This window comes from Pyrus communis, chromosome 11, assembly GCF_963583255.1.
Source record: "Pyrus communis chromosome 11, drPyrComm1.1, whole genome shotgun sequence".
Lineage (NCBI taxonomy): Eukaryota > Viridiplantae > Streptophyta > Magnoliopsida > Rosales > Rosaceae > Pyrus > Pyrus communis.
Window position 1 is genome coordinate 20,139,698 of NC_084813.1, and position 69,947 is coordinate 20,209,644.

The following is a 69,947-nucleotide window of genomic DNA, read 5'->3' on the forward strand; positions in this document are numbered from 1 at the left end:
ATTGCTGGATTTTTGCAATTTTTAAGGAAAAGGAAGAACAAGAAGTAGAATTGTACGACAATGCGCTTCAGGATTCTTTCACAAACGACAAGTCCCACAGCGTCGTAGCAGCCTCTCATTCATCGGACTGCCGCCGTCGCGTAAACTCGGAGGCCGTGTTCCGCACGGTCGTTTGACTCAGTCATCAGTCACTCTCTCCAGAAACAATCAACTCAAAACCGCGGGAACCCTTTCACTTTCACTGTTAAGCAAAGTCACAGACGCTAAGTACGACGATTATTTCATCCAAGTAAATTTTTAATCTTAAACTAATCATCTGCCTAATCATTTCCCAGCAGCTAATCCAATCAAAACTTCAAATGACTGAGTCAACGGTCCAAAACCCCCTTCAAAGCTTCCATCTTTCTCTCTGTTCATACAATTCCTGTACAATTCCGATCCGAAACCAAAAACCCAGTTCATAAAATTGGTTTCTGCGACTTGGGTTTTCGATTTCGGATCGACCCAGATGAGCTTTCGAATCGGGTTAGGGTTCTTGGTGCTGGTTTCCCTCTGTTTTACGGTGAAATCCCAGTGCGGCAAGAGCTGCGGCGCTCTAGCTTCTTACTACGTATGGCAGGACTCTAATCTCACTTTCATCGGCGAAGTCATGAGTACGACCGCCGTCATTATCGCCAACTACAACAAGGACAAGGTTCCCAGCGAAGACAGCGTCATTTCCGGCACCAGGGTCAATGTTCCATTCACCTGCGGCTGCATCAATGGCGACTTCCAAGGCCATATGTTCCAGTGGGACGTCCATCAAGGCGACACGTACAACCTGATTGCGAAGACATACTATTCTAATTTGACGACGGTGGAGGACCTGGAGTGGTTCAATAGCTATGATCCTAATAATATACCCGTTAATCGTACAGTGAATGCTACTGTGAATTGTACGTGTGGGAATAGCGCGATTTCGAAGAATTATGGTTTGTTTATTACTTATCCTCTGCGTCCGGACGACAGTTTGGCATCGATTGCGCAGACGGAGCAGCTGGATCAGACTTTGCTGCAGAACTATAATCCTGGTGTGAATTTTAGCCAAGGGAGCGGTTTCGTGTATATTCCGGGCAAAGGTTTGGGCTTTTGTTCTTGATGGGATTGTTTGTGCTTTGAAGTTTGAATTGTTAAGAAATAAGAACTGATGCAGACATTTAAGTATCTTGCTGAATTTGCATAATTGTTAAAATCAAATGCATATTGTTCAAGAGTTGAAATCTTGTTATTTGATTAGGTAGAGGCTTATGAAGGATGTATATGCTAATGAATACTAATAAGGGAGTAGTTTCGTGTATATATCCGGGGAAAGGAACCATTTTTCGACCAAGATGAGAGTTTCGATGCTTACATGTGTCTAACTTAATATGCAGAATTGGTAAAATGGAAGGCATTTAGTTGTTTTGGAGTTGAACATCTCATTATTGATTTGGTAGAAGCTTATGTATGTGTTAGTGAGTACTAATTTGAGCATGTTGTGGATTAGTGATTGCATTTTATTACTAAGTTTAGATGCTTTGATCCATATTGCAATGTTAATGACTACAGCTGGAATGATGCCACCAGAAGGAAAGGTTGCATAAATTGCATTAGAAGGTTCTTGTTTAGGAAGTGACAGACGTAAATTAGTGGAAAAGGAAGCTTCAATTGTGAAGTTGAAATCCCATAGCAAAAGTTTGTGTTGAACTTAAGAATGTGGGATCTTGCAGATTTTTTTCTGGATACCAGCGTAGGCCAGATAATTGATTTTCTGTAATTTCAACAAGACATCTTTAGTTGTTATTCATAATACTTGTTAGTGTATGTTACAATGTTTATAAAGTGCTAGGCAGTGCAATGCCTTTCCTGTGGTTATGGATCCGGGGGGTATCTTGTGAGTGATGTACTGAACTGGTCAATTGAACAATAATACAGTAACTATCTTCTTTTAAGATCTCAATTAACGATAAACTTTTTAGATGAATCATCATCTTGTTTTACTATTTTATTGTCCATTTCTGTTATTGATATTCCTTGAAGCATGTGCGAAAATGCTAGCGAAGACAATGAGTTGTTTCAATTCTATGTTGTTTCTGAGTTTTTCCTGTGGTAATAAATGAAATATCACGAATCTTTATTGGATATCCAGTTTTTTAGGGTATTATGAAGCATTGCTCTACTTTTTCAATATAGTTTTAGAAGAGGTTATATTTTCAACTTTCCTCACCTAAGTCCTTGTTTCTTTTTCGTCATGCAGATCAAAACGGAAACTATTTGTCTTTGACGTCAAGGTAGCTTCTGCTAACTCAATACATTAGTTAAACCAACATTCCATCTTGTTTTCACTTTTTGTGTCTTCTGAAAATTGTTAATATTTATGAGCTTTGTTTCTTTTTGTTCTTTTTGCAGTTCAGGTGATATGACCGTCCCCTAAAATTGGTTTCATGTTCAGATGCGAGTGTGTGATGATGATTTGAAACTCAACGCTACTTGGAGCTCATATTTTTCTTTTGTATAAGCAGGACTGAAAGTTGGAGCCATTGCTGGCATATCTGTGGGAGTAATTGCTGGAGTGCTGCTATTGGCTGGTGGTGTATATTTTGGTTTTTTCCGAAAGAACAAGGTGGATACGACTTTGCTCCTAGCAAGATCTGAAGATCAATCTCAAAATGGGCGTTGTAAGTTACTCCTCTCGTTTTTTATTCCAGATATTTGTGAACGGAAGAGTTCCAGACTTTTTTGGGTTTTAACTTTTAAATCTATTTACCTTGATTCTTTGCAGTAACACCTGTTAGAGTAGCTGACTAAGATCCTTACTTTAAGATTTATCCTTCTCATTTAGCATTATTCTTTATAAACAGGAGGGTTTTCCTTCTACCCCCCCCCCCCAAACAAAAAAAAAGGTTTCTTCAGCACTTTTCCAAATGACTGCTGCTAATATAATTGTTAGTTGTTCAATGTTGTTGAAGAAATTGGAAATTTTTCTATGTCTCATATCATTACCACCGATAATTTGCTCTTGGAAATCCCATTAATCCAGCCCTGGTCATTTTGTTGCTCTATTTTGTTAATAACAACTGTTGTGAAGTGTCACAAAACTGCCATGTATTTTCCGCTCTTTCTTGCACTTATTTGAACATTCATTGTATTTTACTAGTTCTTGCCCTCAAATGATCTAAGATTTTTGCACCAAATGGATATTTGACATGACTTCATTGATATTTTCTTCTTGGTCTAGCTCTTGGGATTACCCCTGATAAACCTGAAGAGTCAAATGCTGCTGGTCGAGGCCTAACAGGCATTTCTGTGGACAAATCAGTGGAGTTCTCATATGAAGAACTTGCAAGGGCTACTGATAACTTCAGCCTGGCTAATAAGATTGGACAAGGAGGTTTTGGGGCTGTTTACTATGCAGAATTGAGAGGCGAGGTTTGTTTTCTTTAACATTTTCATGATTTCGATGCTTCCCTTCTCTTTTCTGACCTTTCTGTCCTTCAACCAAATGAAGTTTGAGTTATTTTATCGTCCCGCTGCATGAGTGTTTAGTGTTTGCAGACCATGCTTTGGTTTATTTTGTAATTATTTATTTCTTCTTCTAGAAATCTCACTCCTATAATTCTCTCTGTGCAGAAAGCTGCAATCAAGAAGATGGATATGCAAGCATCAAAAGAATTTTTGGCCGAGTTAAATGTTTTGACACGTGTCCATCACTTGAATCTGGTAATGAACTTATCTTTTCAACACTGACAATATATATGAATTTTGATTAAGAACTATAAAGTAACTGATGTTTTCTTTTCATTAACAATTTCCTCCACATAGTATCTTAGCATATTTTTGAAAGAATTTCGGGAATCAACGAGAAGGGCCATTGTTCATGTCTACTTTTCTGAGATAGAGTTACTAGGCCAGTAGGCCTACTTAAGCATGCGATTAAAGAATTTTATTTTATGTAATTACTAGAAAGACATCTGCACTAAGAAACAGGATGTTATAAGATAAGCGTTTCAGTACATAAGTGCCGGGATGAATATGTTTTGTTATTTATACGGGTATACCTAACTCCTACTTTGAATTCATAGTGATACTATTATGAATGAATTTGGGGAGACGTCATTGGTGCTCCAAAAAAGTCATGTGCACACTTTGCAAGTGTATTTTTGTTTTTAAATATAGAAACTTTGGAGTGCATGATGACTTTTTTGGAGTGCCAATAACAGCACCCAAAAATGTTCCCTGAGAAGAATGTTCATGTTCTAGCTGTCTCTATAATCTAGTCGTGAGGATCTACCAGTAATAGCGTACTCTGTACTAGTTTGTATTTGTTAACCATTGCGCAACTGATCTTTAAGATGCATAATTATCTCTAAGCTTCTGAACGATCAATGCAGGTGCGCTTGATTGGTTATTGTGTTGAAGGCTCTCTTTTCCTAGTCTATGAATACATTGAGAATGGAAACTTAAGCCAACATCTGCGCGGTTCAGGTTAGGCTGTGCTTGATGAGTATTTAAGTACTTCCATATGCAAGAGATTGGTAATAACACTTTAAGTTATCCAGGGAGGGACCCGCTACCGTGGTCTAATAGAGTGCAGATTGCCCTAGATTCAGCAAGAGGTCTTGAATACATTCATGAACATACTGTTCCTGTTTATATCCACCGCGATATCAAATCAGCCAATATATTGATAGACAAGAATTTCCATGCCAAGGTTACTTTAGCGCCTCTGTTTCCAATATGAACCATTGAAATCTTGTATTGTTCCAATGAAATTCCCCGTTTTCAATGCAGGTTGCAGATTTTGGGTTAACTAAACTGACTGAAGTTGGAAGTACATCACTCCCCACACGTCTTGTGGGAACATTTGGATATATGCCGCCGGAGTAAGTATTTTTTCAAATTATTGCTTTTAGCGTTTTATCTGTTACTTGGCTACCAATAACAGATTAACTGACACACCCCGATCCCGATGTCCGGGGGACACCAGGATGGTCACGTGCTGGCCGACACCCGAAGGTGACGCAAGCCATTTATGAATGCAAATGCTCTGAACATGCCATGCATTATCTTTGTGAATTCATTGTTGGCAATTGAATATTATTTATGTCACATTCTTTTGTCTTGCTACAAATTAGGTGCATGTTCTCAGCATTTGCATTCATAAATGGCTTGCGTCACCTACGAGTGTCGGCTAGCACGTGACCATCCTGATGTCCCTCCCCCGGACATCGGGATCGGGGCATGTCATTAACCTTTGTTGCATCCTGCTGGAAGGACCTATTGTAAGCTCAATAAGTTGATTGCATAACTTATTTAGCCATCATCCCGACCAATAAGCTGATGGCGGAAGGGGACTGAATATTTTGTCTTTGTGCATATGGATTAACTCCTAACATGGTCGCGTGCAGATATGCTCAATACGGTGAAGTTTCTCCCAAAGTAGATGTTTATGCTTTCGGAGTTGTCATTTATGAATTGATCTCTGCCAAAGAAGCTGTTGTAAAAGCGGATGGCTCTAGTTCCGAATCAAGAGGCCTTGTTGGTTTGGTTGGTTTTCTCACCATCTTTATACTTAAATAAGCCAATTTTTGCTTTCATCAAGTTTATGTTGGGTTTCTATCTTGCCATTACACAACAGCCTCTCGGAAAGCACTCGAGCATACTTTTATTGTAATTTTATTTTTCGCAGTTTGAGGAGGTCCTCAATCAGCCCGATGCCGAAGACCTTCGAAAATTGGTTGACCCTAACCTTGGAGACAACTATCCGCTTGATTCAGTGCGCAAGGTGAAAAAACTTCTGAGACCAAAACACATTATGATATATCTCAAGATATCACTCTAAACATAGTTATGGTGGGTTTTTTTTGGTGCAGATGGCCCAACTCGCCAAAGCGTGCACGCACGAAAACAAAGATCTCCGTCCAAGTATGCGATCGATCGTGGTGGCGTTGATGACGCTTTCATCCTCAACTGAGGATTGGGATGTCGGATCTTTCTATGAAAATCAAGCTCTTGTCAATCTGATGTCCGGAAGGTAGAATCAGGCGAGTGCAAAATCTGCAACGTTACATGTGCTTAGGAAGTTTCTTTTGTTGTGATCATACCGAACATGAAGACATTAAAGACATTGTACAAGTCGTATAATTGAGCATTGTGGGAGTCCTGTAAATTGTGTGTGCATATATAAATATCAATTAGTGTATCAAATGAGGTGAGAGCGTATTGCTTTCTATCTATGTATCTTGGGTTCTAGTGGATAGCATATTGGGTTTCCATGCATTCCGGATTTAAAATTCTCTGTCCCTACCCACTTGTCTTATTTCTCCACTTCTTTCAACTAGTGTAAATGGTCGTGATAAATGCGAATGAGGTAGATGGGCTTAATAGCACTCACGGAAAATCATGAATTATATATAAAATTTTTATCGAATCATGAAATTGCAATTCACAATTTAAAAAGTCATCATGCACTCTTCTTTAATTAAAAAAAAAAACAAATAAAAAAGAATTGTATGAAGTGTATGATCAATTTTTTAGAGTGACATTTCTGTAATGAAAAAGTGATAATTTTTCATCAATTTCCATTTCAAGAATTGTGTGTGTGAACACGAAAAATTCCTGAAACAAGAGACAAGAATAACGCGTACAAAATATATTTTTGTGTTTAATGATTTTGGGGTTACAATCTCTTTGTAATTTGATCCTCTGATTCTATCTTCGTAGGGTGTAGGTTTGTGGATGAGCTGTTGATCCAAAGGGCCGTCGGGGCTTGATCTAGGGATGAACAGTTGATGAACGAATCTTCGAGGGCTTTTGAGCTTGATCTTGAAGACTGGGTGTATGGATTTCTTCAAGGGGGCCGTCGGGGCTTGACCTTGAGGGTTGATGGATGAGCGGATCTTCAAGGGCTTTTGGGCCTAATCTTGAAAACTGGGTGTATGGATTTCTTCAAGAGGCCGTCGGGGCTTGATCTTAAGGGTTGATGGATGAGCGGATCTTCAAGGGCTTTTGGGCCTAATCTTGAAGACTGGGTTTGACGAAGAACGAAGAGTGTTTTCTTGATCCTTCGGGATTTTGCTTGAGAGCTTTAGAGTTTCAAGGCTTCAAGGTTTTGGTGTGATGTAAATTCCCTTCTTTCTTTCTTTTCTTCTTCCTTTCTTTTTCTCCTCAAATGAATGCCTTGGCTTCCTATTTATAGAATTCCAAAACTTGATTTTTGGATTTAAATAATCAGATGAAATAAATCATTTCTGCCAGATATTGACACGTGTCCTATTTGATGACCTTTCCAATTTATTTTGATTTTTCGTTGAGTCACACGCTACATGTAAAATTTATGTGATACGTGAGCGTTGAAATTTTAATTATTGGTTAACATTCATTTCACCGAAATTTCGATGTCTACAAATGCCCCCACTTCAAGGCGCGTCGTTGACATGTGCTTGTCACGTGTAGAAGATGCGTTTTGAAGTCCCTTAATGTAGATGTCAACCCAAGGGCCGTCGAGGCTTGATCTTGAATTGAGCTGGAAATTTCTTCAAGGGCCATCGAGGCTTGATCTTGAGTTCGACTGGAAGATTTTCTGGTTTCCTCCAATCGTTGATTTTCCACAAGCTTAATCTTGAACTGGGCTGGAGATTTCTTCAAGGGCCATCGAGACTTGATCTTGAGTTCGACTGGAAGATTTTCTGGTTTCCTCCAATCGTTGATTTTCCTTTGTGCTACTCTTGAACTGGGCAGCAGATTTCTTCAAGGGCCATCGAGGCTTGATCTTGAGTTCGACTGGAAGATTTTCTGGTTTCCCCCAATCGTTGATTTTCCTTTGTGCTACTCTTGAACTGGGCAGCAGGATTCTTTTGGTCTCCCCCGAAGGTCTGAGCTTACTCCTTTTATCTGTTTCTTTGTTCAATCTCTCCAATTCGTATTGAAGAGGGTTAGAGGATAGCTCAGCATATGCAGTTGTTGCTTGTCTCCACATGCTTCAATGTATTATTTTCACTTGCCTTACTTGCTCCCCTTTGCAGAAGTGGTCCCTTCTCTGGAAGTGTATCAACCGTTGAAGATGACTACTCGAGAGCAACGCTAGGTAAGCAACCAGGGAATAGATTCCAGGCAGTCGGTTCCAGATCGGAAGACTGACTCCAAGTGCCGGCTGATTGCTTCTTTCACTTTGCCATGCGAGTAAGAACAAGGACAAAGGAAAAGACAGGGAAAAAACATGATATGAGATACCTTTGCTTTCAAAGAAGCAGCGAATGAATCAGCACATATATTTGTTGTGCTTGTCTCCACATGCTTCGATGTATCATTTTCACTTGCCTTACTTGCTCCCTTTGCAGAAGTGGTATTTCCTTATGCAGGTTTGGCATCTTCTCTTGTAGTATTTGTCCTCCGATGCAGGAGTTGAATGCAACCTTTGCATTTAAATGGTGCTTCACTTCTTGGTGGCAACTGGTTTGAGTGGAGGTTCCGACATATTGCTTTCTCTGTCCTTGTCTTGGCAGGTGAGAACAAGGGCAAAGGAAAAGATAGGGAAAAAGCATGATATGAGATACCTTTGCTTTCGCCCTTGATGATATGAGATACCTTTGCTTTTGAAGAAGCGGTGAATGAATTAGCACATGCTTCAATCTATCGTTTCCTCCTGGGTCATCTGTACTCCAGGCATCTGGTATCTTCAAAGGTTGAATAGGTTTTCTCAAAGGAAGAAGAAGAATTGTGTATTTCGAGAGGCTTTGCTGGGAGTGCGCCCTCAGAGGTGAGGAAGAGTTGGGCATTTTCTTCAGGTCTGCCTTGCCATAAGAGACGAAGGTCGACACATATAGGGATTTCTTAATAGCAAGTGGTGGTACCGTTCTTTTACCCTTGTCGACAAACGTCTCTTCGATATCTGAATGACGCCTCTTCGATTTCTGAACGACGCCTCTTCGATTTCTGAACGAGCGCCACTTTTGACAAAGTTGCACGCGTTTTCTGAAAAGCAGAGAAAGCGTCGCCGAACTTTGCGCTTGTCGGCTAAAGACGTGTAGTTGCGATGATGGCCTCCACGTGTTCTCGACTTTGTCAGATATCTTTTGACAAAGTTGAACGCATTTTCTGAAAAGCCGCGAACGCGTCGCCGAACTTTACGCAGGAAAATCCGGATTTTTGAATCGGTGGTCGTGTCGCTTGGCTTTTTACAGAGGTATCGATCACTCCAACATACACACTCTGAAAATTGCCCATTCTTGAAAATCGTCTCCGGCCTTTTGAGAATTATCTTCATCCACCCATTCTCTCTGAACACCTTTGAAAAAATGACTAACTCATCGAACCTTTGCTTAGATTTGAGTCTCAGCAGCGATCCGATTGCACCCCTTCAAGGTAATGTATGGCGCCCTTCTTTTTTATCTTCTAACGGTCCTCTTACAGGTGAAGACTCCGTGATGCAGGACGCCACAACAGCTACAATAGTAGCTAGGAACCTCCTCACTCCAAAAGATAGCAGGCTGCTGTCAGGACGGTCCGATGAGTTGGCCGTTCAAGAGTCCCTCGCTCTCAGCGTTCAGTGTGCAGGCTCTGTGTCCAACATGGGCCAACGCCTACTTGCTCGTTCCCGTCAGGTTGAATCGTTGATGACAGAGGTGGAAAGTCTCAAGCAAGAGATCAAGCAGCTGAAGTATGAGAATAGAAGTTTGCACGTGCTTGCAAACAACTATTCGACGGGCATGAAGAGGAAGCTTGATGAGCTGCAAGAATCTGAAGGTCGGATTCAAAGTGATCGTCAAAGGTTTTCGTCTTTCCTCCAGAGGCACCTTTTTCCTGGGTCTTCCAGCGTTTGGCCAAGTATTGAGGCCTGGAATGCTCTAGCTTCAATGCCTCCCGCTCCGATGCCTTCTGCTCCGATGCCTTCTGCTCCGATGCCTTCTGCTCCGATGCCTTCCGCTTCTAGAGTTTTGCCAAGTAATGGGGCTTCACGTGAACATCCTTTGTGAAAGCTCCATCTTTTTTTTTTTTTTTTTTTTTTTTTTTTTTTTTTGTACACTCTTGTAATTTCTTGGAGATTAATGGACATGCTTTATTTTATTCAGTGTATTGTGCTAAATACAGATAAAACATATACATCACCGTCCATCATCATTCCTTTTTATTTTATTTTATTATATTTTATTTTATTCTTTTCTTTGCTTTCGGTGGCGCTGATCCACCATTCATTTATATATATATATTTCAGATGGTGCCAGAAGCACCACCATTGTTTTTTTCTTTCTTTTTATTATATATATATATATATTTTTTCTTTTTGCACATGGTTCCAGAAGCACCATCATTGTTTTTATTTTATATATATATATATATATATATATTTTTTTTTTTTTTTTGGGGATGGTGCTGTCCATCCAGATTCCATCATTTTTTTTTCTTTATATGGTGATGTGCAAGGCTGAGTTTGTGGGTGAAAACCCAGGCCGAGTCCGAGAGAAGACGGAGGAGATCTTTGGGTGTGAGTTGACAAACTTTGATTTTGTCAATCACATTCAAAGGCAGCAGCAGAGGCAAGCAGACGGATGAGATCTTTGGGTGTGAGTTGACAAACTTTGTTTTTGTTAATCACATTCACAGGCAGCAGCAGAGGCAAGCAGACGGATGAGATCTTTGGGTGTGAGTTGACAAACTTTGTTTTTGTTAATCACATTCAAAGGCAGCAGCCATGGCGGAGGTGCAGAAACAGCCAGAGCTTGAGGCCGAGTGTAAGGCGTCGAGTTTGAAGACCGGCTAGTCGTTTGACAGCGGTCAATGAAGCTCTTCGTTGATTTTGATCAAGGTGGCCAGAATAACGAACTCGAGGTAGTGCAAGGCGTCGAGCTTGAAGTGGAGGAATTGCAGTGGCGCTAAGTGATGAGCAGAGGGCAGATCACAGCCACTAAGCACAGCCAACAGACTCCCCCTCGTGAATAGCTTGTTTAGTGTACCCTCAGTCTGCACAAAATATGCCTCCAAAAGCATTTCAAGCTCTTCTACATCAAGGACCTTTCCCATAGCACTATGTGAGGAGCCAGTTGTGGTCACATGGCTGTCCCTTCTAAGATATTGATGCCGGTCACCCAAGGAGGAAGTGGACGAATTTTCAAGATGTTGCTTCTGAACACGGCCGGTAATTGCAACCAAGCGACTCTTGATTTGGCGGACGCGTTCTAAATTGAGAGTACTAATCTTTGAAGTGAGCTTATCTAAAGCTGGATGAGCTTCTTGTTCCAATGTCCGTGCTTCATTCTCTAAGACACTGCAAGCAGCCTCAAGGCATGCCTCCAATGCAACAAACTCAAAAGGCAGGACCTTCAAACCATCACGATTATCCTCCAGACCTTGCTTCCCAGTTGCCTCCCCTTCCCCATTTCCACCAGCCGCTGAAAAGCCATAGCTTTAATGGCTTCTTGAGAAAGAAATAAACCCTACAACTCATTCACCTGTAAAGTTCAAGCTTTGCGCTAGAAGATAGAAACATGGAAAGGTTTACTGAACCGGGTCAAACACAGAACCCACCAGGACTCAGATCTTCAGCCAAAATGCAGACTAAACTCAAACACAGGAGAAATTTTTTCTGGAAAACAGTAATTTTTCCGAGAAAACAAAATGATCCAAGTAAGCTAAACCCCGAGATTTCCCAAAGTGGTGAGAATAAGCTCTCTTTCTGAATTCTTGAGGCCTTGAGCTGTGGTGCACTCCATTTGATTTGGTGGATATTTTGTCACGGGCCTTGAGGTTTAGAGGGTCCAAGAGAGCGTCTTCCGCCACGTTACAGAGGCACAGAAGGCCGTTGCAGGATCCCAAAACGCGAATTCGATTTCTGTAGCACATGAGTGGATGATTGAGCTCGACGGCGTCGTTTAAGGAGTCGAAACTGATGCAGTAGAGGTCAGATTCCTTTCTGAGAATCGAACTGAGATGCGATTTGGACTCTGCCGATTGCGTGAGGTGGAGATGGACGAAGTATGAGCTGTCGATGAGCGACCGCCATGGTTTTGCAATCGACCGGAAGCGGAGGAGGCGGGCGACGGGCAGACGAGAGAGTATGTCGACGATGTACCCGAAGGGAATTCCGAGGAGGACACGCGTCTCTTCGCTGATACTGTTGTCAAGTTGAACCTCCAGAAGCTGGCGTCGGTGACAGAAGGGATGGCGGGTGACGGTGGGCGCTAAATCTCAGGTGATGTGAGAAGCTGATCGAGGTTATCGACGAGGACTGAGCCGGAACGAGAAGAGGGTCGTCGATTGAGGGCATATCGTCGCCTGTGTTGAGCTCAGAGAGCATGCTCTGGACCCACCAGGAGAGATCCGACGGGTTGTAGTGGACGGTCTCAGAGAGCTGAGAAATCCCATCTTCCTGAGCCGACCCCATGACCATTTCGAGCTGCTCGAGCTTCTCCGCCACGTCGGCCATGTCGTCGGACCGAACCTTGTACCCCCAAAACGGCAAGCAGCTCATCCATGTCGCCGCCTGCGCTGTACCCATCTTGGTCATCTTCCCAAATCTTGGCCTTGCCGTTCAGGGCGGAAGACGGGGGTGATGAGTATTCCGGTTTGGAATTGTTTTGACGTGCAGTTTCAGTTGCACAGCTTTCGCGGTGATCTCTCTTCATCTTTTGGGTTTGTGAGAAACAGAGGAGGAAGAAGGCACTGAAAGATATAGAAAAACCCACTAGGCTTTGTCCATGTTGGTCAAATGGGATTTTGGGCTAGTGGAATCCGGCTGCTCGAGCGAGCTGGGGATGATGATGGCACTGGGCCCGGATTTGGGCTTCCATCGATTGAGAGAGAGAAGAGGGTAAAGCAGAAGGAGAGAAGAAGATGGTGACTTGGGCCGAGGAGCTGCAAATGGTGACTTGGAAGGCTTTTAATGACCAGGCTGATTCGGCCGCTGGGCTTAGACTTTTTTTTTTTTTTTTTTTTTTTTTTTTTTTTTTTTGGATAGAGAATATATATTTTTCTAATACATAGTAACATATGTATTTTTTTTTCTTTTCTTTTCTTTTGTAATAAAATTGACTTTCTTTAATGAAACATTTATTTATTTATTTTGATGTGACTGTACTTGAAGTTTTGAAGTTTCAAGTTGCCTACGTACTCTTCCAAAGAAGGGATCAAGTTATAACGTAGTTCAAATGAGTGATGGTTTTGATGATGATTTTGGTGATGATTCTGGTGATGATTTTGGTGATGATTTTGGTGATGATTTTGCCGTACACAGTTTATGCTCTTGCGGGCCAGGAGCGTCTTGGTGCCGTTTGCAGTTTTAACTCGTGCAGACAATGAGCTTTTGGTGCCGTTTGCAGTTTCAGCTCGTGCAGACAAGGAGCTTTTGGTGTCACCTTTTAGGCTCGTGCGAACGAGGAGCTTGTGGTGTCATTGTGGATTCAGCTCATGCAAGCAAGGAGCGTTTGTTGTCGCCTTTTATGCTCGTGCGGACAAGGAGCTTTGGTTGTCGCCTTTTAGGCTCGTGCGAACGAGGAGCGTGGGTTGCTGTTGTGGATTTGTCAAGCGATCTGGGAGAGGCGTTCCTCGCAATCTTCATAGGAAGGAGCCTTGACTGAGTGATTGAAGAAGTCTTTGGGGAAGAAATCGCGCATCGTGATGGCAACGGACGATCTTTGTGTCATAACTTCATCATCCTCAACACTTTCATGTAGCTTTGAAGGTTGACGGTAGCTGCTTTGCCCCCTTTCCGATTGGTGAACTTGTGGAGGAGACCTATGTTTCTTGTGCATTTTCTTTGGAGTGACATAAATCCATCCTTCAACTTCACTTGACTTGACTGACATGGTTTTGGAGCATGCCCCCAGCGGTTGAGGTGAAGATTTTGAGTTCAAAGAGCCAGAAGTGGCGGTGGTATAGTTTGACTTCACCACATCATTAAGATCTAGCTCGATGATCCCTTTCTGAGCCAACTTCATGATGAGATCTTTTAGCACAAAGCACTTTTCCGTCGGATGACTAATGAAGCGGTGGAATTTACAGTACCTTGGACTGTCAGTACGGTTCATCTCTTCCGGCCGTTTACACTCAGGTAGGTCAATCACCTTTTTTTCCAGCAAGTCATCTAACATGGCAACCACGTCAGAGTCGGGGAATGGATAAGTCTTCTCCTCAAGCTCCTTCAAAGTGCGTCTACGTATCTCTTGATCACGAAAAGCTTCGGTTTGAATCGCCTTGCCTCGTGTATGGGTTTTGACTGGAGTTGTGTTGACCGTCATTGCTTCCTTGGTGGGTTTCCACGCAGCCTTATCCACCTTGGGTCCCAAAACTTTGTCATTCTTGTAGTCGGCGATCTGTTCTTTCTTCCCATGACGGGTGATGCTTAACTCCATATCATGGGCGCGGGTGGCTAACTCCTCAAATGTTCGTGGTTTGATGCCTTGAAGGATGTAGTGTAGTCCCCACTGCATGCCTTGAACGCACATCTCAATGGCAGAGGTTTCAGAAAGCCGATCTTTGCAATCCAGACTTAAAGAACGCCATCTATTTATGTAGTCGACGACAGGTTCATCTCTCCACTGTTTCGTACTGGTCAGCTTTAGCATGCTTACAGTACGACGAGTGCTGTAGAAACGGTTGAGGAATTCCCTTTCTAGCTGGTCCCAACTGTTGATAGACTCAGGTTCAAGGTCAGTGTACCAGTCAAAAGCGTTACTTTTCAGCGAACGCACGAACTGTTTGACAAGGTAGTCTCCCTCTGTCCCAGCATTGTTGCAAGTTTCAATGAAATGGGCGACATGTTGCTTCGGGTTGCCTTTTCCATCGAACTGCATGAATTTTGGGGGCTGATAACCCCTTGGCATCTTCAAAGCATCAATCTTCTTGGAGTAAGGCTTTGAGTACAGTGCGGAGTCATGCGAGCTCCCTTCGTACTGTGTCTTGACAGTGCTTGCGATCATCTCCTGTAGCTGCTGGATAGAGAGAGATCCCATGAATGCCGTTGCTTGGTCTAGCTTCGGCTTCTCTTCAACTTTCTCCACTGGTGGCTCCTCTTCTTCGTCGTCTTCTTTCTTTAATAGGCCAATATTTGGGTCAACTTTCACGTCGGGCAGCGCATCTAGTTGGTTGATAAGTGCGGCAATCTGCAAGTCCTTCTCTTCCACAGTCCGTGTGAGCTTTGCGATTGCTTCATTCATCTGAGCTAGCTGCTCCTCGATTGAAGTTGCTCCAGTGGTCATGACTTGCATGGTTGTACTGCCGCTTGGATCAGGGTCGGAGAGTAGGGACTCTGAGTATTTCCTCGGGCTTTCATCTTCTTTACCTTCTTGAACCGTGATGTAGAAAACATCTTGGATCTCCTCTTCAGTGCCGTTCTCTTGAGTTTGTTGGCATGAAGATTTGCCAGTGTGGACGATGATGCGCCTCCTTACCTTCAGTGGTCCTTTTGTGTCGACCTCTAGGATTGCTTGGCGCTTCATCCTTGAAGGAATCAAGCTTCGAGCATCGTCTTTTTCTCCTAACCCATCGAGCTTTTCTTCTTTTGGTGTTGTCTTCCTCTTTCCAAAAGGCTTACCATTATCTTCAAATCTTTCTGAAGCTGATCGTCGCAAAGGAGAGATAGCTGTGTTGCTTTGTTTCTTAGGCTTTAACAACCTTTCAAAAACAGAGCTTCGGGATGTCGGCGCGTTAAGCCTCTTGAAGACAGGGGTTCGGTCTTGACCACCAATGCGATTAAGCACTGAAGTTCTGGAGCTTGAATGGCTCATCCTATCGAAGACCGACGTCCGAGGGGAGGGTTTAGGCTCTTCTTGGTCTTGTTCAATGCTCACGCTGATGTGTTGAGTGCTAGCTTTCTTCACTTTGCTTGAAATCTTCACGGGTGCATTTGGTGTGAAGCCAAGTCCAGCCTTGTTGTTGTCAACTCCATAATCATGCTCCTTCAACTTCTTTTGAGTCTCGGTGAGGTCGCGATCTTTGTCGTTGACGGTGTTTGAAACCTTCTTTCCAAGATTTGAAGAGGAAGCAAAGTCATGCCTAGCCTTTGACATGAGTTCGTAGGCATTTGGGTTGAAGCCTTCTTCGGTTCTCTTAGTTGGAAGAGAGCTTGGTTTCACTATGACACCATGTTGCGCCTCCAGACGGTTGATGAGTCCGGCGGTTTGCAAGTTTTTCTCCTCTGCAGTCTTTATCAGCCTTGCAATTGTTTCCTTCATCTGAACCAGCTGTTTTTCAATGGAGGTAGTGTCGATAGTCATGCCTTGTTCTTTGTTTGAAGCCATGGACTGTGCTTGAATATCTTGAACGGAGACAGAGATGAGAGGTAGAGATCGTCCCACTGGGCGTGCCAAATTTGTGAACACGAAAAATTCCTGAAACAAGAGACAAGAATAACGCGTACAAAATATATTTTTGTGTTTAATGATTTTGGGGTTACAATCTCTTTGTAATTTGATCCTCTGATTCTATCTTCGTAGGGTGTAGGTTTGTGGATGAGCTGTTGATCCAAAGGGCCGTCGGGGCTTGATCTAGGGATGAACAGTTGATGAACGAATCTTCGAGGGCTTTTGAGCTTGATCTTGAAGACTGGGTGTATGGATTTCTTCAAGGGGGCCGTCGGGGCTTGACCTTGAGGGTTGATGGATGAGCGGATCTTCAAGGGCTTTTGGGCCTAATCTTGAAAACTGGGTGTATGGATTTCTTCAAGAGGCCGTCGGGGCTTGATCTTGAGGGTTGATGGATGAGCGGATCTTCAAGGGCTTTTGGGCCTAATCTTGAAGACTGGGTTTGACGAAGAACGAAGAGTGTTTTCTTGATCCTTCGGGATTTTGCTTGAGAGCTTTAGAGTTTCAAGGCTTCAAGGTTTTGGTGTGATGTAAATTCCCTTCTTTCTTTCTTTTCTTCTTCCTTTCTTTTTCTCCTCAAATGAATGCCTTGGCTTCCTATTTATAGAATTCCAAAACTTGATTTTTGGATTTAAATAATCAGATGAAATAAATCATTTCTGCCAGATATTGACACGTGTCCTATTTGATGACCTTTCCAATTTATTTTGATTTTTCGTTGAGTCACACGCTACATGTAAAATTTATGTGATACGTGAGCGTTGAAATTTTAATTATTGGTTAACATTCATTTCACCGAAATTTCGATGTCTACAGTGTGATTGGTTCTAGACAGGGACATCAAAGAAAGCAGAACGAAGGGGGAAAAATGGATCACTCATTTTCCGATTGTTAGTGTAAAATTGGCAGTTTTTAACATAATGTCCGAGTCTGTAATGTCTTAGACTAATACATGTTTTTGGTTGTAGCTATTAAGTCCAAGTTTGTTTTACGTGTTCACGGTCACAAAAATATCAAACATTTTAGAGACAATCCACTTAAATAAGTTCAGCTAAGTTTTTCTTCAATAGACTATTTAGTTTTGGGTTAAATATTGAGTTGTATTTTTTATTATGACAAGAGCGTTGGTCTTATTTGTATAACTAATTATGCTTTAGTTAAAGCCATATTTTTAAGTAAACATAAAACCCTAATTTTGCCGCATGATTGACAATGTCTAATGGGGTTTAACCCTTATCATAACTCATCTGTTCATGTGATTAGGGTTTATCTTAATTTTAATCAACGTTTTTAATTCTTTTTGTTTTTGCATGCTTATCTGGTTGTACCTGTCCTATATACAGTAGGGTTTGGTGCTGCTACTGCACGAGGGATTGAGGCGTCAAAATATATTTGTGTGTGAGATTTGTGGCCATCTAGGTTCAATCTTTTCAATACTCTTTTGCTGTGATTGTGCATTTAGCCTTGAATATATATAATAGCTTAAAGCAGCCGCATACATTGAGTATGAGTTTATTAATTTGTAGCTATCCCATGCATTGAGTGTATGTGTATATTGAAAGAAAAATCTGATAGCAAGCCATTATAAAAATGCTTCATTTTCATAATTGATTGATTTTCAACAAATATTTCATTTCATACATTCTACATGATCTTGTTAGTATGTTGCAAAGTTCGAGAAAGAAATGATTGACGACTGAGTTAGTGTTTTGCCACTTATATTCGAAAACTAAAAAGAGATCGAGTAGCAAAACACGGAAAAAAAACTACATACCAGTATGTGTATCTAGTTGATGAGTTTTGTCAGTCTTTCTGTACTCATTTCTCTTAGCAGTGGCTTGCGAGTCTGAAGATTTTTCAGTAGTGAGCTTTGTCTCGTTAAATTCTACATCATGTGTGTACGTTTTATTTATCTTTTTAACTGCATATGTGTACAATAGTTTGATATGTAAATTGTAATGTGGATATGAAAATTAAATTTAATTTGAATTTTAAGTTGAAGTTTATTCACCCCTATTAAGTTAAACTAGTATGTATAGAACTTTTCCCCTTGCCTGTTGTGTGCCAAGGAAAGATATGAAAGCCATCAGATATCCTGGGAAACCAAGATTGTTTATAGACGAAATCAAAGAACTTTTTCTTGTTAATGGTTGTAGGGTTTGTTTTTTTCTTCTTCTTTTTGGTGGTTCGGGGATATTTCTGTGTACCTCTGCAGTCTGCATGCTATGCCTTTGATATTTAGTTTTTTTTTAAGTTGCCTTTGATATTAGTTGGGTGAGTTTAAATTAGAGGAAATGAAAGACAATATATAAATATTTGGTTACAGACTTACAAATTTTAGATTGAACAAATTAAAGGTTGATATATAAATATTAAATATAAATAATGAAACAAGTGCGTGAAATTTTAGTAATGTTAAATAGATTAAATTTTTAATCAAGTTTGTATCATATGATTTATCATCAATAGAAAATAAGCACGTTAATTAAAACTAAATAATAATATATACAATCATCAACAATAGCATTATAAGTTTATAAAATTTAGTTTAAAAAATTGATCTCTCTAGTATAATATTTTTTACCAATACTTGATTCAATCTACAACAAAGAGATTTTTCAATCTTCCGAAGCACAAACAAGTACAGTATATGTCATAACACAAGCGAAGAAACACTAAGAAATATATTTCACTTTTCACTCGTTCCATAACATGTAGTATACCAATTCACAGAAAAAATATCTCCATCTTAATTTCAAAAATTAAAATTCTCAATGTTACATGATGCGATGGTTATGTCGCCGCAATCTATTCTCTTCTTTGTTGGATTCTGTAACATAGTAGATTTTTTTCTGTGAATTTTCTAATAGGTTCGACCGTTAAATCAGATAAATTGAAGAATATCAAATCATATAAATTAATAAGAATGATAGAAAAAGTAAAACGAAGTACGTAGCATCCCTTTCCAATATACAACCACGCAGTATTCAAACCAAATGCTAGGCTGAAAAGCAAAAGTTAAAGGGACAAAATCGATCTATTTTCCAGAAGCAACCTGCGTAATGATGTCTTTGACTACCCAAGACACACATCAAAATCGATGAATATACAATCTTTGGCTCCAAGCAACCTGACGTTCTTTCGAGAAATTTTTTTCTATATATTTTTTCTAGAATTTTCCACTGGGACTGTAAAATTCCTAGAAAAACATGCCACGCATCAATGTCAGTGGAAAATTCTAGAAAATTTTGTTTTCTTATGCCATAAGACTTCTGATTTGACCGACGACATGAGGCAATGGCCATCGATATTTGCTCTTTTTGTATACTTTCAGGGGTCCAGACTATTTTATTGTTTGAACCAAAAATGAAAAAGACTATTTTCTTGTGGCCGATAAATCAAAAAGAGAAATGGTATCAATATTTTTTTGAAAATAAAACTTTTTATAAACGTTATGTTACTTTATATTTTTTGTATAATATTTTATAATATTAATATAAAAATTAAAATTTTTAGACTTTTTATGTAGGTAATGTTATATTAAAAATTTTAAACCAAATGATATGATTATAAATAATTAGATTATTAATTAAGTATCACTAACGTACTTATCTTTTATTAGCTACACATCATTTGATTTGTAATTTAATTTAAAATTTTAACCATCTAGTATTATTATTTTGTGTGATTTAACAATTTAATTTTTCAACCGTGCTATATCTGACTTGCTGGCATATCATGGGACATTTTTAAAGATTTAACCATTAATCCAGCCGACTTAAATTTATGTAAACAATTTTGGGGCAATGAATCCATGTAATATCCAGCTTGATAATGTCATAATTCCAAGTTTGGTTACCAAAAACAATGAATGTGATTCACCTACTAAAATAACCTAGTGTCATACACTGATGATGTTATTTCTAAAAATTCTTGCTTAGGCGTTAGGTGCTGATCATAGTCTTGATTAATCCCTAAACATGTAAAAATTAAGAAATGACTCATAGACCTGCCTAGGCACCCGCCTAGCTAGCCACGTCATCAATAAAAAATAAGTACGCTTAATTATATCAAATTTGCAAACTATGTGATAATGTCATCAATAGAAAATAAGCACATTCATAAAAAATTAAGTAAGAATCTAACCATTAACATCCACGTCATATAATTTACAAAATATGTTTTAAATAGATGATCTCCCAATATTACCCTTATTCTCATGTTAAATCAATTAAGGAATGTAAAAACATCCACACACGATTGACATACAATACATAATAAAAACTCAAACCAAGCGATTGAATAGCGATTGTATTATTGATTTTGCGTCACATTTAACCTAAAATTGTTAGATCATATGTCTTTACTTAGCTACTCAAAGTTCTATAATTGAAACTGTCGCAACCCTTACATTATTGGGAAATTAATTAAAATCGTTTTCATTGATGTATAAAACAGTTTGTCTTAAATAAATGTGAACTCCTGCGCATTTGTATATTGCATTTAGAAGAAAACTATTGTATATGCCGATTATGTACGTATAAGCATAACTAACCCTAGTAATCAAAGAAAATTACTTCAACCAAAGCGATGACCTGATGAAAGCGATATAACTAAGTCGATATCGATACATTTTTTCTTAAAAAACAAATCCCAACTTTTAAGATATTAGGAGTCCTTTAGTAATTGCCATCTCATTCTATTTTTCAAGATAAAGGAAGCCAAATTTCAGTTTCCTCTTTCTGCCGTCCAGTAAAACCATTTTTTCTTCTTGACCTAATTTCCCCAATATTTTTTAATAATCAGAAACCAACAAATCGGTGCAAATTATCTTTTAGCACCTATAATTCACATATATTGCCAAATGCCGCCTAAGATATATCCTTGTTATCACCTACTTGCCCTCCTCCCCCTAACCCTTCTATTATATATCTATATATATATATATATATATATATATATATATATATATATATATATTCTAATTCTCTTCTCAAATTTGTTAATAAATACTTGATTATTTTCTAATGGGTAATACTAGGGAGATCAAATTTTTTAAACTAAATGATGTGGTTGCAAATGATTAAGTTATTAATTAAGTGTTAATTAACGTGCTTGTTTCGTATTGGTGACACGTCATTTAGTTTACAAATTTGGTCTATCTAGCATTAATTTTTCTAAATTGAGAAATGCTAAGGAGACTCTCTTAAAGTTGGACTCTCTATAAACTAGTTGCCACATATTTAACGTCAATTTCCATGCCAATATATAAAACATTGTGCTAAAAATGCGAAGTAGCAGAGATTCAACGGAAAGTAACACTTTTAAGAGAGTCTTTTTAGCATTTATCTTCCAAATTATATTACATAATTAATTAGGCTTGCCGACCACGTATAAATTGTAAATAAATAAAAACCAAGCAGTTGTCTCCACGCTTCTTCTATATCTCCTTTCTCTCACGACTTGTGTTTTTTGCTTCCATCCCAACCATGGAAGTAGTCCAAGCTACAGAAGAAGAAATAATCACAACCCTACGTCTGGACGATGTCAAACCAACCTTGCCCTTTGTTGATAAGTCAACGTCGTTGACTGATCACGAGCATCATCTAAATCTTGAAGAAGTGGAGAAGATTATAGGGTACAAATTCGAGAACAAGGTTTTGCTGCAGGAGGCTTTCACACATTCTTCCTTCGTCCCCGCCGAGTGTTCTGGCTCGTCCTACGAGCGTCTGGAGTACGTCGGAGACGCGGTGCTAAATTTGATGTTCAGCAGAGAACAGTACCTTTTGTACCCCGACTTGGCACCTGGGCCGTTGACCCGGCTCAGGGCAGCCAATGTGGATACGGAGAAGCTTGCGCGTGTGGCGGTCAAGCATGGGTTGTACCGGTACCTGCGGCATAGGAAACCCTTGCTTGAAGAACAAGTAAGTGATAGAGATTTAAAGCTGCTTAAAACTTTTTGAATCATATTTTGCACTGGGTGTGGTTTCTGTTTAGGGTTGAGCTTGAAACATGTGTTAGATGATAATTGAAGTCAATTTTGATAACCTGTAAGTTTAACATTGTTTATTTGGGTTTGCTCAATTGATTTGATTGCTGATTAGTATAGTTTTCAACGAATTAGGTTTTTCTTAATCTGTTGGATTGTTGTATTTTACGGCGCATTGCTTTGGTTACACAACTTCGTATCCAAGCAGCATCTCCTGTAGGGCAACCCAAAATTTGGTTAATGAAATTGAATCGTTTTAAGGAAGAGAGAGAGAAAAAGATTTGGCGAAAGTCAGTTTTCGCATAACTAAATTTGACTTATGAATTTATTAAAGGAGTTTTCTTTCAGAAGGTAAAAAGAAAATAACTGTTTGAATTTGTTATGATCAAAAGTTCTGTTGAAAATGTACACAGATTCGAGAATTTATGCGAGCAATTTCTGACCATCCACTGCATTCCAATGGTCTCATTGATGCTCCAAAGAACCTTGCGGACATTGTTGAGTCCACAATCGGTGCAGTTTTCATGGACTGCAAGTCAATTGACATTGTGTGGAAGGTAATGTAATTTCATGTCGCTCATTATTATGTTTGCACATATTTGTTTCAATACTGTGACTAGTACTGTTTTTCGTTACGAAAATTAGGTGTTCAAGAATTTGTTGGAGCCTATAATAGATCCGAAGACGATAAAGAAGCATCCGGTGTCACAACTTCATGAAGTGTGTCAAAAAAACAATCTGAAACTCCGATTTGTCGATCTGTGGGAGGAGAAACACACGGTTGAGGTTTTTATAAACGATCAAATTGTTGGAAGAGGCACTTACAGTCTCAAGAAGGAAGTTGCACAAAATAGAGCAGCAAAAGATGCATTTGACAACATGTGGAATGTAATAGGTCAGGAGAAAGACAAAGTTCAAGACCATCAAGTAGACAATGGTCAATTGGAGGATTAATTAATAATATGATGTAATTTCTATGTACTCAATATCTGTAATTTGTAGTGTTGTTCTTCATATTAGTTTAAAATGTTGTCGAAAAATTGGCTAATATATAATCTAATGTGTGTGATCTTTTGTTCTATTTTAATCGATTTGAGATATGACCGCTTGAACCCCTAATAATTGAAGTTAGAAGGTACGTTTTAGTGAAAAAAACTAATTAGACAAACTATGCAAATTGACATCAAAGTTTTCACTAAACATGCACTGGACTAAGGGAATTATCTGATCCCTAGTGTAAAATGTTGATGGAAAATTGGCTAATACGTAATCTAATGTTTGTGTGCCTTCTGTTTCATTTTAATCGATTGGAGATATGAATGCTCGAACCCTTAATTGAAGCTAGAAGAAAAAAAATTTTGAAGAAAATTAATTAGACAAACTATGCAAATTGACATCTGCATTTTCACTCAAAATGCACTGAACTGAGGGAGGTATCTGATACCTATCCTAAACACTGAACTGCACTGAACTGAGGGAAGTATCTGATCCAAACCTATCCTAAACACTAAACGAGATCTATATGTCTTGCGTTGCGTTGCGTTGCATGTTCTTGGATCCACATGCCTCAGATATTCTCTCTACAGGTATGATATTTGTTTTTTTTCTCTGCTTTACCTTTATATTTGTTTGAAAGTTGATCCTAAACGTGAATTTCCACTGACATGCTCTCACATGATACACCCAGCACTACTTTGTAACATCCCAAAATAGCAACATGACTCTTGTGTTCAAATCTTACGTAACGTCGGTTTTCCAGCAGAAAATATGCCAACTTTAACCGTCTCTTTCTCATTTATATATTAAAACCATTGCATGCACAAACCCGGTTTTATAAACAAAAATATTATTCATTCTGCTTAATTTGTTCTTGTTCACTAATGTCAGTAATTAAGCCCATTTTCAAGGGAGGAAGATTATCTCCCCTCCTAATCTCTTCCCTTCTCTCTCCTCCTACTTGAACGGTTATGGTTAAGCCACATCAACATCTTATATTAATTTTTTATAAAGACAATAAGACACAAAGCAAAGTACGAGAGGAGGGGAGAGAAGGGAATAAGAATAGAAGGGAAGAGAATCCTACTCTATTTTCAAGACCCTCCAAACTCATGTCATTTTCATCAACATTAATGTTCACCATGGTAAGTCCTGGAGAAACCACCATAGTGTTTTACTTTCAAGATTTTGGACCCTATTAATTCCACTGTTGTGGATGTAAATTTTCGTTCAAGCGGATTAGCCGAAAGCTTCCAAGAAAGATGACACCAAACACCAAGGTCAACTGTCTAACACCGGTCTGGTGATAGCCGAAGGACCTTTTGTTAATGTAGAGAGAGATTGAGAAATGATTAAGGTTTCAAGAACTAGAGAGGGGGAGACAGAGAGAAGAGGTTTTAGAGAGATGAATTGCAGAATCTGTTGTATTGATTTCTTCCTCAAGAAGTTATTACAATGAAGTATATATAGAGAGAGCAATGTCTCTAACTAACTAACTAACTAAGGTTTACAATATTATATTCTAACACCTTTGACCCCCAAGTTAAAAATATTTCCAAATAAACCGAAAAGTTTATAGAGAGTTCTAAATTATCAATTTAATAAATCACTTGGGCTATATATAAAGGTGATGGCCAACAATCGTCTGCGTTGCAAAATGACAAGTGGTGTCATCTCCTCTGTTGATAGAGGAATACTATTTGGTAGATGCGTAGCATGAAACATCTGGAGATCTCTTACTTTATCTTGGACTCTTCAAGAAAGAATTAGTCTTTATCGTGTGGTCATGGAGGAAGTGTTGGACCTTATCTAGAAATTCTTGGGAACCCTCCCCTCTTACTCCCATGCCCTGTGGGCTCTAGTGTGCAGGGGGTAGTCCACCGCTCCCTACCGGAGGGGAGTGGGGTGATATGTTGAGGGGTCAAGCGTTCTGCTGAAACATTTTTCTATTAATTGGGCATTGAGTCTCATAGGGCCATCAAGTAACCCAATAAATGAACAGAGCAACCAAGGGCAGAAATCCTATCCACCACTTGAAAATCAGCAAAGAAAAATAAACGAGTAAATAGAGATTTATTTAACGAGGTAAAACCCTAACACATGGAAAAAAAATCCTCGAGCATACATTCAAGAAAAATAATTCACCAAGGAAAAAATGGAGATAAATCATACCTGAACTAGAGATGACTTACTAAACTTGAAGACGATCTTGTACTCTCGTTCTTGCTAGTTGCCTCCTCTTCGTCTCCTCTTGGTCGCACTCATCTGAACGTGGATGTAGTCACCTCAGAACACAGCTTATCATAGATGAATGATATGATATGCTAGATTCTTAGTGTTTTTGTTGGCCCTAGAAATTACAGTGCATGTGTGGGGCGTAGGCCAGTAATAATGAGCTAACTATATCCTTCTTGTTACAATAGGTGTGCCAACTAGCTATCGAGCTCGGTTGGGTGAGTAGAATAGATGTGGTACTTATATTGTGGCCAACCCCTTGGGTTGTTTGTGTAAAACAATAATAACAATTTAGGATACTGCTATTGACATTCTAAAAAAAGTCATTCCACACACCATACGTTCAATACATAGAAAGAAAAATATACTTATGATTAGTGCAAAAATATCTTTCTTGAAGTACAAATAAGATCTCCCGAACTTTAAAAGTTAAGTAAAAAATAACTAGTATTATCGGAAGGTGTGGATAAACAACATAAGTATAAGCATTAATGTTGGATATGCTCAAACGACCATATATCAATCACGTATTGAGTAATTTTCCAATTGAATATTAGCAACATATCGACAAAATCCCTAAAAGTGACCACTTTAGCAATTAAAATTTATAATTTCATTACCTAAGTCAAATTCCCCTTTTTTTTTTTTCCTGAATAATCTATTCGTGTTCTAGACCTCACCTGATTTTCCGTAAAAAACTTGAAAAACTGGCCAAAATTTTCTCTTTGTATAAAAACTTAGCCAACCTATTCTTTTTCTAACAAAGATTTGATGTAAAAGTACTAAAACACCCTCGGTTAGTAAATTTTGTAGTAGCCTTTGTTCTCTTAGCAATCTTCTCTTAAAACTCTTGGTCCTCTTTTCTATTTGGCACACATCACTTGTGACACAACTCTCCATCACTAGTAGGAAAAACATTTTACGCAATGTAGGTACCTTCATCACGCAAAGTGAAAAATCGTTGCCTAAAAAATAGCGCAACAAAACCTTCGTTGCACACTAACCGTTGCACCAAGGCAGTGACGGTAGGGTTTGCGCGACGAAGAAGAGGCATACGTCGCGCAAAGCTTTGCACGACGCACCCTACGTTGCGCAACGCATCCTACGTCGCTCAAAGTGCTTTGCATGCGTCGCGCAAAGCCACTTTGCGCGATGTAGGGACCTGCGTTGCGCGACCTGGGCGTGCGTTGCGCAAAGTGGCTTAGTAGCTTTGCACGACGTATGACATGCGTTGCGCAAAGTGGATTTGTGCGATGTAGGCATACGTCGCGCAAACCCTTTTGTTTTGTTTTGGTCAAAAATATTTTTTTTAAAATTTTTAATAAATATTGTATTTAAATTCTAAACAATAATGAATTAACCAAGCAAAAGTATTTTATTATAAAATATATGAAAATGTACATACAAGATGTTCGAACAAAAAGAAACAAACTAGAAATAGTCTTCTAAGTTTGATACATCAGGCTACTGGGTATCGGTAGGGCGAGGTGGCTCTGAGGTCCAAGGTGGAGCAAGATTAAGTGCTGGTAACGAGATTTGGAGGCCCGACATCTGTATGGCTCGTACAAGGTCTCTCACCATCCCGACATAGGTCTTCATCTCCTCGTCTTGGGCCGAAATCTGACCCTTTAGGGTTGTCACTTCCTCATTCAATACATCGACCTTTGCTGTGTTTGATCTGGAAGAAGAGGCACCCGTCTCACCAACATGCGTTTTCCCCATACACTGAACAACCTTGCCATGACGACGACCGAAGTTCTGATCCAGGAAATCAGTCATCATCTGAAAACCTGCATCCTCGAGTACCATGACGTCCTTGATCGGGGTCTCTGGGGGAAGCTGCGATGTTGCTTCTTGGAGAACAGAAGTGCTCTTTTCCATCATAGCAACCTATAATAATAAAGAAAAAACATATAATGTTTAATAACAAAATATAAATAATATTTGAACGATTCATACATATAAGAATAATAAGAATTACGTATACTTACATGAAGCTACTTAGTGGTCTCATCACCAGGTTGAACGTAAACGTCCTCGAACATGTCGATATCTGGGAACTTACAACCCTCCTAAAGAAAAAAACAATAAGAAAATTTTATTAATCAATAATAATAAATAAATTGTATAAAATTTCAAAGTTAATATACTTTTACCTGACGTCGTGCCTCAAGCCTATACGAAAAGGGCATCGAACCGAAATGGTGGAGAAGTTTCTTTGACTCGCGAGCTATCTTGCCAGCAATAGATTTCTTCTGTTAAACACACAATATACATGTTAGTGCGACTATTTGAAATAAATTAATAAAAAGAGCTTTAAAAAATAACTAAAACAATAATAAATTATTATTAAAATATTATGTACATACAACAAATTTTGGATCCGTAAAATGTTGGCAGAGCCACTCCCAATCCTCCGGCCGGTCCTTCAACTCGATTGGAATGTGTAGGCGAGCAATCCTCAGATCATCCCATAGCTTAAAATACATGTGAAAATTGTTCTTCCATTGTTTGTACCGGGTTGCTAAGGTCAACTCTAAGTAGGCCATGGCCTAAGGGGATATGTCCTCAAGATCATAAATGACCTACGAATATGAAAAACAATAAAATAATAGTAAGAAATTTAATAATATTAAGATAATATATTTTGGTTTTTAATATTTGTAAACAAAATTAAAAAAATGATAAAGGCTAAAAATTAATATACTAACCGACAACTTGTGTCGCACCAGTTCCTTCGTCTGCTCGAGAATTTCTGCCCAAGATTCCCACTGAAAAGGACAATTTTGTCGAATAACAACACCATAGCTACTAACGACGTTGCTATACTGCTGTGAGGTAGCCGCTCCAAGATGTCGCGAGTCATACGCAATCTTGATCTTGGAGGCAGCCTGACATACGCCCTGTGCCTGCTTCAGCATTCGACTAGACCCCCTGGTGTTTTTTTTAGCTGGCCAAAAATACTTAAATGGTGAAAACCCTAAGCTTAAATTTGTACAAGAAATTCGACACAACCTCCCCTAATAGTATAGCATTTCCCAAAACCTTAAAACAGTAATTCACAACCCGCAACACATTTTCACAATCCAACAAATTTTCACAATTAAGCAAATTTTCACTATCATAGAAATAATAGTTTTAAAATGAAAAACAAAAATACAACGTAGTGAGAATTAGAAAAAAATACCTGGCTGGGAGGCCTCACCCTCGACTGTGGATGCCGAGGAAGTGTGATCAGAAGGCTTAGGCTTGCGGCGGCGCCAGTGAGGCCTCTGTGCACTGAGCGGCTGAGCCAACATTGATGACGTCGATGAGACAGACACCTGGGATGCCGTAGGAGCAGCCTCAGTAAGGGGTGTAGGCTCCCCAATGAATGGAGCACTCACGCCTGGAGCAGTAGATGCTGATAATGTAGGAGGCGCATTGGTCACACTCTGACGACGAGTGATCAACTGCGACATCTATACACTTTTTGAACCATAAAATTATAACATTAGAAACTAATCCTTTCTTGCATTTGAAACTAATCAATTAGCAGCCAAAGTAATAGCATATCCTTTCTTGCATTTGTTCACATATATATATATATATATATATATATATATATAAAGCAGTGGTGGAACGGTAGAAACAATACTAATTAAAGATGTCAACTATACTGTAAACCTAAACCAATGGGATCAGATGTTCCGTTTATGTGTATCTTGATTATTTTGGTCACAATCGTGATGCGTTCTCTATATACCGGAGTGTGATATATTTTAGAACTTAGCTGCAGAATCTGTAAGTTGGTACTTTCTGAAACAATTTGTAAAAGCTAGTGTTTAAAAGCCATTTCAGCACGCCAGCTTTTGTAAAATTGTAATTACTACTACTTTTATTAGGATTAATTATAACAGGGAATGTTTAAAAGGCATTCAGTTTTTATCAATTCAATGTCTAGGAAGAGAATCTTCATTGGTTTCCCTCACTCGAGTGCCTACTCTACGTACCTAGATTTCTCTTTGAGAAATTTAAATTATCTTTTACCGCTTCCGCTACATTATGGAATTAATTATCGAGTTGCCAAGTAATATAGTAGAGAAAATACTAATGCATCTTCACTTATTGCTGTAACTTCAATTAACCATGTCCTAGTGACCAGTGTTAAATAGTACAGTAAATCACTCAATCATGGAGCAAACACATTCGAAGTGGATTCCTGAAGGTATGTTTTGTCACATTACCTTCACAATAGGAACGGCATATGATGAAGGAATGAATGAAAATGCAATACTAACAATCACTGCAGCTGAGAATGCATCCAAATCCTGCAAAATAAACACAAGTAAATATGAAATTCACAGATCCTCTCCTCTGTGATTGAATTGAACCCTATCAAAAGAATCAGAGACTTTCACAAGCACAACTGCACCATGAATGGATACCAAACTATACAATTTAGGTTTACCATATTTAACGTTGGAAAATCCAATTAGTGTTGCATAATTCAAACTACAAATTATAACATATAGTTGATACAGAACCACTTCAATTTAGTCAGTTTATTGATGCAGGCCACCTAACAATCAAGCAAGCCAAACACTTTCAAGACAGCTCATTGCGTAAAATTTATGTAGAACAGAGCATAGAGGAATTAACAGGAAAACTTTCAGCGATAAAATAGGAAATAGAGAAAATAAATAAGCACAAGAAACTGTAGCTGCAAACACTTTAAAGCCTCTTCATATATTCCAGGCACAAATGCTCTCGTAGGGAGATTCCATCCTGGACATTTTGTCATATTCATAAACTCTAAACTCTAAAGAATATTCTCCACGTAACTTGTACCTGGGATGAAGATTTTTGCTGCCTCCTTCAAGGAACCTAAATCTGATATGTCTTTGGCCTGTCCAACTTAGCATGTATCGGATAAATTTGCCTTACATTAGCATTTATCAAGCAATTTAGAAAAAATAGCTAACGGAATCGACTAATGCGGATTCATGACAATATAGGAAGATATTAATACATGGGAAGACAAAAAAACTTTGGAGAAACAGTATATAAAACAGAACATGAAACACAGCAATCCGATTGTAAATTTTAAGAAAACCCTAAATGGTGGCAACAGATCAATCATCAATCTACACATGCAATTCAAATTTTAGTAAAACCCTAAATGGTGGCAATAGAACAATCATCAATCTACAAATTCTAATTTAAAAACCCTAAAATCCCTACACCAGAAATTCACATTATTAACAAAACCCTAAATCAAAATTACCTAAATTTTAGAGGAATGATGGTTGGTAGCAATGTCCTCGACGACAGTGATGGGGTGATGGTGGTCGCGACGGCGGGGGTGTTGTCGAAGAGGAGAGAATCAACGGCGGGGGTGATGAGGTGATGGCCTGGGTTCTCTGGGATGTCGTCGAGAAGGATGATGGGTGGTGCCATTGTGTTGCTCGACGGCGGTGATGGCTGGTGAGCATTGTGAGGAGGAGGACGATTGAGAGTTGGAGAGTCGAGGGAAGGGAGTTGAGGGACTGAGAGTCTGAGAGTGATTTTGGAACTCAGGTGGAATTGGCTAAGGAGGATAGTCGGTTGGAGTGGAGAAGGATTTGGGTTTGGTTTGGGAATAAAGAGAGGATGAAAGAGACGGAGTGAGAGAGATGAGAAAGCAGAAGGGTTTTGGTTTGGGAGAACTTTGGAAATTTTTTTAAAAAAGCGCCTATTTTTTACTATTGCACCACCAAAATTATCACAAATGGCACAACGCAGGTATACATTTTGATGTTGCGCAAAGTGCTTTTGTGCAACGACCATATTGTGACGTTGCACAAGGGTTTTTTTTTTTTTTTTTTTTTTTTAATATTATAAATTTTACTGAAAATTTACTTAATAAATATATATACCTTTGAACTTGATGAGATACGCATTGTACGAAACTAATTTCAACGATCCAACCATCAAACTTGTTTGTATATATTCTGAGATCGCATATGCCAAAAAATGAAAAAAAAACAAACATCCAGAGATCAAGTAACGGGACGAAAAATCACGATTTAACGGTTATTTTAACTCTGATTTTGATGATTTTTTACAGCTACACTCCTTGAGCCTATATGAATACAACGAACCGATTCGATCATCAATTTAAAATATTTACGCAAGTGGATACCACAAAATATTATGTTAAACTTAATGATAGTATAAATAAACTTTAAGTGTTAATGAATCTATCGTTTTGATGGAATACGCATTGTACGAAACTAATTTCAACGATCCAACCGTCAAACTTATTTGTATATATTCCGAGATCGCATACACCAAAAATTGAAAAAAAAAAACATCCAGAGATCAAGTAACGGGACAAAACTTTTCGACAGTTATAAATGAAAAATCACGATTTAACGGTTATTATAACTCTGATTTTGATGATTTTTCACAACTACACTACTTGAGCCTATATGAATACAACGAACTAATTTGATCGTCAATTTAAAATATTTAGACAAGTGGATACCAAAAAATGTTATGTTAAACTTAATGATAGTATAAATAAATTCTAAGTGTTAGAGAATCTGTCATTTTGATGGGATACGTATTGTACGAAACTAATTTCAACGATCCAACCTCAAACTTGTTTGTATATATTCCGAGATTGCGTACGCCAAAAATTGAAAAAAGAAAAAAAATCCAAAAATCAAGTAACGGGACAAAACTTTTCGACGGTTATAAACGAAAAATCACGATTTAACGGTTATTTTAACGCCGATTTTAATGACTTTTTACAGATACACTCCTTGAGCCTATATGAATACAACGAACCTAATTGATCTTCAATTTAAAATATTTGCACAAGTGGATACGATAAAATGTTATGTTAAATCCAATTGTCAAACTTGTTTGCGCGACGACCCCACTGTCAAGTCGCGCAAGTAGTATGAACAATTCCTCGTCTGTAATTGCTCCCATCTCCATCGCTCTTTCTAATGCACTTTGCCCTCCCCCATCTTCAATTGACGTCGTCTGTAATTACATCACAAGTTTTCGTCTAAGAAGTAGACAAAAGGATGGATTTGTTTCTGTCAAGCACAGTTTTCAACCCCAAATAGGTAATTACAGCAGACAGTAGACGGTAATAGCATAATAGGAGAAACATTCAAAACGCAACGGAAACTGGAAGATGATAGGAAGATGTGTTCATACGGTAAATACAACGGCAAACAAATGGCAAAGAGACTTGAAATAAATAACTTCTATGCCACGGTCCAATGTCCATTAAGCTGGCATACATATAAAGTTATCCCTGTTTTCTATCATATTTAACTTCTCCATAAAATTGGATCTTTAGATTCACCATTCTTTTCTTTTTGGTTGTTTTAACTGCAATAATTTCTCGAAAACTTCATGCAACTTTCAAGCTATACGCATTTTTTTATATTAGAACTGAGCAATGGAAGTTAATGGATTACCTTTGCTTGAATGTATATTTCCTTACGCTGAGCTTCATCCTTGGGGCCTGGTTTGAAAACTGGAGCCCTCATGTCCTTCCAACCATCCAGTCTGCAAAAAAGTTTCAAATCCAACTAGAATCACAGCAGTACAGACAACTTTAAATACACCAAAGAACATTACTTAGATGATTACATAGTAAATAAAATTGGAGTTCTTACTTTTCATTCTCAAGTAGAAGCGTTCCCTCCCATACAGAATTGCAATATGCATTACCCAAGTTGCGAAATAAGTCCACAGGTATAGGTTCCCAAACCCTGAGATGAAAAAAAGAAAAGAAAATACAGTGAGCATCAACCTCCTCATATTCTGCACAATTTCCTTTTCAGCCTCCTTACAGCTTGCACATCTCTCCTTCAACTTCTGTAAATATGCAATCATACTGCTACATAGTTTACAATTCCGTTTCATTCTAACTCCAAAGCCTATAATTGGCATCCACTCGGTCGATGGATTCTAATAATAACTAGAATCTACTTCAACTGTCATCAACGCACCTATTGGTTAGACTATTTGATAAGTAATACGCTTCCGATTATCTACTTCAGCAATGTACTTTTTTTTATCTGGTTTTCCCAGGCAGGTTTGACGTAATGTAGTTAAAGAACTATTGATTGGACTATTTAACAAGTTAACTCTTTATCGATTGCTCTACATTGTCTCATTCTCTTAGCAATTGAATGGAAGAAGCCCCACATTCAATCACACACATAACAACTAGGTGAATCTCCGCATATAAACTCCACGATGCCACACAATCCGACGCTAATATAATTTTTTTCTATTTTCAAGTGAAAACACTCTTCTAAATTCTAATACATCAAACAAAGTCCGACGCTAACATAAAAAATTTATATTTTGAAGTGAAAACACTCTTCTAATACAGTATACAAATGCAATGCAGGCTTTCATAGCAATCAATAAAAAAGTAATTGTTGGGTACCGAACCTGAAACATCAGCAACTTTGTCATACGTCCCACCGGAAGCATCAGCACGCAACACAACCTTAACCTGCTATCCCCATTTACGAAATTCCGAAAATCAAATAAATTAAGTTTACACAAAAAGCTACGGCATTGACAAATTAACCCAGACGAACAGAGCAGAAGGAAACAAAAAGGACCTGAGGGAAACCATCCAAGTACTGCAGCCCAGGATACGTTTCGACAATTCCTTCGATGAACTCAGTCACCGCATCTGCAACCACCAATACGAAAAATTCACAACTCTCTCAGTGAAAAAAAAAAATCAATCTCTCTTCGCATTTCATCTGATTTACAATTCCATTTCATTCTAAAAGCCATCAACAAGGAAAGATTCATTTTTACAACAGAAAATAAAATTCAAAGCTTTCAATTTCTACACGTTTCTCTTGAGTCAATTTCTACATGTTCCTCGAGTATTGTCTAAAAAAAACAAACAGATACGGTAAATCAAAAGAAAAATAAGTCATAAAAAAATAAATGAAAATTTGAACAGTAGCAAAATTGTGGGGGAAAGAAAGCTCTCACCTTTGGTAAGTTTAAATGGTTCTTCTAGCAATTGAGTTTTCTTAGTTTTGAGTGAAGTGTTGGAATTGGAGTGATGAGTGTGATCAGGGCGGCTATGGAGGTCTGCATGAGAGGGAGAGGGTTGGGATGTCTGTATTTTTTCCTGTTATGTTCTGGCTTTTGACTTGTGTTAGAATAAATGACAGAAGGACAATAATTTCTGGTTTCACTTTGCGCAACGCATATGGGCAATCGTTGCGCAAAACAGCTTTGCGCAACGCCAGCCTTCGTCGCGCAAAGTTGTTTTGTGCGACGGAGATGAAACTACGTTGCACAAAACTGTTTTGCACGACGATTTCCCACCTGCGTCGTGCAAAGTTGGGAAAAAAGCGGTAAAGCTCATTCAATTGGTGCCAAAATCTTGCGCGACGCCAGCCTTTGTCACGCAAAGTTCCTTTGCACAAAAGCTATTTGTGCAACGTTTTGTGTTTAGTGTCGCGCAAACACACTTTGCGCGATGAAATTTGCTCCGTCGCGCAAATTGATTTTTGTACTAGTGTGTCAACCCATGATACGGTTGATACGATAGAGACTACGATGTTGTTTGCTAATTAAAGTGAGAAGCAAAGAAACATAAGAAGCGATGATGAGTGAGAGTAAAAATTAATTACATAGTACCAAATTTGGTTTGGTTCAGAAAAATGCAATATTTGCTTCTCTGTTTATATGTGTTTATCATTTAGGAACTTTCTTCAAACCGGCATATCCAATATCCATGAAAGAGTGACAGAGAGGTGTTTATTTTTACTTATGTAGGTTATGAAAGTTGAAATGATATATAATATATAATGCTTATATGTGCCTTCCTTTCCATTTTAATCGATTTGTGATATGACCGCTCAAACCCTAATTGAAGGTAGAAGATAATTTCCATGAAGAAAACTAATTGGAAAAACTATATATACGTATGTATGTATCTATGTATGTATGTATGTATATGCAAGTTGACATCCACGTTTTTGCTCAACGTGCATTTAATTAAAGTTTATTCAATCCAAGCTAATCCTAGACACTAAACGAGACCTATATGTGTTGTTGCATTGCATTTTCTTGGATTCACGTATACGTACATGTATGATTTTGTTCTTCTCTATGCTTCAATTTTGAACCTAAATTTGAACCTCCACTGGCATGCTCTAAGTTCAGTAGTCTCACATGAGATACCCATCAGACCGTCACTACTTTTTAAACGTCCCAAAATAACAAGAATCTTGTGTTCATATCTTACGTAACGTCTGTTTTCTAGCAGAAAATTGACAACTTTAACCGTCTCCATCTCTCCATAAATTGGAACCATTGCATGAACAAACCCAGTTGCAAAAAAACATTCCAATATTCACTCAAATTCTTCTGCTGCTCAATTTGTTGTTATTTTCACTAATGGCATTAAGTTCCCTTTCAAGACCCTCCAAACTCATGTCGGTTTTGTCAACATTGTTTCTAGCCATGCTCATATCTCTTGCCAAAGCTCAAAGTCCTAGAGAAACCACCACAGTGTTTTACTTGCAAGACTTGGCGTCAGGACCCAATGCCACTGTTGTCCCTATCACAGGCATCCAAGGCAAGCCTCAGTCTTTCACCTCATTCGGCACCATTTTCGCCATTGACGATCCCATCACCGAAACTCCCGATAAGAGATCGACCCAAGTCGGTCGAGCTCAAGGCATTCTAGTGGCCTCGTCCTTGTCTGGCTCCAATGTGCATGTGTCAATGTCACTTGCATTCACCAATGGGCAGTACGATGGCAGCAGCCTTGAGCTACAAGGCACCAGCCGCCAGTTTGAGAGGGTTAAAGAGGTCTCAGTGGTTTCAGGCACTGCATCATTCAGATATGCAAGGGGTTATGCTACCCTTGAGACAGTTTTTTATGATAATAAGACCTCCTACTCAGTCATCCGGTGCACCATTAGGTTGCTTCTCAATAATACTTAATAGTTAACCTCTGTGTTTTATGGTTCAATGTTCTCAGAAATAAATTGGACCTTTAGTAAGGGCAAGCACTTTTCCATACGCAGATCCTGAAGCTAGCAAGCAAGCAAGCTTTTGTGCTAGCGTGCAACAAAAACACATATCTTAAGACTCACACCCAAGTGAATACGTCTTAAGCCCACATGCATCTCATTATGCTCGTTTTCGCGATTAGTACTATCATCTAGTAATCTTTTTTCACAATTTTAAATGCATAAGAGGTCTTAGATTTGACTTCCTTAAATGACGAGTTTGATACCAAATAATCGAAACTCATATGAACTCACACCACATATATATGTAGTGTACTTGCTGTTAATGTTTTTTTTTTTTTTTTTTTTTTTTTTTTTTTTTTTTGTATCAGATACTTTTGGTTTGTAATTTTTAATCAACCCTTGAGGCTTGAGAAGATATGTGCCTCATCTTTGTTTAATTATCTGCAAAGCCTGCAAATAATCAACCAAACAAAACGGACTAATTTATTCTCAACGAGTTTTTGATATTTGAGAAAAGTCATGAATCCATGAAGACATAAATAAGGAAGAGAATGAATGAGGATAGAATCAACTATACGTACTCACATATATAATTTTTTTAATTTCATATGTGTTAGTAAACGCAGAGAAGTCAATTCCACTAATTCCAACTGAATACATATTTATCAAAGGGTAATAATTACAGACAATATTTGTATCTACCTTGTGAGTGCTCCTCCTTGTCCACTCATTGCAATTGATATGTTTTAACCGTACAAATGTGAAAATCAAAATCCTACGCAACCCTACAAGCTGTACAACTACACGGTGACCCATAAGGCTTAGGCCTCTTTCAATTTTGTTTAAACTCTTTGATTTTGTGAGCAAAAACAAAAAGTTCTTTGATTTTGTTGGCAGGGTTGCTTTTCAGCCAATTAGACATTCATACAGCTTCGAGCCACCTATTAATAAAGGTATACTCTTTCTGAATTGGAATTCTTTACTTTTTACAGTAGTTGGCTTCAATGTGGTTGAATTGAAGGCAAAACCTTGGCAGATAGTTGTGAGCTGCAAAATACACAAAGCACAGCAACATTAGTCCCACATCGACGCTGCACAAAACGGCAATAGCCTATATATGGTCTTTTCCGCACTCACGGTTCACGACCTTACTTGAACAGGATCTGTTCTATAGGTTGTACCTCTGTATCCTTGATTTCTAAGGAGACAGGAACCTCAGTCTGGTGGATGAACCATGACCGTGTGATCAGAGCGTGATTAACGGCCTTGTGACCCTCGGGATCATTCAGGCAGTAGATGATCGTTCTCAGCCATCTCTTCAGCTGGCTGGGGTGGTCACACGGTTGTCTGACAGACCTTCCCCCTTCCCAACTCTTTTTTATTTATTTTGTTTTAGATTTTTCCTAGTGTCCAATTGGGATTTTATAATTTTTGTGGAGTATGTTTGGCTTACTGGACCATGAAAGTCTCAAGGCTTCCATCAATATCATGATATCATCGTTCATGAATTTTGTTTTCCCTTTTTCAATGGTTTTTTTTTTCTCACAAGCGTTCCCCGAATGTCGATAGTAACATATTTTGGACTTATCGGCCGTACATGTGTGTCTAGTCAGTAAATTTATGTAACACTAGACATAAATTAATGGAAAATAACTCAATCGATGTGTGGTGCTTAATTTTAAGAACGATATAGGGATTCATTTTGAAATTAAAAGATCAAAATAAAGACTTTGGTACATTTCAAAGCCCATTGGTTATAAAAACCTTTTTTTTTTTTCAAAATTACGCAATTTAGGATTAAACTCATCATATATGTGTCTTTGTCATTTATGTGAATTAAAAGATAAATACCTATTGTACTTTAAAACTCAACACAATCTGATGGATTATACTTACCACATCAAAACTTGTCCTTGGTGAATCATAAATTGATTAAATTTAGGGACCGGCTCTGCTGCCCCTAAAAAAAATCATTATGCAGTTCTTTAATGTGTTTATGTTTATTATTATTATTTTTTTTACAAATTTCTTCATGAAAGGAGTACAACTTAACTATTTTGGAGTGTCGATAACATTACTTTAAAAATCAAAATAAACACATAAAATTTAAAATCGAAATAATTTCAATACTCACACACATGGTTAGTAAATTCGTGTATAAGACACGTATTTTACACGTACATAAGTATTTTTGAAAAATACTTATGTTTTTCATCTTATTGTTTTATTAAATTGCACGTGTTTTAAAATTTCGACGTTATACACGTACTTGCATATTTTTTACATTTGATACACTTTATTTAGACACATTTTCAATAACACATTTAAACATTTACGTATTCTATACGTTTGCTAAAATATTCTTAAAAACAAAGATAAGTAAATATTTTTCAAAATATTTCTCTAACAAAATTGCCGAATAATACACGTACATATTTTTCACGTACTATACTTACTTCGTATTTTACTAATTTTGCTCACATGTTAATAAACAAAATAATTACAATTTCTATTTTTGACTCATTTGCTAAAAAAAACAAAAAAGCTATTTTTAACTCATTCCACTTCCAAGTAAATAAAATGTGGAGGATTTGAATCCCCCATTCCCCCCAATTTTCATTTGTCAAAAAAGAAATATTTTTATTTTACCATCTAAACTACCTATTAATAGAACTCTACTTGTCAATCAAAAGAGAGTTAGAAGACTATTAGTCTTCTAACATACAAACAAAAAAAAAAAAAAAAAAAAAAAAAAAAAAAAAAAAAAAAAGGAAAACTAACGAAAAGTCCAAAAAAAACTTTAGTTTTAATGAAAAATGACAAATAAAGGTGTAGTGAATAAAGGTAAAAGTATAGTTTTTCGTTAAAAGTGAACAGTACCAAAAGTGCTTTGTTAAAACTCAAAAAAAAAAAAAAAATTATGGGCAATAATATAATTTCATATATATAAATTTTCTTGTTTCTTATTGAAGCTTCACTGATGTTAAAGTATATCACTATTAAAAAGAATAAAAAAACAAAAACCTTCCACTCTCACTCTTCACTCGCGGTTCCTCTCTCTCCCTCTCTCCTTCTGATTTTAAAAAACAAAAAAAAAATGTTCATACATAAAATATGTAAACATACGCTAGTACCTCTTTATATAATTCCATGTGGGCTTGTAGGCCCATGAAGCAGTCCAACATGGTCGCATTCCTAAACGAAGGGCCCAGATCCTTCTGGAATCCAAAGGTAATGTGAGAGAAAGTTCTTGGAAGGCCGGAACCAACATAAATGGAATTCCAACGACCAGAAAGAAAACCAATTTCTCTTCCTATTTGGTGGTTTCTTCACCAACACGAACTCCGACTCTGATTTCTCAAAAGTACAAAAAGCTTCCAAATACGACCAACGAGCAGAGAGAGGTAGAGAGAGAAACAGGAGAGAGGGATGGATTTCGAGCTGAGAAGAGCGAGAGAGAAGCTGGACAAGGAGCAGAAGGAGAGGAAGCAGAGGGCGAGGCAGAAATTGGAAAGGGAGAGGAAGGCGAAAGAAGAAGCTAAGAAGCAGAGAGAAGCCATTGACGCCGAGCGATCCAGACGCCTCTTCGATGCCGCCCAAGCCCAACTCAAGGTCTGTTTATCAAATCCCATCAGTTACCCGATTGCTTTTGATTGTTGAAATTGGCCCTTTTTTTCTTGAATTTCAGCTTGTTTTGTACATTGATTGCTCCAATTATTTGGGAATGGTGTTCGAAATTGCGTAGGGCTTTGAAATTTTGTGACTTTAATGGTAGAAAATCGCGTAGTTCTTCGAAAGTTCCTGACTTTGTTCGTAGAAAATCGCCTAGTTATTTGAATGTTTATGACTTGATTCGTATAAAATTAAATATTTCTTTGAAAGTTTATGACTTTACTGATTGCAAATTCTCGATTTTTCTGTTAATCCCTGGAAATTTTTGAACACACAATGCCTTGGCATTCAATGTCGTTGCAATTGAATAGCTAGTCCCAGATGTCATCCATATTTTTTCAGAACACAGGCCTATGATTACAACCCGTGTAAACCTTATTGGCTGTTGATTTACTCCTTCGGTCTTAAACGTACCAAATACATAATGTCCGAATCAGTATGGACATGCTCCATTAATCTACATTACCTAAAAAACCTGGCTTTTATCTTTGTTATTAGGGTAGTGATGTAACAGTGAATCATTTCGATGGAAGATTCAAATTTTTTGCAGTAGATTAATTGCTTTTTTGATAACTCTAACTATATTTCTTCAGGTTGATCAACAAATGCAAGAAAGTTTACTTGTCGGACGGGGAATCATGTTTTACCGCGTATTAGAAGCTGTACGTTGCCAGGGTAGTGGAGATAAGATCAAGTTGCCAGCTTCCTGCTTCAACGAATTGCAAGATCAAAATGCGTTTGATCAGGGACCCTTGTACTTTAAATTGTCAACAGTTCATCAAGAGGGTTCTTCAGAAATGATCGATGCTGATAAGGGGAAGGGCAGGAGCACCCATTCGGGTGTTTTGGAGTTCACCGCAGACGAAGGTTTTGTTGGGCTACCTCCTCATGTATGGCAGAACTTATTTCCGGTAGATACACCAAATATTCCTTTGATAGAAGTTCGCTATGTATGGCTTCCTAAAGGGACTTATGCAAAACTTCAACCTCTTAGGGTAGGTTTTTCAGACTTGCCCAATCACAAGGCCATCCTCGAAACAAGTCTTCGTCAGCATGCCACCCTTTCTGAAGATGATATATTTACAGTCAACTATGGGGAGCTGGTCTATAAGTTACAGGTCCTTGAGTTAAAACCCTCTTCAAGTGTATCTGTTCTAGAAACAGATATTGAAGTTGACATAGTTGGTGCTGATACTGATTCAGAAAAGACTCATGAGAATGTCCTTAAACCACTTACATTTGGAACATCAGAATCTGGAACGGTGGATGAAGGGCACTACTCGTATTACAAGTTCTCCATAGATAATGATACTTGGGAGAAAATTGCTTCGGGAGATGCCAAAGTTGAGGTGAGGATAGAAGCGGAGCCAAATTCTGGGGATACTGATATTTACATCTCCAAGCATCCTCTCATATTCCCAACAAGGCACCAGCATGAATGGTCTTCCCATGACATTGGTTCGAAGGTATTGATCCTTAGCTCAAAAGACAAGAGCTTGGAAGCAGGAACTTACAGTGTTGGTGTGTACGGATTTAAGGGAACAACTAAGTACCAAGTAACTGTGAATGTTCAAGGTGACAGTAATCGGACAGTAGGTCAGCAGGCCGCCTCGTACTCATCACCAATGGACATGGATACTGTGGAGTGTAAGAATTGTAAACGGTATATACCCAGTCGGACTATAGGACTTCATGAAGCCTATTGTAGCAGACATAATGTTGTTTGTCAGCATGCTGGTTGCGGAGTTGTTCTCAGGGTTGAGGAGGCCAAGAATCACGTTCATTGTCCGAAATGTGAGCAAGCTTTTCATCGGGGGGAAATGGAAAAGCACATGAAAGTGTTCCATGAACCACTTCAGTGCCCCTGCGGAATTGTGCTCGAGAAGGAAGAGATGGTAAGCAATTTTTCTACCCCTTTCGTATTGTATCATTACATTTTCATTTCATTTCATTGGTAAAATTTTTCCATTTAATTTAAACCTTTTTTTCTATGAATTTCTTGTAACGGGCCTAACGGCTGAAACTTTCTGTCCTTGTGTGCAGGTGCAACACCAAGCCTCAATGTGCCCCCTTCGCCTTATTGCGTGCCGATTCTGTGGGGACATGGTTCAAGCTGGAAGCTCCGCTATAGATGTTCGGGACAGAATGAGAGGACTGTCTGAGCACGAGAGTGCGTGCGGGTCGAGAACCGCCCCGTGCGACTCGTGCGGGCGTTCTGTCATGTTGAAGGAGATGGACATCCATCGGGTTGCCGTGCATCAAAAGAACTAAAAACGCCACAAGTGAGTATTCCAAGTTTCCCAGCAGCATTGCCAAAGCTTGCTTGTGTGTTTGTATTGTGTCCTTGTAAACTATGAAGTACGATGTTCTGTGTATTGATCAAATTGACCTGAGAGAGAGAGAGGAAGAATAAAAGAGAGAAAGAGAAGAGAAGGGGGGGGGGGCAGCCAAAGATATGATTATATTATTTAAATAATTTATCAGATTGTCTCTCCTTTTTCGGTCTGGATCTCTTTCACCAGCCACAAATTCCGAACTTTTTGGCTGAAGTCGACCTGCCACAGGCGCATCCGAACTTTTGAAAATTACTCCAACAGTTAAAATTGGAAGAGATCCGAATAAAATTTCTTCCCTTTTTCGGGGGTCATTTTGTATCCTTTGTGCATGTGACAATGGATCTTGTGAAAAACAAGTCGGAATATTTGATATATTTATTTTGAACAAATGATACTATTTATGCTAAGGAGAAAGAGTGAATTTAGCCTCATAATGAGTTAGTAATAATGCGATTCAAATTTTCTTTTGACAAGAATTGAATTTAAGACTTTTTAATTATATATTACAAGTAAAAATAAATATCATTACATCGTATTACTCAAGTGAGGAAATAAATGTCCGCCCGCTGCTGCGGATCATAAATGCCGAGCTGCACCGAGGAAAAACCGAAAATGACCCCTCACCAAATCCCACAATTTTCCGCCTCCTTTTTACTTTTTTTTTCATTGAAAAACCAAAAATAGCCCCTTACCAAATCCCACAAATTTCTTCCTCCTTTGACCTTTTCTTGTCATTCAGATGATAGATTGATCACGTGTCGGATCGTATTACATGGGTCGCGTGTCAACATCCAACGGTCAAAGCACAGAAAATAGCTGTTTGAGTCTAAGAGTGACGGGAGGTGCCCACCTCTTCTTAACCTTCCTACTTGCAGATATCCTATTGGACCACAACTTTTATAAAATACTCCCTTTTTACTTTCTAATTCGCACTTAGATTTTGCATTTTATTTGCTCGTCATCTCCGACTAACAATGTTGGTGCTGGAGATGGGTTGTCGGAGAATCACTGAGGAAAGCGAGTGGCGGGAGATGGGGGCGGTGGTGATGGAGGAAATGTTCGGTAGATGAGAGAGGAAGCGATGGAGAAGCGGAGAGGAGAGGGAAAAAAAGAGGAGGTGTGTTGCCCAAAAAATGAGGCAATTACTATACATCAAGGCAATAATTATCTTTACTTAATTGACGGAGCAATTGTTGTCCTAGCGGAGTGAACTTGCTCTCGGTGACAAACAAGTGGGAAAGTTTGACATATTTATATAAGAAAGATGTCCGCCCCGCTCGCTGGTGCCGGTGCGGATCATGAATGGAATGCCGATCTGCCGACGAAAAACGGAAAAGGGTCCCTACCAAATCCCACTATTTTCTTCCTTCTTTTGCCCTTTCTATTCATTCAGATTCGGACGACAGATGTTAATCTTTGTCCTGTGCTTTTAGAACTCGGATCATACGCCATGGGCCACGTGTCAACATCCAACGGTCAAAACATAGAAAATAGTAGCCGTTTGAGTCTGAGCGTCTACCTTTTTATAACTTATTCAGCGGCAGGCATAAAGTGACACTGAACTCACCTTCCCACATGCAGACAACCAAATCCTATTGGACCCACTTATTATTTTGCATTTAATTTGCTGAATCCCGAAATACAATCGAGACCAAATTTTCGGCATTTAAATTGAGTGTGGTTTTTCTATGATTTTAATTATTGATTAACATGTATTTATAAATTTAATTTTTTTAATTTTGTTATTATAAATTTAATATGTGTCAAATAATAATTAGAGTCACATAAAGGTTACATTCATTTTCATGCAAGAAATTTGATCCCAATACAGCCACACTCTCCACAGAAAATGTAATTTTCATCTTTTATAATCTAATTTTTCTTTCATAGTTTACAAATATTTTCAGATTTCCCGTTCTTTTTTTTTTTTTGTACTTATTTCTTAATTGATTTCATAATTTTATATTAATTTATTCAATCTAAATGCTTAGAGAAAAACAAAAAAATGCGAGACTGAAAAATATAAAAAAATACGAGTGGAAATTACTTTGCAAATATAATTGATTCTCCATTAAATGAAAATTTAAAATTTAAAAAGAGAAAAACGTAACGGAAGCGACTGTTAGTAATATCAGTGTCATATCATTCGACTCACGCCTTTTAAGTTTTTAAACAGAAGATCGCGACGCTTTCTTACCGGAGCAGGCGCATTTTAGTACTAGCCACGCCGTCTTCCCCCTCCTGCGACTCTCGATCGTTTTTCCATGCTTTCCAGTTGAACTGAAAACGCTGCGTTTCAAGGACTTGAGGGAGGGAGGTAGCTCAGGTAGGAGAGCAGGAGTGAATTCAGTTCGTACGGCGAAATACAGGTAAAGACTACTTCTGCTGCTTCCGGATTTTGAACTTTAATGCTTGTTTGGTTGCCGAGAAAATTATGAAATACTCGATCTTTACTTGATTTGGTTTTTTGTAAGTGTAAAATCTTAAACTTTTGTTGGTTGTTTGGTTGCCGAGAAAATGTACTCTTCAGTTCATTTTCCAATGGATGTTTGAGTTCTGGATCGATGAGAAGTTTGATCAATAGTTTGCTTGCTTGTTCTGGCAAACACTAAAAAGGCTTTACTGCTTGTTTGGATGCTGAGAAAATGTGAGAGAAAATTTTCGGTTTTTGTTGACAAATATGTTTCTCTTTCCCCGAAATTTTGTGTTCTAAGTTCTAACTTCTAATCTACCTTTCAATTCAAAGGAGTTGACAGATTATTCAACCAAATTACCTGTTCATTGCCGCTAGATTTTAGGGATTCGTTTTACTGCTGTAATACTGTTAAAAAAATTCTTACTGTTGGCATCTGAATTACTGAAATTGTTTAGGATTAAAACTTAAATTTTAGGTTCTAAACTTACCTTAAATTGATCAATCCCCTGGGACAAATATGAGATAAAACTCAAACTCATTTTTGGGCCAAATTTAGTTCAAGATTCCTCTGGGTTAATGGGCTGACCCACCGTATATGTATATTTTTTTTTAATTTTATATTTATAAATTTATTGAATCCAACTGTTAAGATTTAATTTTGAGAAGATTTTCTTTTGTTTAGAAGCTTAATTATGTTTTATATTTAGGGATGATGCGAAAAGCTTACTTTGATGCACTAAACGATATAACACTTTGCTTCTGTTATTGGGTTTAGTTCAGATCTTTAGGCCTATTTAAAGGGAACCCCATGTGTTCCTTTTCCTTTTTGATACATTTATATTTATATTTATATCTTGTTTGTTTATAATAACCGTCATGTTAATTTTTTTTTTTTTTTTCATTTTTATTTGGTATCGAGCTTGCAGGTCATGAAAAACAAACTTAACCTTCTACTTACTCTGAGGAATACTACTAGACCGTAGTTTTAGTAGCATCATAGTTATGGGTTAATACTGAAGGGACTGGGAACTATCAAAGTTATTTGTGAAATTACAATTTTGCCTTTTCTATAACTTAAAACCACAAGGGTTTTATATAATTAGAGGCCTGAAGTTTGAGCCAATTGATATTCCCATAAAGGGACGTTGATTTCCAGTGAACCACTAACTCCAAGGCTCTTCTCTTCCTCTTACTATCGAATAGGATTTTACTAACTCCATAATTCCTTGGTAAAAATCATCATAAAATCACTCTTTTCTTTGTTCTCAGTAATACTAAACGGTGCTGTTTGCAAACCACCCTCCCCATCTTTTTCTTATCCTGGTGTAAATTATTTATTGAGAGTATATAAAGCTTACCTTTTGTTTTCTCCAACTTTACAGGAGAATCATTCACATATATTACTTTGAAGCAAGAGATGGCGACACTGAATGATATCGCAGTTGCAGCAGCTATCAATATTCTCACTGCATTTGCTTTCTTTTTGGCGTTTGCCATACTTCGAATTCAACCCGTCAATGATAGGGTCTACTTTCCAAAATGGTATCTTAAAGGGTTAAGGTGTAGTCCGTTTGGCGGAGTAAGCAAGTTTGTGAATCTGGACTTCAGATCGTATGCGAAATTCTTGAATTGGATGCCTGCTGCATTACAAATGCCAGAACCTGAGCTAGTTGACCATGCAGGGTTGGACTCTGCGGTTTACTTGAGGATCTACTTGACAGGGTATGCTTTGGTAAATCATATTTTTCGTTTTAGTCGTTGCTTTTGGCAATGTAAATGTTAACGTTTCTTTGATTATGTAACTAATTAGCATCTATATATGTGATGTGTGTACAACTTCCTATAATTAGGACATGAGTACAATGTATGTTGTGGTACATAACAGACATAGAACTTTTAAACTGAGAGTTTTCACATTTGCTAAGACCGTGTCCCCTTATATTTTGACATAAGTAAAGATAATTTTATTGGCATACTGCAAGTGTTTCATGTATATTGTCAACCCATATCCTCTCTGCAACTCTTCTCCTTGCATAAAATGCTTTTCTACAATGGCGGAATGTAATATGTCAACTGAATACTTCTCTTCTTTCTAGATGGGATTTGTAATGTTTGCCTTCTTCGACTGATTACGAGATTTTGGCCCCTTAAAGTGCAGGCTAAAATTTTTTGTTCCCATCGCATTCCTAGCCTATGCAGTCATGGTTCCAGTCAATTGGACTAATAGCACCCTAAAGAATTCAACTGTGGTATACAGCAACATAGATGAGCTCTCCATCTCAAATGTTCCTCTTGGATCTCATAGGTATGCAATACTTTCTTCTCTAACCTCTACTATTGCATCACTTCCTTTAAGTTTTGCTATTTTTTTCCCTCATGTCCGACTTTTAATTTCTTGCAAACGCAGTTCCTAATTATTTAAAAATCTGACCTTTGAGGAATTAATTTTCTTAATTTTCTCAACTGAGGGTAATTGGCATTCTAGGTTAATATGCAAGATTTAATCTAAATTGAGAATTGCCTAGTTTATACCCTTCTGGTGATCATTTACTTTTGATGGGACTCATTTATATGCTACTGTGCATTGAAACTTGTTTGCATTTCAAGGAAATTTACCTTCCCATGATTATTTAACATCTGATGCAGATTTTGGACTCATTTAGTAATGGCCTATGCTTTTACAATTTGGACATGCTACATATTGAAAACAGAGTACGAGAAAGTTGCAACAATGAGGTTGCATTTTCTTGCATCAGAACGGCGGCGCCCTGATCAGTTCACAGTAAGATCAACTTGATTATTCTTAAGCTTACGTGATAAATAAATTGACATTGAAGCACACTAGTCGGGACATAACATTAACAGCCACTAGCAAGGGCTGGGGTCAAGCAGCTAAATTTACATCATTAAATTGTAATTGTTCAATATGTTTATATAGTACCGAGTCTTGTTTTCTCGTTTATCTTCCTACATGATGTATTCCTACTCCTATGCACTATCCAGTTACATTATTGAGTGGGAAAACTATAAAATTGGTGTTCTTTAAACATTTCTTTTCACTGTTGTGGATCTAACTGTTGTGAAATACGTAAATTTGGTGTAGGTACTGGTTAGAAATGTGCCACCAGATCCCGATGAAACAGTTAGTCAGCTCGTGGAACATTTTTTTCTGGTCAACCATCCAGACCACTATCTCACTCATCAGGTTTGGTCCTCTTGCTTTTCATTACATCCTTAATACTGATTCACACAGAAACGGGCGTTCAAGTTATAAAAAAAAAAATTCAATGTCAACAGTCCCTGCTCTGCTTTCCACAACTATAGAGGGGTCTAAATAAAGTAGCGTTCTTCATTGGTAATAAACTTGCAAACATGTCAGTATGTTAACTGTTACTGTGAAAGGGGATTTACACCTGTGCTCTTCTTCCATGTATTTGGGTTCTATGTTTAATTTCTTACTGAATTATTTGCATGTAGGTGGTTTACAATGCAAGTAAACTTTCTGAATTAGTCAATGAGAAGAAGAAAATTCAGAATTGGCTTGACTACTATCAACTTAAATTTTCTAGAAATTCATCTAAAAGACCATCGAAGAAGGTATTTGTATTATTCTTCTGATTTCTTTCTTCGTTTTTTTCATTTTGTTTCCTTCCCTTTTCTTTTCATCATGTTATTTCTCATTTCCATTAACAACGTCTTGTGAGCAGACTGGATTTCTTGGTCTTTGGGGTAAACGGGTGGATGCAATTGATTTTTATACATCTGAGACTGAGAGGCTATCAAAAGAAGTAAGTATCCCTTAACTACTGTAAAATTTGTTCCACCAGTCTTGCTCACTGTTGCTTCTATTTGACACTGGACAAGGAAAGCTTTGGAGTTAGCTCAAGTCCTGATTGACTACTTCTTTGTCTTTTATAGATGAATCATTATGGGAACACTTATGTTCTTTCTTTTTCAAATCAAATTTATTGTTGACAGATATCCTTGGAGAGAGATAAGATTACAAGTAGCCCTAAATCTATCATGCCAGCAGCTTTTGTTTCCTTCAGAACTCGATGGGGTGCCGCTGTTTGTGCACAAACTCAACAATCCAGAAACCCAACTATATGGTTGACTGAGTGGGCTCCAGAACCCCGTGATGTTTATTGGGATAACTTGGCTATCCCCTATGTTACATTGACAATTAGGAGGCTTGTAGCTGCCGTTGCTTTCTTCTTCCTCACCTTCTTTTTTATGATCCCCATTGCATTTGTACAGTCCCTTGCAAACATTGAGGGTATTGAGAAAGCAGCCCCCTTCCTAAAGCCCATTATTGAAGTGTGAGTATTTTCTTTCTATATAATATATCTTTGTTTGAATGTTCCCTGGCTGGATGGTCAGCTCTTAATTACTTTTTTTTACCGTCGTTTTGCAATAACAACATCCCATTTTTTCATGCAGGAAATTCATAAAATCATTTATCCAAGGTTTCCTGCCTGGAATTGCTTTGAAGATTTTTCTTATATTCCTTCCCTCTATATTGATGGTAATGTCCAAATTTGAAGGTTTCAGTAGCGTATCAGCTCTAGAGAGGAGATCGGCTACTAGATATTATATTTTCCAATTTGTCAATGTATTTCTTGGGAGCATAATCACTGGAACTGCATTTCAACAACTAGATGAATTCATTCACCAATCTGCCAATGAGTATGTCCTTATATTTGCACCTCAACTCCATTTAGTTTGCAGTATCCTGATGGTTAGTTATATGGAATGTACTTTTTCATTTCATACAAATACACTAATGTGAGATCATGGAAGAAAGCAAGTCAATCAAGTTTTGACATCATCTCTTGTGTGCATAAATTGATTGACTGCAATGAATTTAAGCTTCGTCTGCTTTGTATCTGATATCAACAGTGCTGCTTGATGCAAAAAGTTTTGATAATTAATTGGCTATTTGCAGGATCCCGAAGACAATTGGTGTTTCAATTCCAATGAAGGCAACCTTCTTTATCACTTATATAATGGTTGATGGGTGGGCCGGAATTGCTGGGGAGATTCTAAGGTTGAAACCCTTGATTATATATCACCTGAAGAATTTCTTCTTGGTGAAGACTGAAAAGGATAGGGAAGAGGCCATGGATCCCGGAACCCTTGGTTTCAACACCGGTGAACCTCAAATACAACTATATTTCTTACTTGGCCTTGTTTATGCTGTGGTGTCACCAATCCTACTTCCGTTCATAATAGTATTCTTTGCCCTGGCATATGTTGTTTATCGTCATCAGGTAAGTTGCGACATTTCCAAGAGAAGGGTTTAGTTATTTTTTGGTTGAGATATTAATTTCTTGACTGAGTAATTCTGCTAAATTCTAATGAATTTCGTTGGTTGATTCTAGATTATAAACGTCTATAATCAAGAGTATGAAAGTGCTGCGGCATTCTGGCCTGATGTCCACGGGCGCATCATAACGGCACTAATTGTCTCACAACTGCTGCTGATGGGATTGTTAAGCACAAAAGAAGCTGCTCAGTCAACTCCACTGCTCATCATACTCCCAGTGTTGACCATATGGTTCCATAGATTCTGCAAAGGCCGTTACGAACCTGCTTTCATCAGACATCCCTTGCAGGTTTGTTGCATTCACTATTGGTTGACCTCGTTCTTCGTTGTGCTGGTCGAAGTGATTTGACTGTGATGAACATTTACTTATGGTGGATTGCAGGAAGCAATGATGAAGGATACATTAGAACACACAAGAGAGCCTAATCTGAACGTGAAAGGCTTCCTTCAAAATGCGTACATCCACCCAGTTTTCAAGGGTGAAGATGACAGCGAGAACAAGGCACCTGCCCAGGAATTTGAGAAGGAACCCGCAGTTGTCCTAACAAAACGCAGTTCTCGAAGGAATACACAAATGCCCAGCAAATATAGCGGTTCTTCATCAGCATCCATACCCGAGGACGATACTCAGAAGATGATCCCTTGAGAGTGTGTTGTAACTCTTTGTTTAGTTAGCTGTACATTTTTGGCTTCGGAGGTTGCAAAGGAATTGTATAGAGAGTTATTCGGATCTTCATTGTGTAGAGAAAAACAATCAAGGAAGAAGAAAAAAAAGGCCTTTCGGTTTTAGATTTGAGTTCGGATCCGAACAAAATACGACTATTCTGCGGGTGTAGTGGTAAGTATTCTTATTCAGTTCAATCCCGTCGAACCTCTTGTTGTGAATGCCCCATTTGTCGTTCATGAAAAGCTTTGATCGGGTTGCTCTACCACGCCATTTACAGGGCACCTTTCATGCAACTACGAGACCTTTTGTATTTTGGTTCCACCTGGACACACTGATCCAACATGTTGCGAGGTGGAATTCTAACGTACGGCCTGTCAGACCAGGTGTTTTGTGCGGCATAACACCAACAGCGAGCCCTGCTATGTCATGTCCCACCTACTCTCAAATTGACGGATTCAGATTCTTTCCTCTCCTATCCCTTTCTTCCATTCAGTCATTCAAAACAATTCCAAGCTAATTCAGAGGTGAAGATTTGTTTTACACGCTATGAATGAAAGGTGAGGATATGAGGGATTGGGAAATAGGAGGAGAGAGAACTAGAATGCAAGATTGACCTTAAAACTTCTGAGTTATGTGTAATGTACCGAAGAAGGGATAGAAAAAGCACTTTACTTGTGAAGGATGAAGAGAATTTCTTGTTCCATGGAAATTACTTTGCTTCTTCCACAGTGAATCAAAATTCCAAAATTCTATATTTCTTGCTTCTTACCAAATCCACTGCCATCATTAGGAAAAAAAAAGTAAGAGAAAACCAAGATGTATTTGTCGATTTGCCCTCTGAACTTCTATAGAGATGCCAATTTCCCTCCTGACTTTAATTTTAGCCGATTACCCCCCTGAACTTTTGTAATTAGCCAATTTCCCCCCTTAACTTTAACTTTAGTCGATTATCCCTCTAAAATTTTATACTTAGCCAATTCCCCCCCCCCCCCCCCAAAAAAAAAAAACATAAGATTTTTTTAATCCAATTTTCCATTAATTTTGCCCCTATATAGTTGTCATGTGTTGTCCATGTGATCAAAATGAATAAAAAATTGGATGAAACTTTTTGAAATCTAGCATCATGAGAGAAATTGGTTATTTATAAAAGTTTAGGGGTAACTAGCTAAAATTAAAGTTCAATGAGGAAATTGGCTAATTATAAGTTATGGGGGTAATCAGCTAAAATTAAAGTTTAGTGGGGAAATTAACAGCTCTATACAAGTTTAGGGAACAAATCGAAAAATATGACAAAACAAAAATCCAGCAGCCTCTTTCTCCTGATTGGACTGTGACAATCCATTCCAACTCATCTCTGATTGGAAGGTTGAACTAGACTGTGGGGCCCAATCTACTTGATATAGATTTTACCACACACACAAACGGGTTAAAAACTCCTATGTTACTTGCAAGAATGACAAGGTTGTTGTAGTATAAACGGTTCTCCCAAGGTCGTTCTCCACAGGGATTATTAAATAATTCAAACCAAATCTAATTCCAATTAATTATTGCAAAGCAGAAAGTTGAGATGATTGGTTTTATAACCTACTTAAATTAAAACGAATTTAATTAATAAAAATCAACTAATTTGCAATATTAAAGATGAAGGGAAAAAAAACTGTTGGAAAAATCAAATTAAGAAAACACTAGGGTTTCACCATCACCTAGCAATCTTATGTATTTTTATCAATTGCTTATGATCTATACATGCCACTTTGAAGGTTAGGTTTTCCTAATTTATATTCTACTTGGAACCTCCAACATAGAACGTATATCTAACATGCAACCCGTCCGGACGTTCGGATCAAATCTGAACATGAGAGACTCATTATGCTTTATGAAAACCCTTTGAAAAACCATGCAACCCTTAAGATGTGGTGTTCATCTTAAGTGAAATTACAATTATTAATCACAAGAAGCCAACATCAATTTCAGGGAACCTTCCGACCAAAATTGCATCAAATTACTTTTCTAAAGATCCTAATGGTGATCAGGCATTAAGACAATTAGATAGTTTTAATCACGATGATCAATAATTCAAAGTATGCATGCAATCAATCATAAACAATTAAATAAAAATCACATATTCATGCTAAGGCTTACGGCTTCACCCTAGCAAAAGGAATTAGTTACGCATATTCATAATTGAAATCATAGAACATATTATTAAGAATAAAAGGAATGAAAACACCTTAAAGTAGAAAATCTCTAAGAACCCTAGCCAAGTTCTCTGTCTCCCAAAAGTTGCATAAAAGAAAAGCCTCCTTAAAATAAGAACGGCCAAGCCCTTTTAATATCTCCCTAAAGCTAACACACAAACCCTAACCCTTAAGTATTTTATTCCCACTAAGAAACTAAATAATAATAAAATAAAATAGAAAATAAATTCCTAATTAACCTAGGAAAAACTGCACAGAAACTGTTCAGCCACGTTTTAGCCTCAAATCTCCTCCAAATCCGGCCCAAGATAGCTTTTTTTTAAAGATAAGAACATTCTGAACACATCTCCAGAAGGCCACAAACTCATCCGAGGTCATCTTGGGCTCCAAAAACGCAATTCAAGCCCAACACGTCACTATTCCAGCACTGCGTATGACTCCTTTATTTTATTGCCAGAAAATCATTGCTTGGTAGAAAAAAAACTGATATTTTGATAGGATCAAGCTAAGTGACTCACGAACGTCCTCCAATTGGAATTACTCCAAAATTCGTCCATTTGACCATGTTTTGCTCCAGAGGAAGTCGAAAATCCTATATTGGAAACATAATTCAAAGTATCAAAATTCTTCCAAATTATTAACCAAAATATACTAAGAATAGGGTTAAATATATAATATAAAATATACTCATCAGCCTCTTTCTCCTGATTGGACTGTGATAATCCATTCCAACTCATCTCTGATTGGAAGGTTGAACTAGACTGTGGGGCCCAATCTACTCATACTCCTCGTCTTTTTGTTTTTTTCTCTTTTCTAGTTTCCACAGTCTTGACTCTTGAGAGAGAATGGACGAGGTGATGACGGCTACAAATGTGACGATGTCGTCTTCACCGTCAACAGTGGCGTCGATCCCATCGAACCTTGCTCTCTACACTGCGTTCCTCGCCTGTGCTCTTGCTCAATTCCTCAAGCTTTTCACAGCTGGTCCGTACAATTTCGCATTTTTGCATCTCAATTTTCCAATTTGAAATTAAATTAGGAAATTTAGTGTCAAATTGATGTGAATTGAGTGATGTGAGTGTTTTTATGGTACAAAGAAAAGAGATAGGACTCAAAGAGAATGCTCGATTCCGATGGACATTCCGCCACGTTTGTTCACCATCAATCATTTTAGTAAAAAATCTTTATTAAATAAGAATAAAATAACAAAATTCTAAATAAGAATATAATCATTTTAGCTCATTGTTTATTAAATTGATGGTATTTTGTCATTTTGGTCCTTATTTGTTTTTCGGTGACAATTTTGGTCATTATTTAATAAAACTTAAAACTTCTAAAAAAGAACCAGAAAGCAAAATTGAACTTAAAACTTCTGAGTTATGTGTAATGTACCAAATAAGGGATAGAATAAGCACTTTACTTGTGAGGGATGAAGAGAATTTATTGTTCCATGGAAATTACTTTGCTTCTTCCATAGTGAATCAAAATTCCAAAATTCTATATTTCTTGCTTCTTCCCAAATCCACAGCATTCATAAAAAAAATACAGTTATAAAAAAAGTAAGAGAACAAAAAAAGTCCAAGAGGCTCTTCTTCTGATTGGACTCGGATGTGGGGCCCAGTCGACTCATAGTCTCATACTCCTTCTCTTTCCCTCTTTTCTAGGTTTCATCAGTCTTGACTCAAGAGAGAGAATGGATGAGGTGATGACGGTTGTGGATGCAACGACGTCATCTTCGTCGTCGATGACGACATCTATCCCATCAAACCTCACCTGCGCTCTAGCTCAGTTCTTCAAGCACTTCAGCACCTGGACCGTACAATTTCGTATTTTTGTAGCTCAATTTTCCAATTTGAAATTAAGTTAGCAAATTTTAGTGTCAAATTGGTGTGAAATTGAGTGATGTGAGTGTTTTTAAAGTACAAAGAAAGAAGATGAGACTCAAATAGGATGTTCAATTCCCGAGGAATGCCATCGTCGCATTCTGTCGCGTTTGTCCGCCATCAATCATTTTGGTAAAAAAATCTCTATTAAATAAGAATAAAATGACAAAAATAGCTTCAATTTATGTCAAATCATTTTGTTCATTGTTTATTAAATTGAGGATATTTTGTGATTTGAATCATTATTTAATAAAATTTAAAACTTCTGAATTGACCTTCAAACTTCTGAGTTATATGTAATGTACCGAAGAAGGGATAGAAGAAGCACTTTACTTGTGAATGATGAAGAAAATTTCTTGTTGCATGGAAATTACTTTGCTTCTTCCACAGTGAATCAAAATTCTAAAATTCTATATTTCTTGCTTCTTACCAAATCCACCGCATTCATAATAATAATAAAAAGTTATAAAAAAGTAAGAGAAAAAAAAAATCCAGCAGCCACTTTGTGCTGATTGAACTCGGCTGTGGGGCCTAGTTGACTCATGCTCCTCCTCTTTCCCTCTTTTCTAGTTTCCACAGTCTTGCTCGTGAGAGAGAGTGGACGAGGTGATGACGGCTGCGGATGCGACGACGTCGTCTTTGCCGTTGATCCCATCGAACCTCGCATTCCTCAATGCGTTCCTTAAGCTCTTCACCATTTGGCCGGTACAATTTTGCATTTATTTTCCAATTTGAAATTAAATTAGGAAACTTTAGAGTCAAATTAGTGTGAAATTGCATAATGTGAGTGCTTTTAAGGTACAAAGAAATGAGATGGGACTCGAAGAGAATGCTCAATTCCCGCGAAATGCAGTCGTCGCATTCCGTCATGTTTGTCCATCATCAATCATGTTAGTTAAAGATCTCCATTAGTCAGAATGATTGCAATGATTAATGGTGAACAAACTCAGGGACCACTTCTATTGATTTCAAATCACAAGGGCCAAAGTGACGAGTTATGTTAATCTCAGAGACCATTTTAACTAGAAAAACCTTCTATTAAACTTGAAATGGTGTTACCAAAGCCGACTTGGGCATAACTAAGTGTTTATGGTGCATTTGTTGCACCGAATTATCTCCGACTGAACTAGTTTCATGGTCTAAATTGGACTAGTAGACTAAACTAAACTGACTTAGTGAAACGTTTGATGTAATATCGAACTAAGAAACAGGAATATAAAAATAATAATAATTAATTCTCTTTTTCTTTTCTTTTTTCTTTTTTCTTTTTTCTTTATTCTTTTTCTTTTTTTCTTCTCCTTTTTCTTTTTCCAGAACTCTCTTCGTTTTTTTGTGTCCCGGTGAAGCTGAATCCCTTTGTTTTCCCTTTGTTTTTTGTCTTCAGTGCTGTAATACAAATAATAATGATCTCTCGAGTCTTTTTTTAATGGCTGATTTGTTATCATAAACGAGCATACCCAAAGATGAACTTTGGCTGCACTATGTGCACATAGCTTAATCTGAAGATTGCCCAAAAATTCAATCTGTGAGTATTAGTTTTTTCTTACTAGTTTGTTCTAACATATGCTCGAGTGATATAAATTAAGATTTGATAAATTTACAGATTGAAGATGACAGACACAGTTGTCCCAAGTCCAATTGTTCATGAACTTCTAAACCAAAATAACTATGAAGAATGGAGTTTGCGAGTTGAAACCTACCTGTTGGCAAAGGGTCTTTGGGAAGTTGTGGAAGCCACCACTGAGCCTCCTAAACGAGAAGATGGTGAAGTTGAATTTAAAGCTTGGAGGAAGAGTAATGCCGAGGCTTTGCACTCGATCCAGGTTTCCTGTGGGGCCGATACTTTTTCTTTTATTGGGGGCACCCGCAGAGCCAAAATTGCCTGGGATATTTTGGCAGAAAAGTTGAAGCCAGCTGAAGCATCCCAAGCCACAGGAACCGGTATGTGCACATTTGCCTTTTCCATATAATTAGGCATTTGTCTTTGGAATTAACTTGGATCCTCACAGGACAAGGAGAAGTTCATCATCAAAATACTTTGTCATCGATTTACAGAATTTTATACTTGTTCTCAAAATTGTTAATGTTATAAATCACTTAGTAAAGATTCATTTTGTAAAATTAATAAAATATGAGATTATATAGTCATTGAACTGTTTAAAAATAGATGATTAGATTCAATACAAACGTTACAAACCATCTTGTTGACCCTAAAAATTACAAAGCCTACGCGGCACGTAGGCCGAATAACTAATAAGTTAACTAAGTCCTTCGGTTGAATGCGGGGCGTGCCAACTCATCGGCCGAGCTTGGCCGAGGAGTAAAATTTGTTGATGTTGCGTTGAGCGCGTTGCTGACTTCTTTATCTTGCGACTGCGACCGAGGAAGGAACACTCTCGGTCTTTGGGTTCTAGAGCCTGAAGACGAGGCTGCTAGTTCTGCGAAGTTCATAAGTCGTCGGTGCCTGATTCGGTCACCATGATTATATTCGTAAGAGTATAAGCACGTCGAATCGACACCAGACTATACGGACACAAATATTCAAAGGTGATGTATGTCTTGATGGTGAACGTGGTTCGGCCGTCAGAATGTCGAACTTTAAAACTCACTTGTGAATATCCAATCATAAAATCACTCGGCGTCCGATACGCCGAACGTCGTAACTTGTAACACCTTACTTCGCCAAGACGGCTGATAAGATGACCCTTGCCAATAAGGATTCGAAACCCTTCTCAGCCGAGACTTGGATAGATAATCAGTCGGCCTCGACGCAGTGCTGTTTATCCAAATTGAAGATGCTCCTCAGTGGGCTGATTCTACGGCAACAGTGCTGTTTATCCAAACTGAAGGTGTTCGCCGGTTGCCTCCACAGTGCTGTTTATCCAAACTGAAGGTATGTTGGCAGAAAAAGAAAAGGAAAAATCTCAAGGTATTTGAGAGGTTTTAAGCAGGGTAATTGTATGTTGAATTGAAGGTCCTTTTTTTGTTGCATGATTTCTTGTATTTATAGCACCCACTCCTTGAGACCGAATCGAAACCCTATCTGGATTGGGAGTCCTTGTCCCGTTCCAACTTTACTTCGAACAACCCTACTCTCATTAGGACTTTGAACTTTCCCCCCTTCGAGGCTTTATTCCTCGTTGGCTGAGAATCCTAGTTGCACCAGGACTTCCTCGACCCTTTTTATTTATCTGGACTACTCTTTCTTAGGATAGGACTCGACCGACCCTGCTAACTGGCCCGGAATCTATCAAGCAGCCCATAGTATTTGACATAGCTTTGGGCCGAGCACAACCCTATGCTCGGCCCAACAATATTATTTTGGGCCCAAACATTGCCCCCTCGCTTCTGAGGTCACCGAATGTCAACCTTTGGTCGGGTTTCGACCTTGAAGAAGCGGAACCATCTTTTGCTTTTTAGACTTTGCTGTTCTTGATAACCATTACTATACACATTTATGGGATATGATTGCACTATCCTCGTTACTCCCGACGTATATCCACGTGTCGACTCTCTGCCAATCCTAACAACTTTCAATCATGGCCCTCGAAAACGTGCACCCATCGAAGCGTCTCTTCCTCATTAATGCATTAAAACCGCCGCCGCACGCAATCGTGCGTCCTAGATCCTTGAAAACCCCGATCCTATCTTTGCAAGTTCCCAAATTATCCGAAATGATTGGGGCCATTTCCCGGTTAAATTTCCCCTCGATTCAAACTAGTGCTTTCGAATACCAAACGTTTGATCTTCTTTCTGAAACGCCTATAAATACCCAAATTTCTACCATTCGTATCCCACGCTTTCAGAACTTTTGAAATCTTCCATTCGCCATTCCTGCTTACTCAAACTACGCGCCCTCAAGTTCATCTCTTTGAAACCCCATTTTTAAACCTACGCACTACTCTATTCCTTACCAATGGCCTCCTTCATCTTCAAGCTTTTCGACGAGTGCAATAAATGCAAGGACTTCATCGACCGGAGCGCCATCAAAACGCTACGCTTCGAAAATGATCTAGCCACCACTCACCAAATTCTGGGTCCATTATTCAAAGATGCAGTGCCGTCGTGCATCACCAACCTTCTCAAGGAACAATGCTTAACACCCTTGCTGCAGGGGTTCGATTGGTCGAAATGGTGCTTGGCATGGCCCCAAGGAGCTTGGCCCTCGATTACTGCAGCCTGGGCCACCTGGGTCGACTGAATGAGCGCATTCTTCGGCAAAGAGTGGAAAGCTCTTGGCATTTATGATGCCATCATGCTCTCGACCATGGAGATTACCATGGATAGAGAACTGCTCATAGCGGCCCTGAGTTTATGGTGTTGGGCTACCAACCCTATGATCCTTCCTTTCAGCCCTCTCGGTCTCACCGTCCTTGACATCTCGGCTATCCTTGGGACTTCCCCGTCTGGTCTCCCAATTGATGCCGCCCTTTCCGGATGCCCCTCGCCTCTCGACCTAAAAGCACTGTTCGACGAACGGGCCGTCGAGACACTCAGCCGAGGCGATAGGGAGCCTTCGAAAGAAGAAGTTAAGAAGCTACACAAGAACTTCTTCAACTACAACACTCTTATCCTCCACTTTACCGGCCGAGGCTAGGAGAGCCTTAGGAAGGGAGAACATGAAGTCTTCCTATTCTACTGGTACAACAAATTCATTTGTTGTACCAGGTCGAACAAATGTTTGGTCGAGAATATGTCGTTGGCTTAGGCCCTGGCTAGTGGTCACTCATTGGCGCTCAGTTCGGCCATCCTTACCAATCTCTTCCGCTGTTTGGCCGAGACGACCATCAACAAAATCAACCCGCACCAGAACGGACCCCTCTGGGTATTCCAACTCTGGCTGCAGGTTTACTTCTCCACCCTTCGGCCCGAGGTTCCCGTTTTCCAGCGTACTACAGCACTCGGCCCTCAACTAGCCTCTCGACCGGCTCCTCCTCACTGGGCCGACGAAGTCCTCAAACACTTCTTCGGCCTCGACGTCCTCTCCGACGATGAGTTCCTGGTGTGCTGGCATCAGGAATACCCCGACTCGATCAGGCTTCCGACGGCAGCGTGGGTCGAGACCGAAGATGCTGATCTTCGTCAACATTGGGGGTCATTCGTACTGGCACGCGACCTTCCCCTTGGTTGCGATGCCCGCCGAGCTAGCTGGGAGGTCTATCATCCCCATTTCGTCGCCCGGCAGCTCGGCTACCTCCAAGGTTGCCTCGTACCCCTGCTTGCTTCTCGCTCCCTCTTAAGTCGAGGACGCCTCTCTGGTTCCTCCGAGAGGGAGTGTAAGACGACGGAACAAGAGTTTCAGGACAAGTGTAGAAAATTTCAGCTTCGACCGACCGTTCCTAAATCTTTGGGTACCAACACCTTTAGGGATTGGTGGGACGAGTACACCCGTGACTTTTTCGGCGTCTCGGTAGAAGACGTGGTAAGCAGAATCTTCGACGACCGGCCCAGACAAGCTCATGCGGCCTAACCCAAGGAATCGACCCAAGGTACATTGTTCTTTCGTCCTTTGTACTTCAACTACTCGCCCCCTGTTACTGATTACTTCGCTATCTCATGTGGTCATGTGTTAAGGAAGGCGGAGGTGGTCGCCGCGATGGTGGCCAAGAAAAAATTGGTCCCCACGAAGAAGACCATTACTACTAGGCGGACATTATCAGCCAAGCGCCCCCACCAAGACGCCGAGACGGGGGATGACGCTCCTCGCCCTTCCAACGCGTCAAGAAGTTGGCGAAGAAAGGCAACCGGGAGATTCATGTTGTTCCCAGCGACACCACAGGGACAACTGCTCCTGCCGGCTCTCCTTCCATCCCGACTGCCCCGACTTCGGCGAACCCCCTTCTTCCAGCTGTTCCCACGACTGGGGTTATGGTCGATCCGGCCGCTGTACCAGCTACAGCTTCGGAGCTGGCCATTACGCCTGCCTTGGGGAAAACGGCCGCACCTGTTAAGGCATCCCCCATCCAGCGACCGACGGTCATTCTGGAAAAGGTATGATTCCATTGCTATCCTTTGTTTATTTAGCCTTCTAGTCATAACAAAAGTTTCCTCAGGATGACGATAGTGACGAGATCCCGCTAGAGCGTCGCCCTTGACTAGCCAACTCTTCTCCCGTCTATCCTCCTTCTGTGGTCGAGGCAGCCGTCCAACCGGATCCCCCTATAGCGGATCGTTGGAAGAAGCCCTTGGCCGATCCTGAGGCGACGGCCGAAACACCGTTCCATCCGCAGGATGAAGACTTTCCCATTCCTCCACAAGAAGTTTCCTCAGCCTTTGTAAGTCTTATTTCTTTTTTGTTGATTTTATCATGACGCACTTGTTCTTAAAGAAATATTAAATGTCAGGTGCCCGAACGTTCATTTCATCGACAATTTTATGCGCCGACAGGCGTTGTCTATATTTCCTGGCCACTATCGTGGCCATCAAATGTAGATAACCTCCATCGGCAGCGTGAATTGAGAAGCGGTCTTAGGCACTGGGCTCGGCCATTAAGTTCCCTGGGTTCGAGCAATGACCCAGAAGGCATGGCCAAAGTCTCATCCCGGCAGGTCTAAAAACAATCCCTTTGTCATGCACTACATGCATTTCACATCTTATTTTCCTTTACGAATTTTCCTTTATGTGCAGACTTCGTGGGAAGTAGAGCTCGACGCTCTTCTTCAGAGCACGACTGGTGTGGCCGGCTCCTCTGCTGCCCCTGCCGAACCAGTGGAGGCCGTGCCCGAAGCCCAATATTTTGTCAAGCTGCATGAGCTCCTGTCCCTTTCTGCCTCCCAAGTCCTCTAATGCAAGGGTCTTGACTCCGTTAGGGAGTGCTTAAACAACCTTGCCAGCGGCGGTTACCTGAGCACGGAGAATATCACTTATCTTACTGACCTTCTGGAGCGAACTCGGCAACACTTCACTATTTTCGAACAAGCTCTATGGACCAATGACGACTTGAAGGCGGCCAAGGTTGCGCATGAGGCTGGCCGAGTGGAGGTGGAGGTGATAAAAGCAAAGAAAGCGCAGTTGACCGAGTTTGATTGCCAGATCTCCGACCTCCAGCGTCAAATTGCTGAGCTTCAACGGCAAAGGTCCGCTGTTGCTTCAGAGCTTGAGAGGGACTTTGAGGTGAATAGAGCTCGGCTTACGGCCTTCGCTGCCGGCGTGCGGCATATCCAGCAACTGCAGCTCAACAAGAAGACGAGGCAGGCTGAGATAATTTTGAGCGAAGTGAAGTGGCTGGAGTTGAAAGCTGCCCCCGAGACTTTCCTCCCTTCGACCCCCCTAGAAAATTATTTTTATTTTATTTTAGGAGCTTCTCAAATGTATCTGTTCACCTTTGTTACGAATTAATACAATGGTATTTATTCTTGCATTTTCCACGTGACTGGATAGTACTTTTTCAAAAATTTTCCATTAATTGGCAATTTTTGAATTAAACTGGTCTAATCTCTAAGATGATATGCCCCCTTGCCGAGAACTTTGTGAACAATGAATGGCCCTTCCTAATTTGGCGACCATTTGCCAAACCTGGGCTCCTTAATCCCAATAGGCAACACCGTTTGCCAAACTAATTCTCATTCGCCGAACATTTTTTGTCTGACGCGCTGGTTATACGCTCGCTCGACAATTTTCTTCTGTGCTATTAATAAGTTACCCGCGTCCATCCGATTTTCTTCCAAGTCTTCTAATTCTTGTCGCATAACTTGACTATATTCGGCACTAAACAAACTACTCTGCTCGATCACTCGTAATGAGTTTATACTCAACTCGACTGGTAACATAGCGTCGTGTCCGTACGTTAACGCGTAAGGAGTCGTTCCGTTGGCCAACCGGGGTGAAGTTCGGTATGCCCATAATGCTTCGTTTAACTTTAAATGCCACAGCCCAGGCCTCTCTCTTACCATTTTTTCGAAAATGCCGATCAACACTTTATTGCTTGCCTCAGCCTGCCCGTTTGCCTGTGGGTAGTACGGCGTAGATTACTCAAGTCGGATATTCAGACTTGCAACGTATTCCTTAAACCTGTCGGCCGTGAATATGGTGCCATTGTCGGTTATGATCGTTTCTGGCACGCCGAATCTGGTCACAATATTTTCCTCCAGGAAATTGCATACTTCTTTGGCCATTAGTTCAGCGTATGATCTTGCCTCGACCCACTTAGTGAAATAGTCAGTTGCTACTATTATCCACGCATGTTTTGCCACCCCCGACGATGGTGTGATTTTGCCAATTACGTCCATTGCCCATCCCCTGAACGACCATGGTTTAGTAACCGAGTGGAGTAATTCGGCCGGGGCTCTCTGCACGGGTCCATGAATTTGGCACGGTATGCATCTCCATGCATATTCGATGCAATCCTTTAATATACTGGGCCAAAAGTAACCGTGTCGTCGAAGCAACCAGCGTATTTTTCGTCCTGATTGGTGAGCACCACAAATTCCTTCATGTACCTCAGCCATCGCTTGGGTAGCCTCTTGTGGGCCGAGGCACAATAGTAGTAACCCGTCCTCACCCTTTCGGTATAATTCATTTTGGTATGACACGTAATTCGTGGCGAGGACCTTCGTTCTTCGGTCGTGTTTCCCATCGGGGTTATTGAGGTATCGTAGCATCGTCTTTCTCCAATCGTCTGGTTGTACCTTGACGACACATACTTCTACGGGGTCTCCCCGTTCTAGTAAGGATGGTAGCGACATCACCATTGTGCGTATTATGTGCTTGCGCTGGAGAGTTTGCTAATTGACCAAGGCTGGGTACGATCGCAGACTTGTGGGTGTTACCTGGCTTAGCTTGCACCTCTGTGAGTTGTGCTCCAGAGGCGATTTAGGCGAGTTTGTTGGCGTCCGTGTTGTGAACATGCAAAATATGCTCAAATGTGATCCGTTCAAACGACTCGGCCAGATAGGTAGCGACCATGTGATAAGGCGCTAAAGTACAACTCATGCAACGAAACATGTCGTTGAGTTGGTTAATCACGAGTTCAGAATCACTGATGACGAGAACGCGGGATGCTCGTAAATCGTGTAAAACGTGGAGGCCGATGATGAGAGCTTCATACTCGGCCTGATTATTTGTACAGCTGAAATCCAACTTGAGAGAAAAATACCAACGGTATTGGTCGGATGAAAAAATGGTAATACCAACACCAGCTGCGGTCGAAGTACTGGAACCATCAAAATGCATAGTCCAATGGTTATCGCGTGTTGTGACTAAACCGATGTCGACGTCGCTACCCCCAAAACCATAAGGAGAAGGGTGTTAGGCCAAGAAATCGGCGAGAGCTTGGCCTTTGACAGCTTTTTGGGGTACGTACTGTAGACTGAACTCGGATAACGCGAACGTCCATTTCCCAATTCGTCCTTTGACGATAGGTCGAGTGAGCATGTAACGAATCACATCTGTTTGGGCAATGACCTGCGTAACAGATGGGAGCATGTAGTGCCGAAGTTTTGATGTGGCGAAAAACAAAGCTAAGCAAAGTTTTTCGACGGGTGAATAATTGAGCTCCGGCGAATTCAGATTGCAGCTAAGATAAAAGATAGCTTGTTCACGCCCCACATTGTTATCTTGCACGAGGAGACAACCAATGGATTCGGCGGCTGCCGAAATGTACAGTTTAAGGGGTTTGCCGCGACAAGGTGGAATTAGTACGGGTGGTATGGAAAAGGCCACCTTGATTTGCGTAAATGCCGTTTGATGTTCTTCGCGACATTCAAACTTGTCGGAATCCTTAAGTTTGAGGAGCGTAGAAAATGCCTTCGTTTTGCCAGTCGAATTGGCGATGAAGCGGCGGAGAAAATTTATCTTCCCGAGCAATGACTGAAGCTGCTTCTTTGTTGTCTGGGGTGGTGCGCTAATGATTGCGCGGGCTTTATTTTCGTCGACTTCAATGTCGCGATGGTGCACCAAAAACCCTAAGAAATTACCAGCTGAAACACCAAAGGCACACTTGGCCGGGTTCATTTTGAGATTATTCTTGCGCATGCGAAGGAACGTTTGCCGCATATCATCCAGGTACGTTTGGCGGCGCTTTGATTTTACCACCACATCATCGATATAAACTTCAATGATTGTATCGATTAAGTCGTGGAATATCGTATTCATGGCTCGTTGGTATGTGGCGCCAGCGTTCTTGAAGCCGAATGGCATGACTCCCATTCGTAGGTACCGAGTGCCCTTGGGCAGCGGAAGGCCGTCTTGTGGACGTCAGCTTCAGCGATAAAGATCTGGATGTAACCGGTATGGCCGTCCATAAAAGATAACAATTCATGATTGGCTGCAGCATCAATTAGCAAGTCTGAGATTGACATTGTGTATTCATCATTGGGAGTGGCCAGATTTCGATTACGGAAATCGATGCAAATGCGGAGGGCTCCACTTATCTTTAACACCGGGACGATATTGGCCAACCATTCGACGTACCGAGCGGTCCTAATAAACCCGACTTTTAGAAGCTGAACTAATTCGTCCTTGATGCCAAGTTGTACTTCGGTCGAGAACCGGCGTGAGGGTTGTCGAAAAGGCTTACACCCGTCCTTGATGCGTAACTCATGTTCTACAAGGTTTCGGTCGAGGCTTGGCATCTCATGATAGTTCCACGCGAAACAATCTCTAAACTCCTGAAGCAATTTACAAAGCTCGACCTTCATAGAAGGTGGTAGTAACGCGCTGATAAACAATGTTCGAGGATCATCGGCTGTGCCAACATTGATTTCTTCCAATGGGTCCTTAACCTGGGGCTGATTGTCTTCGAGTTCAGCTGGTGCAGCCTGAACTTTGTCAAAAGATAGAACGGGGTCGTTATCTGCTTCGGCCAAAAATTTGATTAAGTTTATGCCGGAATATGGTTGCTTGGCAATGGCATACCAATGGGCCAGCAGACGTTTCATTGTCGATGAAACTGCGGCTTGACGCTTTTCTTGTTGGTGGCGTCAATCATCGACATCGGTAAGTAAATCTGCTAAGCCTAGTCTCGCCGAATCCTGTTGGACAGTCTCGGCGCCTACCTCAATAGCTTTATGTACCGAAATTCTCATTGGCCGTCCATCCTCGTTAAAACCCTGGAAGGTGATATAGCCGACGTGATCATCGTAATAGCGAGCCTGAATCATGTTGGTTTCAAATGGCTGATTATCGGCTGGGTGCACTACGACCAATTTGCCGTCCCAAAAGATGAGAACTTGGTATAGTGATGAAGGAATGCAACTAGTTTGGTGGATCCAATCGCGACCGAGCAATGCATTATAGTCGGTCTTGGAGTCAATTATATAGAATATCGTCATGTGGTGACGACCGGCAACGCTGACTTTCAACTGGAGCACTCCTTTGGTCTGAGACTTATCGCCGATGAAGCTGCTCATAGTTATTCCTGACGGGATAAGCTCATTATCAGAACGGCGTAAGGCCTTCATGACGGACATCGGCATAATGTTGACTGTGGCTCCGTAGTCGACAAACACTTTAGAAATGGGAAATACTTCGATATGAGCTGTGACGTATAACGGCTTTAGATGTTGGAGATTAACCGAGGAGGAACGAGGGAATAGTTCGGCCAAAGCTGCCTTAAGGTTATCGTCGTTTCAGACTTCCCTATCGTCGTCGTTTGCGACGAAATCCACTTGTGTTGCTTCTTCAGGAACTACGTCCCCATCCAAAAAATTTGACTGATGGGTTCTTGGTTGGAACTCAGCTGGTAGGACATGGACCATACTGATCTCCATATGTTCGAGGACCGAGAGACCCATTGGATCGTGGTCGTCGTCTTCCACAGAAGTAACCATAGTATAAGTCGTTGGAGTATCCTCAATCGAACTTTTGAGTGCCTCGGCGCAAACCGGCTCCTGAGGCGTGTTGACCGAGTCTATCTTATTCTGGCTGTCTTCCTTGACCATGTTTACTACCAAAGATTTATTTTGGTCCTGTACTTTACGGGCTCGTTCTTTGTAGGCGATGCGGGCGTTCCTTGTGTCTAGATACGAATCCAAACGCGCCACCCTTTTTTCCTCATCAGCCGTGAGGCCGAAGAAAGATACAGCCGAGAAAACTTCAAAATGATATAGCAAATGCTGAAGGTCTTCGAGAGAAAAAGGTAATTCGACGGTGTCGATATCCGTGTAGAGATCGACCTCAAAGCCCAGGACCCGAGCCTCCCATATATGTTGGAATCTAGCTTTTATTGCTGAGTCGAAAGTTTTCTGGATAATTTTCTCGACATCAGGGTAAGTTAGTGCTAAGTCGAGGGCTTCCTGACACGTCTTGGGTAGCTCGTACAAGTCATTGGCTGAATATTTCTTATGAAACTCTCGCATGTACTCCAAGGAGTCATCGAGGAATGGAGGGTGTAGATTGCGTCGTATTTTGATGAACGGTTCGAGCGGTGGTAACGGAGACAGTTTCCTTTCGGCCTCTTGTCTAAAATGCTCGAGACGAGCTCTCGTCTCCCCAGGCCGGAGAATGAGCTTGATGCATTTCTCGGATTCTTCAATGTGGTCTCAAAGTCAGGATATTTGGGGTTGGCCGATCATCAATGCTTTCCACGGCCTCTTTTGGCTGCCACTGGTTGGCAGGGTTGGCCTGCGCTTCTCGTCGTCGAGCTATGCAATATATCCGTTGGCGACGACGTTTTTGAGATTTAGACAATGCCGTATATAGGCCAGTCGGAGAATTGTAACTGTACCAGCGTTGATCTGGTGTCCTGTGCGGTTTGAAAGTTTTTCGATCGACTGGCGAACCCGAACTGCTGGCATTGCGCGAGTAATAATCCTCATTATAGAAAGGTACGTCAAAGTCAAGACGCCGCCTGACCGAGCCCTGGTCTTTTGTTCGTACCTGTGGGCCAAGTCTTTCGAACACTTGGCGTCGTGGACCATTACTAAATTCCCTTGGCGATTTTGTAAAGGTCGTAGATGGTGGGCTTGAAGTTGGTATCGAAGATGTCTTCTTTCTAGGTTCGACTGGTGTTTTACAATGGTTGCATAAAACCATTGATTCATGAGTTTCCTCGGAACTCGACCTCGTCATAGGCTCATTGATGGTTGGCCCCGAGCGTTCCGTAGGTGGTGTATTTGAAAACAAATCAATCTTCAGTCGTGGTTGCCCATTCTGCTTACGGACATGCTGCACCGGGCCGTATTCGACCTTTCCTTTTCCTTTGTTTTTAGGGAGATGAGCATCCACCATACCAATTGTTGTTGAGGGGAAGGGATTGACGTCGACCGCCATCTGTTTCTTCTGGAATTTTAGCTTTCCTTTCTCGATCCAACTTTGAATTGTGTCTCGGAATACAACACAATTATTGGTTGCGTGCTTATTAGAATTATGATACTTGCAGTATATTTGGCCCTTCAATTCGTCGGCCTTAGGGATATTGTGCCCCAGCCAAAGTTTGATGATTTTTGCTACCAATAATTGATCGAAAATTGCATCGGCCTTGGTGATATCGAAAGTGTACACTTTCGATGTTTTACTCATCTCTTCGGCGGCCGAACGGGTCTTGGTGTCTTTGGAACTAACTTGAGCTAATGCCTTGCAGACATAAGGTTTGTCTATTACTATCTCGGCCGCATCCACACTGGCATACTGAGTATCCTCGCTTTCGGCCAATGCATAGCTAACCGTGGGATTCTTATACAACGTTCCCCGGGATGGTGACTTCGACATCTTCTCTTCTCGGAGCAAATAATCATACTACTTAACGTGTTGAGCAAGTTCGTACATATCTCGAATATTTGCCCCCAGAAACTTCTTTTTGTATTCCACATCCAAACCGTTTAAGGTGATCCTGACGAATTCAACTTCAGGGAGAGGTACTCGGCACCAATTCCTGGGCGACTTAAACCTTGTTAAATATTCCATTGGAGATTCGTCGGACGCTTGAGCCATCTTAGCCAACGATGATACGGACATTTCCATCCCCGGCCGATAGAATTGTTCATGGAATTTCTGGACCAATTTCTCCTAACTTTGGACGGAGTTCGGTGGGAGATTAATGTACCAAGCGAAAGCTGAGCCTGTCAATGAAAAGTTAAACAACCATAGTTTATGGAAGTCACTATTGACATCTCCATACTGCACCGTGAACCGAGCCACATGTTCTAACGAGGATAAGGATGATTCTCCGGCGAACAGACTGAAATCGGGGACCTTGAAGCCTCGCGGGTATTCGAACCTCTTTACATAAGTCGGGTATGGATGGATGAACTTTGGAAACTTCGGTCCTTTCTTTAGGGCCGAGTCGATCATTCTTTGGACCTCGATCATGTTGACGGAAGCTGCTTCTTCTCCCTGGCTTGGTCCGTCAGATCTATTGCCTGGTCCGCCTCTTCTCTCTAAGTTGATTGGTTGTAGCCGGGCAGACCCTTTCTCGGCTTGTACTGGAACATTTGTAGAAGAACGCTGCCAAGGTTGGCCGACCTGGCTATCTTCAAAAGCTTTACTAACCAATAGTTCAAGCATCCTAGTCTGTGTGTCGTTGTTACTTTGTATTGCGTCTAGTAAATCATTCATCTTTTGACCAATCGACTGCTCGACCTGTCGATATTGTTCATCGAGTCATCTCCGAAGAAACAACCTAGTTGGTGGATTAGAACCCTCCCCATCATCTTCGTCGCAATCTTCCACTATTCCCTCAATGAACATGCCTGCTGTTGAGTTAGGGACTTCGGGGTTGCGAAGTTGTTCGCCGAGACAGATTTCATTCTCTCGGCGTGTCACACTTGTAGCCTCGGGCGGCACAACAATGATCGGATTTTTCGCCAGATGCAAATCCTGCCCAAAGCCTTGCACTGGTAAGTCAGCTGGTGACTTTCCCATGATTGTTTTCTTCTTTACGGACCCTATCTCAATGGTCATGAACTCCGAAGGTCGAGCACAATGGTCCTACTAGGCATGCCAAAATGTTGACCCTAAAAATTA

At 39.8% G+C, this 69,947-nt stretch overlaps 7 protein-coding genes and 1 non-coding gene across 9 annotated transcripts; 7 read left to right on the forward strand and 1 right to left on the reverse strand.

The window, feature by feature from the left end:
* Positions 1-97: 97 nt before the first annotated feature.
* Positions 98-2,264, forward strand: LOC137708584 (lysM domain receptor-like kinase 3). The gene has a single exon (XM_068447696.1). It carries the CDS (start codon positions 509-511, stop codon positions 1,136-1,138), a length of 630 nt encoding a protein of 209 aa, XP_068303797.1. The 5' UTR covers positions 98-508; the 3' UTR covers positions 1,139-2,264.
* A 227-nt stretch (positions 2,265-2,491) lies between these two features.
* Positions 2,492-6,337, forward strand: LOC137708583 (chitin elicitor receptor kinase 1-like). Its single transcript, XM_068447695.1, has 9 exons — positions 2,492-2,696; positions 3,257-3,447; positions 3,649-3,738; positions 4,410-4,503; positions 4,578-4,729; positions 4,810-4,901; positions 5,427-5,565; positions 5,708-5,803; positions 5,892-6,337. The coding sequence occupies exons 3-9, from the start codon at positions 3,667-3,669 to the stop codon at positions 6,054-6,056; spliced, it is 810 nt and encodes a 269-aa protein (XP_068303796.1). The 5' UTR covers positions 2,492-2,696; positions 3,257-3,447; positions 3,649-3,666; the 3' UTR covers positions 6,057-6,337.
* A 15,465-nt stretch (positions 6,338-21,802) lies between these two features.
* LOC137707907 (ribonuclease 3-like protein 3) lies at positions 21,803-23,364 on the forward strand. The gene is made up of 3 exons (XM_068446850.1): positions 21,803-22,237; positions 22,716-22,859; positions 22,948-23,364. Exons 1-3 carry the CDS (start codon positions 21,803-21,805, stop codon positions 23,254-23,256), a joined length of 888 nt encoding a protein of 295 aa, XP_068302951.1. The 3' UTR covers positions 23,257-23,364.
* Positions 23,365-26,889: 3,525 nt separating this feature from the next.
* Positions 26,890-31,181, reverse strand: LOC137708645 (uncharacterized). 2 transcript variants are annotated; one of them, XM_068447765.1, is made up of 9 exons: positions 30,800-31,181; positions 30,364-30,421; positions 29,760-29,843; positions 28,721-29,001; positions 28,245-28,483; positions 27,903-28,118; positions 27,690-27,788; positions 27,525-27,605; positions 26,890-27,423 (listed from the first exon to the last, which is right to left on the reverse strand). In XM_068447765.1, exons 4-6 carry the CDS (start codon positions 28,992-28,994, stop codon positions 28,086-28,088), a joined length of 546 nt encoding a protein of 181 aa, XP_068303866.1. In that variant the 5' UTR covers positions 28,995-29,001; positions 29,760-29,843; positions 30,364-30,421; positions 30,800-31,181; the 3' UTR covers positions 26,890-27,423; positions 27,525-27,605; positions 27,690-27,788; positions 27,903-28,085. The 2 variants fall into 2 exon arrangements, with proteins under 2 accessions (XP_068303866.1, XP_068303867.1); XM_068447766.1 differs by lacking the exon at positions 30,800-31,181 and having other exon boundaries at positions 30,364-30,774.
* Positions 31,182-35,964: 4,783 nt separating this feature from the next.
* On the forward strand, positions 35,965-36,516 carry LOC137709168 (dirigent protein 22-like). The gene has a single exon (XM_068448282.1). It carries the CDS (start codon positions 35,965-35,967, stop codon positions 36,514-36,516), a length of 552 nt encoding a protein of 183 aa, XP_068304383.1.
* Positions 36,517-37,690: 1,174 nt separating this feature from the next.
* Positions 37,691-37,905, forward strand: LOC137709626 (small nucleolar RNA U3). Its single transcript, XR_011064913.1, has one exon. It is a non-coding gene; the product is annotated as a small nucleolar RNA U3 (small nucleolar RNA).
* A 1,917-nt stretch (positions 37,906-39,822) lies between these two features.
* Positions 39,823-42,829, forward strand: LOC137707906 (uncharacterized). The gene is made up of 3 exons (XM_068446849.1): positions 39,823-40,160; positions 40,814-42,115; positions 42,264-42,829. The coding sequence occupies exons 1-3, from the start codon at positions 39,978-39,980 to the stop codon at positions 42,489-42,491; spliced, it is 1,713 nt and encodes a 570-aa protein (XP_068302950.1). The 5' UTR covers positions 39,823-39,977; the 3' UTR covers positions 42,492-42,829.
* A 1,917-nt stretch (positions 42,830-44,746) lies between these two features.
* On the forward strand, positions 44,747-51,112 carry LOC137708640 (CSC1-like protein At3g21620). Its single transcript, XM_068447760.1, has 12 exons — positions 44,747-44,925; positions 46,355-46,694; positions 47,131-47,277; positions 47,619-47,754; positions 48,076-48,177; positions 48,450-48,569; positions 48,680-48,760; positions 48,951-49,291; positions 49,413-49,658; positions 49,918-50,242; positions 50,354-50,587; positions 50,681-51,112. Exons 2-12 carry the CDS (start codon positions 46,390-46,392, stop codon positions 50,942-50,944), a joined length of 2,301 nt encoding a protein of 766 aa, XP_068303861.1. The 5' UTR covers positions 44,747-44,925; positions 46,355-46,389; the 3' UTR covers positions 50,945-51,112.
* The last annotated feature ends 18,835 nt before the right edge of the window (positions 51,113-69,947 follow it).

What these genes read in the sequence shown, in the direction of transcription:
- LOC137709168 (XM_068448282.1), top strand. Translation starts at nt 35,965, where the DNA reads ATGGCATTAAGTTCCCTTTCAAGACCCTCCAAACTCATGTCGGTTTTG.
- LOC137707907 (XM_068446850.1), top strand. Translation starts at nt 21,803, where the DNA reads ATGGAAGTAGTCCAAGCTACAGAAGAAGAAATAATCACAACCCTACGT. An exon ending in AACCCTTGCTTGAAGAACAA is followed by an intron (nt 22,238 to 22,715) that starts GTAAGTGATAGA and finishes AAATGTACACAG; the next exon opens with ATTCGAGAATTTATGCGAGC. An exon ending in CAATTGACATTGTGTGGAAG is followed by an intron (nt 22,860 to 22,947) that starts GTAATGTAATTT and finishes TACGAAAATTAG; the next exon opens with GTGTTCAAGAATTTGTTGGA.
- LOC137708584 (XM_068447696.1), top strand. Translation starts at nt 509, where the DNA reads ATGAGCTTTCGAATCGGGTTAGGGTTCTTGGTGCTGGTTTCCCTCTGT.
- LOC137708645 (XM_068447765.1), bottom strand. Translation starts at nt 28,994, where the DNA reads ATGTCGCAGTTGATCACTCGTCGTCAGAGTGTGACCAATGCGCCTCCT. An exon ending in GGGTGAGGCCTCCCAGCCAG is followed by an intron (nt 28,484 to 28,720) that starts GTATTTTTTTCT and finishes ATTTTTGGCCAG; the next exon opens with CTAAAAAAAACACCAGGGGG. An exon ending in TGGTGCGACACAAGTTGTCG is followed by an intron (nt 28,119 to 28,244) that starts GTTAGTATATTA and finishes TCATATTCGTAG; the next exon opens with GTCATTTATGATCTTGAGGA.
- LOC137708583 (XM_068447695.1), top strand. Translation starts at nt 3,667, where the DNA reads ATGGATATGCAAGCATCAAAAGAATTTTTGGCCGAGTTAAATGTTTTG. An exon ending in CAAGAGGCCTTGTTGGTTTG is followed by an intron (nt 5,566 to 5,707) that starts GTTGGTTTTCTC and finishes TATTTTTCGCAG; the next exon opens with TTTGAGGAGGTCCTCAATCA. An exon ending in CGCTTGATTCAGTGCGCAAG is followed by an intron (nt 5,804 to 5,891) that starts GTGAAAAAACTT and finishes TTTTTGGTGCAG; the next exon opens with ATGGCCCAACTCGCCAAAGC.
- LOC137707906 (XM_068446849.1), top strand. Translation starts at nt 39,978, where the DNA reads ATGGATTTCGAGCTGAGAAGAGCGAGAGAGAAGCTGGACAAGGAGCAG. An exon ending in CCGCCCAAGCCCAACTCAAG is followed by an intron (nt 40,161 to 40,813) that starts GTCTGTTTATCA and finishes ATATTTCTTCAG; the next exon opens with GTTGATCAACAAATGCAAGA. An exon ending in TGCTCGAGAAGGAAGAGATG is followed by an intron (nt 42,116 to 42,263) that starts GTAAGCAATTTT and finishes CCTTGTGTGCAG; the next exon opens with GTGCAACACCAAGCCTCAAT.
- LOC137708640 (XM_068447760.1), top strand. Translation starts at nt 46,390, where the DNA reads ATGGCGACACTGAATGATATCGCAGTTGCAGCAGCTATCAATATTCTC. An exon ending in TTGAGGATCTACTTGACAGG is followed by an intron (nt 46,695 to 47,130) that starts GTATGCTTTGGT and finishes CTTAAAGTGCAG; the next exon opens with GCTAAAATTTTTTGTTCCCA. An exon ending in ATTCACCAATCTGCCAATGA is followed by an intron (nt 49,659 to 49,917) that starts GTATGTCCTTAT and finishes GGCTATTTGCAG; the next exon opens with GATCCCGAAGACAATTGGTG.